At 43.7% G+C, this 64905-nt stretch overlaps 2 protein-coding genes across 4 annotated transcripts; both read left to right on the top strand.

Annotated features, from left to right (window-relative positions):
• Nucleotides 1–14743: 14743 nt before the first annotated feature.
• On the top strand, nucleotides 14744–43573 carry LOC310672051 (epididymal secretory protein 4-like). Of its 3 annotated transcripts, XM_083428593.1 has the most exons (7): nucleotides 14744–14762; nucleotides 17706–17831; nucleotides 18583–18719; nucleotides 19740–19810; nucleotides 39988–40077; nucleotides 41243–41344; nucleotides 43311–43573. In XM_083428593.1, exons 2-7 carry the CDS (start codon nucleotides 17733–17735, stop codon nucleotides 43334–43336), a joined length of 525 nt encoding a protein of 174 aa, XP_083284719.1. In that variant the 5' UTR covers nucleotides 14744–14762; nucleotides 17706–17732; the 3' UTR covers nucleotides 43337–43573. The 3 variants fall into 3 exon arrangements, with proteins under 3 accessions (XP_083284719.1, XP_083284717.1, XP_083284718.1); XM_083428591.1 differs by lacking the exons at nucleotides 14744–14762; nucleotides 39988–40077 and adding an exon at nucleotides 21091–21180; XM_083428592.1 differs by lacking the exons at nucleotides 14744–14762; nucleotides 39988–40077; nucleotides 41243–41344 and adding exons at nucleotides 21091–21180; nucleotides 22332–22433.
• A 2081-nt stretch (nucleotides 43574–45654) lies between these two features.
• LOC310672052 (epididymal secretory protein 4-like) lies at nucleotides 45655–51675 on the top strand. The gene is made up of 6 exons (XM_083428594.1): nucleotides 45655–45852; nucleotides 46669–46805; nucleotides 47450–47520; nucleotides 48127–48216; nucleotides 49503–49604; nucleotides 51414–51675. Exons 1-6 carry the CDS (start codon nucleotides 45754–45756, stop codon nucleotides 51428–51430), a joined length of 516 nt encoding a protein of 171 aa, XP_083284720.1. The 5' UTR covers nucleotides 45655–45753; the 3' UTR covers nucleotides 51431–51675.
• Nucleotides 51676–64905: the final 13230 nt, after the last annotated feature.

The following is a 64905-nucleotide window of genomic DNA, read 5'->3' as shown; positions in this document are numbered from 1 at the left end:
GATGTGAGATACTCTGAAGCCCAACTTTTTAAAAATGTGCCTGTGATTAGTAGTTCCTCCACAATCTAGATTTGCAATATTTCAAAAAGTAAAAACCAGGACATCCAAAAAGTTGTTGAACTCGGAAATTCCCCACAGATGTCCATTCCACCTTTGAAATCCCGGTATTGTCCAGGAAAATCCAGGAATATGGCACCCCTACAATAACACAAAGGAAAAGATACAATTTTTAGTGATCATTTAGATCTATAATGCTTATTTCCTCTACTTCTTTTAACTCTGTGTAGTTGAGGCATAAGTCAGCCAGCTGTCAACAAGGGACAAGGGGTCCTTTGTATTGTTAGACCTCTCCAAAATCAGGCATTAAGGGTATTCAGCCCTTTCCCTCCCTGTACAAAGCATTGTCTTTTTCTGTCTTCCTGTAGTATTGTTTTCTGTCCCAAGAAAGCTTTAAAAAAAGACAAAAAAGCAATTATTGATTCTGCTGATACCCCTTCCAGATTTGGAGATCTGGAGGGAGGTTGCTCATGAGCTTAGGTATTTTCCTGAAGCTGAAGGGAGGGAGGAAGAGGGGGGAAGAACAGAGTATCGACAAACTTTTGCTTATCAGGCCATCAAAAAGGGGAAAAGAACAACACAAACATACGGGAGAGAAAAGGCACAGAATAAAAATGGGAAAGAAGCGTGTGTGTGAAAATGAATTTCCATTGAACTGCCTTCAGTTCAATGGGCATGCGATATAGAAAAAAAAAAGTAAGATCAGGAATAGAAATTTGTAATGGTTGTGGCACGCAAGGAATTCAGTGAGTGGAGAGAAAAGACTACATTCAGTATTCATTTCAAGCAACCGGGAAACAGTAGCAGCAGTGAGAAATAAAATAAAATAGGTAGTAAAACCCAAAGAGCATAAAAGCATTAAAAAAGTTCTAGCAACAGAAGAATTGTAACCTATCTGGGCAAACTAGAAAGCACTATTAGTAGAAATAAAGTTCTCAGTAGGTATGCGGATTTAGAATGACCTGCTTTTTTTAAAAAACAAAACAACCAACAACCCAGTGATAGTAATAAGAATATATATCAGTCTAGATATGATGAAGCATCAAGAGTTGATTGGGTAACAAAGATGTTCAATGGAGGCCATAAAAGCAAGGGGAAATCTGGACAGCACTAAACACAATCTGGTTAAGCCTTAAATGAAAAGGAGCATTAAAGAGGGAAAGACAAACAACAGCCGTGCAAACCTTTCAGTGCACATTATTCTGTGTCGATGTGATCATAAATCCAAGGCCTGTGCTATTCTGTTCTCAGTAGTAAATATGTGAGATGCATTCCAAATGGAAGACAAACCTTGTTGATTTTCCCAGGGAGTTTACGCTTAAAGGAAAACAGGCATGCTGACAAATCATTGAGGCAAGCACTACAGCATATTAACAAAGACACTAAAGTTGGGATTCATCACATCGTGGCAATACAAAACAACTCTCCTCATGCAAATCTCGCTATCCAAATATCTTTGCTATTGCAATCCACTTAGAAAACGTGGGCAATTTTACAAATCGATATCCTGTCCCTCAGAATGGGGGAAATCAGAGGACCAAAACAGATGAAAGAAATGAGCATGTAAGTTTTCAAAAATGCAGTCGTCTCGGTAGGCTCAGGACCATAACAGATGACCTGGAGTTGTTTTTTAACCTTAGGTAACCTGAATTCCTCAAAACTAAAAGGGAGATGTTCTTATAGGTCACCCGATCAACAAAATTTTAGCATTCCCATACTAGAGCCCTGAGCACACCCAGCACAAACGGGTAGTTTCTTTTATTGAGAAAGCACCAACTTACAGTAGTTCCTGAGGTGCACTAAACATGCACACACACACATGCTTCTGGGGGCTAGGTGGCTGGTGCCCCTCCCTGGACTTGTGGTCAGAGCTAGACTGCTGGGTAGGCCATGCCTACACCCAAACTTAAGTACCCTTAAACTGTCATCTGGCAGCTTGAGTGCAAGCAACCTGCAACACAGTTGTTGCTATGACACCTCTTCAAGCCCGCCCCACTGGTCCTGGGGGACAGTACAGGAGGGGATGGAGGGGATTCTGCATGCTCCCTCCCTTCAGGTACTCCCTTTCCCCTCTGCTCCTGACGCGTCCTGTCCTTCCTCCAACTTCAGCTCCTGTCCTGTGTCCTGCAAAAAAAACCACCCATCGCCAACTGTTCAGACCCCTCCCCATCCTTCAGCTCCGGCTCCTTCCCTGTGGGAGGCAAAAAATCCCATAAATCATTACCTCCTTCCGCTAGATCAGCCTCTGACCCTGCTACCTCCTTCACCCTCCACTGCCAGTCCTTGACAACTAGCTAGAAAGTTGGGTTGTGGTATACATGTATCCCAAGAGACATTGACATGGATCTAGAATATTTGGCCCAGTTTAAGAGGTGGATGGGATGGAAATGGTATCCTAGGAGTGGAATAATCTTCAGTGGATGGGTGGTTTATAAACCCTTTAGAAACCCTTCTCCATGTCCCTGAATTGTTTTGATGATGGATCCAAGGTGGGCTGGACATCTACCAAGATGGCACAGGGCAAATCCGCCTGATCTGGGGACCACACATCAGGCTCACAGGATGAATTGGGCAGTCTGTGCACAAGCCTTAGTCTTCAACACCAAGAAGAGACTCTCCTACCCTGCTCCATCCATTTAGGCACCTGGAGGACATTGACTTGACAGTGGTACCTCGTGTTAAGAACTTAATTCGTTCTGGAGGTCTGTTCTTAACCTGAAACTGTTCTTAACCTGAAGCACCACTTTAGCTAATGGGGGCCTCCTGCTGCGCCGCCGGAACACAATTTCTGTTCTCATCGTGAAGCAAAGTTCTTAACTCGAGGTACTATTTCTGGGTTATTGGAGTCTGTAACCTGAAGCGTATGTAACCTGAAGCGTATGTAACCCAAGGTACCACTGTACAAAGAAGCAGATAGTTTGGAACAAATATAATGATGGTGAAACTTGGGTGAAGCAGAATGGAACACAGGGTCATACCCATAGACAACTGTTTATAGGCTTGAAGGTGATGTTCATGGCACTCTTTAAATAACCTGATTTGTTCTTAAACATGGACCCAAAGCACAGCCAGAAACATTTGGTTAATTATGGCAGACAGCCAGTACTAGGCTGGCCAAGTTAATTATGAAGATGATCAACAATGGGCAAAACAAATTACTTGGGCAGAATAAGACGCTGCTACTCAGTGACTAATAGCAAAACAGCTTGCCCAGACAGATAAGTAAGGGAGGACACAGATGCATACCACACACCAGATGTGTTTTCCAGTGGCAGAGGCAAATAATTTCAAAAACACGCTCCTCCAGCAATTTTAAATGCCTGTTCCTGCAATCCTATAATGAGCTTGTGCCTTTTGAATAAAGATGCTTCCCCTACGTGCCTCCAAAATAAAGGATGCAAAATAATCTCTCTCTCTCTCTCTCTCTCTCTCTCTGATAAAAATTTATTCACATCCCACCTTACTAATTATTGGCCCAACTGTGTGAAAGTTATGGGACTTTCATGACCCCAAATTTGCTCATCTTTAAAAAGAGAGTTAAAAACTCCCTAAGCAAATTTTCATTTCGGGGCACAATGGATTATGGCAGCCAACCAAATTCTGGAATCCCCACCCCACTCCCAGTGTCTGCATACTGGATAAGAGATTTATATATGAAAATATGCATGTAAGTCCCATTTAGCATGAATGAAGTGGAGAATACAGATAACTCAGCACACTAATTGATCTGTGTATTCTCAGGCCCCTGTACAAATGTCTCATTCACTACACAGTTGTTGGAAGATAATGTTGCAGTATGGGAAGAGGAGAGTCAGAAGGAGCAAGATCTCATTACCAGTTCATACACTGAACTAAATGTGTGCAAAGGTAAATGAAACAAATAATTTCCCCTAGAGGAGCATTTATGAGCAACCCATAACAATTATGAATGGGTGGCGATAGCCTGTGTGGCAAGTAGAGATGGACAGATCAGTCTGTTTCTGGTCCGCATCAATTCCGCAAGTCCATTTTGTTTGGTTGCTGCATTAATGTGCTGTTTCTTAAAAAAGAAAAACCCATGAAGCTGCAACTTTGCTCTTGAAGTGCCAATTCTTCCTTGTTCAAGTGAGTGTTCTTGTAAAATGGTCACCAGGGTATCTATGGGAGTGCCTGTTATTGTTGCTAAGTTAGCTCTGTTTCCTAATGCTAATAATCTAATAATTGAGAGGTCATTCTCAACCGATCTTAAAAGATTGTTCACTGAAACATAACTGAATAGATGGGTTCTAATGTATATAAGACCTTAGTAATTTCATGCTTTTGAAGTGCAGATATTATTTAATTTTTGATCATAACATTATTCTCATTGCATTCTTGTTCAATGCCACCTCACTTTAACATGGCTTTCTATAACATTTACCTTGTACTGTAGCGGAAGAATTTCCAAGACACTGGGGAACCTTTTCTGCCTTTCACGAGGCCATAGCTCTTTGGACTTTTATTTAGAAAATCCATTAAAGTTTACAACACAGCTGAACTAATATTTGCAATAAGGGAGTTGGAGATAAGTAATGTGTCTGATAAATGGAAAACTGCCCCAGGATGCCTGGAGATTACTGTAATTTTGAAGAAGGCAGCTTATTTACAGTGGGGAAATTCTTCTTGTATTATTTCTTAGTTTGCTGTATTACAGGGAAGGGAAAGCAACACAATGGGGATGGTGGTCAGGGAAGAAGCATTGTACAAATGCTGTAATTGCACAGGAATTCCTTCTGGTAAAGATACTGTTACAAGCTAAAGGATGACCTTGGACGTAATGAGGTCTTTGATAATTCCAGACCCTCCAAGTGTCCCTATTTTCCGGGGACGTCCCTGATTTAGAGAAGTCATCCCAGTTTCTGATTTGATCCCGGAATGTCCCGCGTTTCCCAGTGTGGTATAGTGGTTAAGAGCTGTAGTCTCGTAATCTGGGAAACCGGGTTCGCTTCCCCGCTCCTCCACATGCAGCTGCTGGGTGACCTTGGGCCAGTCACACTTCTTTGAAGTCTCTCAGCCTCACTCCTCTCACAGAGTGTTTGTTGTGGGGGAGGAAGGGAAAGGAGAATGTTAGCCGCTTTGAGACTCCTTAAAGGGAGTGAAAGGCGGGGTATCAAATCCAAACTCTTCTTCTTCTTCTTCTTCATTGGAGAAATCTTGATGGGTATCATAGGGTGCCCCTATTTTCATTGGAGAAATGTTGAACAGAATGGAGCTATCCAATCCCCAAGCTGTCTGAAGGCAATCCTGTATAGGGAACTTTTTAAAAATGTTTAATAATTTATTATGTTTTTATATATGTTGCAAGCTGCCCAGAATGCTGGGGCAACCCTATAAGATGTAAAATGATCATTATGGAGGGGGATGATCCTATTTTCATCAGAGAAATGTTGGAGGGTATGCAATTCCTCAGTCTCCAGCTTGTCTGGTAAGCAGGAAGTTTGTCTGGTAAGCAGGAAGTAACAGATGGGAAGAGTGCACTGGTCCATTTCCAGTATTATTGCTGACTCTATTAACTTGGAATTAGGTAGGAAGTAGCGAAATTTAGATCCAAAAGCAGTCCAAGAAAGATCCAGATAATTTTTAGTTTTTTAACAACCACTTTTTTTCTTTTCAATTATATATTTGGTTTCATAAATCTATATTCTAGCTGCTTCAGCAATGTTGTCATCCTGATTTCATCCTGGCTTCTTCACACTGCGATCCTTTAGCATTGCTGTGACATTGCTTTTCCATCAGTTGGGAATGGAATTAAGATGTCCAGCCACATGACACAGTATAGATCTTTATAAACAGCAGTGCTCATCCCCAAAGGCCGGAATCCTTCTATAATATTTCCTGAGAAGTAAGTTGCATTCCTCAAAAGACTCCTCCAACTCTAATGGTGGTACCACTCACTGGGCACAGCCTTTCATGTTGCTGGGGATATCTTAAACTTATTTGCATTCATGGCACATAGCATATTTACAAATGTTGACTTGTATAACAGGTGTGTCCACATTACATGCTGATCTCCTTTGAGTATACCAAAGTCTCATACACAGTTTTAAAGTTGGGTGAATATTAGCAATGCAGCAATCCAAAAAACCAAGTCCTGAAAAATCATTTGGCTGAAGAATGTGATTCGTTCTTTCACATTATCTGAGCCTGGAAAATGAAGGTGGGGGGGGGTGGAATTAAAGTCTAAAGCTAGCACATAAATGCTTTGAAGTGATTGTCAGAGGTTTATCTATCTATTCTGGGTCCAGTTAAGAATCAAAGCCACTAGTTTCAGAAGGAACTATGGACTATAATTGATTATCTAACCTGACAGATTCAAGAGGCATTCCAACAGTAAAATAAAGGAGCAAATACTGCTCTCTCACCTACTGCTGTAACAGCAAGTAGCTGCCAAACACAAGAGCATTGCCAGGCACAGCCTCAGTTGTTAGCTTTCTTCTAATGAAAAAAAGATTAGGTGTTCTCATCTCATCAGATGTGATGATACAGGGAACCCTGCAGCCCTAGGCTTACCATGATGCAGACTTGGCAGAAACTGGACCAGGTGTCTTTCTTTCTTTTTTTTAAAGCCTCCTTCTGTACTCCTGATTACTGCAGAAAACAATCTCCATTTTGTTTGATTGTGCCAAAATGAACATAAGCTTAAAGCAGATGCCACTAGGCATTCTGACAAGCTACACCTTCATATAAGAACATTAATGGTTGCGTGCAGCGTCTGATACAGTGAGTGCTACTGAGCTCAAATAAGACATGCCCAGTAGACCTTCTACAATCCCATCATCCTTTGTCATGCTGCATCTTGGAAAATTTCCTAGAATATAAATTAACAGAGAGCACCAGATTGGTGGCCGGTGGCTGATAAAATATTAGCTGTGAACAGGGCTTTGTTTCAGCCGGAACACACTGGAAATTAGTTCTGGCACCTCTCAGGTGGGCGCCATTGCCATTATAAGAGAGCAAGGGAGGTGTTCAAAGTGAGATTTGGCACCTCTTTTTCTAGAAACATAGCAGTGATTGTGAGGGTATGTGACTGTATTACATGTTTTTAGATATTCTTCATGTTTTTAATTTTGGTTTGGTTTTATCATTTTGGTATTTGCCACCCTGGACTCCTTTGGGAGGAAGGGCAAGATATAAATTTAATAAATGAATAGTAGTAGTAGTAGTAATGCTGAAGTTTGATTTTCCTTAGCTGTGACTTTAACATTTCTTCCCTCCACCCCAGGATGCTACACAACTGAGTTTCCCGACAATTCTCTTAATAATGTCCAGCAAGTTCTTTGTGGCTTCAAGGCTTCTCTGTGTTGGGACTATGTGTAAAAAATGTAACTCAGGGATAAAATGAAGCCGCCTTTAAACATACTCACACCATAGCTTCCCTACACTTCTTCCCTGTGTAGGGAACAGCTTCCCTGTTTCTGCTCTTTCAATCAGTGTTAGGCTGGCATCTTGTTCAGTTCAAATGCTACAATAAATAGTCAATCCATCAAGAAATTAAATGATATGCCCTTTGTTAAAGTTAATTATGTGAGGATGGACATGCTCTGACTAAGCAGGACCTACTATATTTAAAAAAAAATCTTTATGCCATTTCGCACCAAATGTTTTGGCAGCTTAATTACAGGCAGGTGGTGTAGCTGCTGTAATTACACAGAAAGCCTCCTATTTTGTCATCACACTTAATTAGAGCTGTCTGGCTATTGCTCCGGTCTGAAAAGGATGTTTCTTGGATCAGTTTCCATGTTTCTGAAAAAAGATGAAAATGTTAACAAGCTGAGCGAGTTGCCTGTTGAATCAAACACCAATGCAGGTTTCCTGGAATTTGCTTCTGCTTCAACAGAGGAAAAATCATGACATTCATAGGACTGGACTTTGGCCTCTCTTTAGGAAGGCAAAACAAAGGCTGGGATCTCAGTCATGTTTAACTGCCTTAATGAAAAGGAATTGCACAACTAGAACTGAGATAAGTATCTAGAACACAAAATTGAAAGGCGCTACTGTAATCTTAAGGGACGCAGGTGGCGCTGTGGGTTAAAACCATAGAGCCTAGGGCTTGCTGATCAGAAGGTCGGCAGTTCGAATCCCCACGACAGGGTGAGTTCACATTGCTCGGTCCCTGCTCCTGCCAACCTAGCAGTTCGAAAGCACGTCAAAGTGCAAGTAGATAAATAGGTACCGCGAGAGCGGGAAGGCAAACTGCTCTGGTGTGCCAAAAGCAGCTTAGTCATGCTGGCCACATGACCTGAAAGCTGTACACTGGCTCCCTCGGCCAATAAAGCGAGATGAGCACCACAACCCCAGAGTCGTCCGCAACTGGACCTAATGGTCAGGTGTCCCTTTACTTTACTGTAATCTTAGACTCTAGAGTAAGGTTACCAGACGTCCCCGTTTCCTGGGGACAGTCCCCCGATTTACAAATCAGTCCCCAGACAAATTCCATCTATTTAGTAGGAAGTTGAAAAGTGTCACCGGGGTAAAAAAAATATGGATGTACCGTGCTATATTAGAAGCAAAAAATTTGTTTTGATGAATTGGAAGAGCCGCAAAAAGATTCCATTGAGCACATGGATTGATAATATGGACAGATTAGCTACATACGAACGAATTGCATGTCAATGCAAAATAAGAATGGATAAATATCAAGAGATCTGGAATTAATATTTAAGCGATAAGGTGGATAGTGGTGGGAAGTAGGGGGAGGAGAGAGAGGTTGGAAAATATTGTTAAAAAGGGGGTAGTCATTGAATACATATCAGTGTATTCAAATCTGAATTGTCAAATTGTGTTATTATTGTTATTATGGTTTTTGTTGTATGTGTCTTTTGCGGTTGATGTTTGTATCGAAAAAATGATTAAATAAATTTATTTTGAAAAGTGTCCCCGTATTTATTGAAAAAAATCTGGTAACCTTTCTCTAGAGGGCACTGAGTTGAACTCCTGCTTTGTTGTTTTCCTGGGAGATCTGCTTCATCTTTATTTTATGCCTGTGTCTTAATTTACCCAAGAGAGAAGAAGTATTTTTGTCAGAGGGGTTGGTCTTTCAATTTAAAATGCATAAAGTGATGTCCTTCCTTAAACTGAGAATTCTCTGGCTTACCCATAGTGAATCTGAATAATGATGCTAATGGCTTTGAAGGCTTAACAGAGGGCAAAAAGCCCTTTCCAGATTGAAGATAAGTCAACCAACAGATGAAGGAAAATGCATTAGAGAACAATCCCATACATGCCTATTCAGAAGTGAGTCCCACCTGACTTCAACAAGTCTCTCTCCCAAGCAAATGCGTACAGGATTGCAGTCTTGGTGAAGTGGCAAATTGCAGGCCTTTAAGAGAGACTGAGAAATCTCACCTAGTGATTTGAAGCACAAAAGAAACACTGCTCCTGTTCCTGACAAATTTGAATGGGATTTCGTGCTTATATCAGAAATGTCTGGTTGTTGCTAGGGTGATCAGATGTACTATTTATCGAGGAAGGTCCTCTGTTTGAGGGGCTGTCAGACGGCAGAGCCCCCAAAGATGTTCATCAACAGCAAATTAGCACTTGGCAGACCGAGCAGGTGCATAGATTACCTAGTCATAGCCTTTCCTGCTGTGGTGAGAAGTATTGTACTTCTATTTAAATAAAGTGATTATTTCAAATGTGCAGCTATACGTTAGTAGCATGGGCACATATAGGGTTGCCATATTTCAAAGAGTGGAAATCCGGACACAGCTTTATGCCCAACATTGTTGAGCTTTTTTTTGGCAAAATCACAAAAACATGGCAGTTTTGATCTATTTTTAAGGGAAATCGGCAAAAACTACACCAGCTACATGGATTGCCATATGGCCAGATTTTCCCAGACATTTTGCCAATTTCCACCCAGACACTGCTTCTGACTACAGAATTCTGGGTAAGTCTGGGAAATTCCAGACATATGGCAACCCTCTACGCAAATCTGTATCCTCTTTTTTCCTGTTGTTGTTGTTGTTGTTGTTGTTGTTGTTGTTGTTCTCCTCCTTCTCCTTCTCCTTCTCCTGGTGATGTGTAAACAGCTATTCTCATTCCAGCATTAATAATATGTTGCTTGGGCATGAACCGGATGCTTCCAGGATCCATTCTGATGCTGCTATTAGGCTCAGCATGGCATATCACAGGGGCTGGGGAACCTATGGCTCTCCAGATGTTGTTGGACTCCAGCTTCCATCAACCCCAGCCAGAAATGATGGGAGCAGCATCCAGAGAGCCACAGCTTCCCTCCTCCATGTTGTGGTGGCCGGCAGCAGGGACTCCTCTTCCGTCTCCTATCCACAGCCAGCAAGGCAGCCACACCTGAGCCCCAGCCCCCACTAGGATGCCTCGCTAGCTGGCTGCGGAGGATGGAGCTGAACTGCTTCTCTCTCAGAGGCAGCACTGATGCTGCCTGCTGCCTTTTTTCATTGACTTTGTGGGTGTCAGGCCCCCACAATTACCGTATATTATTGTGGGTGCCCAAGCACCCACAACCCCCCTGAGTTGGCTCCTATGCCCACATTACCTTTCCCGCCCCTAGCCACAGTGATCCATGCGACGGTCACCTCCAGGCTTGACTACTGTAATTCGCTCTACGCGGGGGCTACCCTGGAAGCTGTCCCAGAAACTCTAGCGGGTGCAGAATGCTGCAGCGAGGCTCCTCACGGGGTCTCTGCCATGGGAGCATATTCACCCAGTGCTTTTCAAGCTGCACTGGCTCCCGGTAGAGTACAGGGTCAGATTTAAGGTGCTGCTTTTGACCTTTAAAGCCCTTCGCGGCCTAGGACCCTCGTACCTACGGGACCGCCTCTCCTGGTATGCCCCACGGAGAGCCTCAAGGTCCATAAATAACAACACCCTAGTGGTCCCAGGCCCTAAGGAAGTTAGATTGGCTTCAACCAGAGCCAGGGCCTTTTCAACTCGGGCTCTGGCCTGGTGGAACGCTCTGCCTCATGAGACCAGGGCCCTGCAGGATCTGATTTCTTTCCGCAGGGCCTGTAAAACAGAGTTATTCCGCCTGGCCTTTGGCTTGGAGCCAATTTGATTCCCTCCCTCCCTTTCTTTTTTCTTTTCCTTCTCCTCCTGTCATGAGGCTACATTTTAATATTTTAATGTTTCAATATTTTAATGTTGTATTTTAATTTTGTTTTTAAGTTGTAATCATTCAACTTGTTTTTATTATTGCTTGTAAGCCGCTCTAAGCCCGGCCTTGGCTGGGGAGGGCGGGATATAAATAAAATATTATTATTATTATTATTATTATTATTATTATTATTATTATTATTATTTAAGGGTAAATGCCAGGTGGTGTTATTTGACAACTTCTTAAAGCCCTGTCACCATCAAACTCTGCAAAAGAGTACAAATCATGTCCTAGCACAGCTGTTAACAACCCTTCCCCTCCCCCGCCTCCAATATGGAGTGTTCTGAGAAAGCAAATAGTTGCCAACTGGAAAAGCTCCACTCCTGGTATGATCACTCTATGCCTGGTATGAAATATCTGCCTTATCATTTGCATGTGCCCTTGGATCCTGGACAGTTTCCTTGTTGTGTTAAGTGAGTCAATACTCTGAATGGATAACATTGTCTCAGCTCTGAGGGGAGGAGATAAAAGTACACACACATTTCCAGTATGGACTGGTGCAAGTATATCCCTGCTTCTGGAGAAAAGTTATTTGTCCTGTGGAGGGAGGGTAATATAGGCAGTAATAAAACAGGCTCTCATGGCTGCATTTCTTTCAGAAATAAAATATTGGGAAATCCAGATACTGGGAAATCCAGTGGACCTTATCCAGACTGGCTGGATGAAGCCCATTGGAGTGCCTTCCCCTGCTGCCATAAGGACAGCACTAGAATATTATTTCATTACTACGTTTTATTGTTCTACAGCAGTGTGAATACAGTGGTACCTCAGGTTAGGTACTTAATTCGTTCCAAAGGTCCGTTCTTAACCTGAAACTGTTCTTAACCTGAAGCACCACTTTAGCTAATGGGGCCTCCCGCTGCCGCCGCAGCACAATTTCTGTTCTCATCCTGAAGCAAAGGTCTTAACCCGAGATAATATTTCTGGGTTAGCAGAGTCTGTAACCTGAAGCGTATGTAACCTGAAGCGTATGTAACCCGAGGTACCACTGTACATACATTTAGTTCTGCCCCACCCCAGGATAGACATGAGAACTGCCCATAGACATCCACAGGGGAAACCCTGGATTTTAAGATACCTGCCTATCTCCCACCTCACTCAGCAGATCTTGGCAGAAGTCTGCACTGTTTGTGTGTAGAGGGCTTTTGAAAATGGGCCATGGGCTGCATAAAGTTTGTGGAAGGCCATAGAGTTGGAACTTGGGCCAAAAGTTGCCCACTACTGACCTAAGCAATGTGTATCACCCTCCCTGTGCACACGTGAAACTTGAAAGGAAACTTGGAACCCTGTCTTACTGGGCACTTGCTTCTCCCTGTCTGTCCCCTGAACACAAGACAAAAATGGATAGTCTGAACATGTCTTCATCTTTGTTTTGCTGAAGGGAGTGCTGCTTATCTAGTTCGAAAACAAAAACCCCAGAGAAGGATGCTATGCTTTCTTGTGTAAGTTACTGAAAATAGTTTTGGGATCAATAGTGTATATAAGGGTACTAGTTAGAAAATTATCTGGACGGATCACATTATATCCCACACAGACAAGAAGGGCACTGCCAATGGGAGCTAGGCTGAAGCACACAGACTCGAAAAACAACCGTTCTTGCTTACTCAGCAACCCCTGCGTCTCAGAAATTCTCTTTTGAAATAACTACTCATTACTCATTATCATGCCACATCTCTCTTGTCCTCTGCAGGCAACATGCCACCCACGCAACATCCAGCTTCAAGCCATACAGACTACATGTGAGGTCTAAAGTGGGGTCTAAAGTCTTCCAACTACTAACCAGTTGGAAGCCAGCTGCTCCTTTGTGGGCGTTGCCATTTTGCTGCTCCGGGAGGGTTCCATTGCCTTTGCAGAGTGCATGATCGACAGGCCCAGAACAACTTGGGATGTGTAAATATGCCATGTTCTGTGGTTTGACAGTGGTTTCTGTCACCTTCTCATTTTTCTAGTCTTTAGTTTAGTTCTCCACATTTTCACATCAGGTTTGGAGGGTTTTTAAAAACAACAACAACACAAAAATTTGTGAAGCTGGCACTCATGAAGAACCTAGGTATGCAGGAATGCACCTAAGTCAAGGGAGCATCTTTCCTGCTGAGCAATTCAAGATTGGTCAATTGGCAAAGAAAACACACACAGAGAGAGAGAGAGTTATAGAGGAATCAGGCGTATCTATGCAAACCATTCCTAACGTTGCTGCCCTCCAGATGTTTTGGACTACAACTCCCATCAACCCCAAGCAGCATGGCCATGCTGCCTGGGAGTCTTGCATCCTAAAACATCTGGAGGGCACCAGGTTTGGGGAGGCTCTTCTATGGCTATTTCCAGCACTATGGAATATATTGGCTCATTATTTAGTATGCAACTATATCCATATTGTGATCTTCCCCCATTGAAATATTGTTTGGGATCTTCCAGTGTTGAAAATCAGAAACAAATTATGCTATGCTCTGAGTACCCCAGTTTTATTCACTAGCTGCCTGTTTGAAGGTTTAAAGGTGATAAAATTAATTACTCCTCTGGTTCATCTTGAGGCAGTAACCCAATTAGTATGTGGCTAAACTTGGAAGACCAAAGGGAATTGGATTAGTACTGAGAAAGACAAAGAAGCAATTAAAGCACCGCTATTACGAGAGACACATTTAATTAACATGCACTGTTTTTATTTTCTTTCATGTTTGAAAAGCTAGGGAACTGACCTCCATTTTGTGTCTGGAGACTGCAAGAACCCACTCATTGTGCTGACTATGAGCAAGACAGATGGAAAAGGCCTTCAACAGAACTAGGCACGAGGACTCTCTGAAAACAACAGCACTCCTTTCGGGTGATTTTGGCTAAAGGATCGTGAAAGGATTTGCATTAAGGGATGATAAAGAATATTGCAATGTCTCTTTGTGGCAAAATCTGGACCCATAAACTCCATTACGCCTCAAGAGTAATGCATGCTCCTTCCTAAGCACCCCAGAATTTCTCAATTAAAACCTGTCTGGAGGAAGATTGATAAATCCTAATGATTAACATCAATGTAGCCATAATGTGTCAGCCATCCCAGCCCCACTTTCCCTACAGGTATTTACAGACTGCCTGACAAATGTGACCTGGCATATAATTGGCTAGAAGGTGCCAGCTGCCACTAAAATGCTTTTAAAAAGGACTAGGAAAATGGTCCTTTGTCCCTCATGGATCATCAGAAAACCCTGCAACTGGCCAGCTATGCTGTGTTAGTCATGAGGAGACCAGAAGCCTGTTTGTCAGTAACTTGTTCAGACCATTCTTAGTTGGTGGAGCAATTTGTCTTGTTCAGGATAAGATAGAGTTAGAGAGTTCCTTTTGCTTTCAGTATTTTGCTTTGTCCCTTTGTTCTCTCCCTTGCCTTTTTCATTCCTAAGAAACATTATGTAATTTGACAAGTTGGGTCTTGAGTTCACAGCTGCCAACTCACAGGCTTGGTAGAAAAAAACCCTGTGTGCCTAAGCCACCTTGTTCATGCTACAGAGCTATAGGAATTGGGGCTGACAGAGAAAAGCAGGCTGCTCTGTTCACTGGGACAGACAGAGAGGTGGGCACCAGCTCTGCTTGCCTTGTAAATGGAGAGGAATCTTGGTGGTGGTGGTGAAACAATTTTATTTTACCTCAGGGAGTGTCAAGTAAACTGGATGCTATCTTTAAGAGTTTCTGGAAAGTCCCAGAATTCCCTCTCATTTGGGGCCTGGAGGAGAGTGGTTACCAGGCAGCTTGGCACATGCCTGGCCTACTTCACAAGGCAATTGTGTACGGAAGGGCATAATTAGGCTTTCCTAGTCCCCCTTCCCTTCCCTTTACAATCTTGGCATCATGAACCCAGCCAGATCTATGGTGATTTGACTGAGACCAAACAAACTCTTCCCAGTACACTCATGCTGAATAAAAGATGAAAAGGGAGGATATGTTGGCCTGTTATTGTATAAATTGGGCCCATGCTTGGTGCCTTGCCCACCATACATTCATTACCTGCTGGCAAAGTGTAGACCCAGTTCCCTACAGTAGCTTAATACACTCTTTGTAACCCCACCCCCCATCCCTGTGGGATTGCTAGCTGGGAATGGGTAATATAAATATGTCATGCCAGTGCTTCATCATCTTCATTGGTTTTCTGTCCACTGGCCTTGGGTCTAATTCTAAATGCTGGTCTTGACCTTCACTGCATAGGGCCAGGGAACCTGATGGACCACCTCTTCCAATATACCCTGCCTAGACCCATTTGGAGTGCCTTTGTTAGCTGCCCCATCAAATGAAAAACACAGGTGGCTATTAGTGAAAAGGACTGCTCAGTGATGGCATTTCAGTTCTGGGACACCCTCTCCAGCAGAGCTAGCCTAGTGTCTCCGATTTCCCCTTTTTGGCAGCAAAGCAAGCCTCCCCCCCCCCCCCGGGCATCTTAATGCTTTCTGTATAGATTGTAACACTGTTCTAGATTTCTTGAGTCATCCCTTGTGCCATGAGTTTTAGGCTGCATTATTTTTGAATTGTTCACTTTTATTTTGCCATCAATGAATTTTAATTTGCTTTATTCTGTGGTTGGAAAGCTGCCGGGAAAACATCCTGTTATGGGGCAACTTATAATTATACATAATGAAATATCAAAGTGCTTCATTTTGGGCTGGATGATGTTTGTGAAGTGTAAAGCCCCCCCCCCTCCTCCCCATTACTCGTTTGCAAAACTATCATGAAAGAAAATAATGAGTTTACAAAGTGTTCTGAATAGTCCAGGGAACAAAAGGAACAGTGCTGAGGCAAAAACATCCCCCTCACCTTCGATTTCCCCATACAATGGTGATAAGCTCCTGTTATGAGAATCTGGCTAAAGCAATGCCTAGGAAATGAAACTGACAGCGCAATCCTACATGTTTCTACTCAAAATAATAGCCTGCAGGTCTAGAGATCTGTGGGGTTTCCAGTCATTGAGGATGGAGCAGGCTAGGAATGGGGATTTAGGGACAGAGACAAGACCAGCACACACAGCCTACTCCTGTTGTGATTTCCAATTCAGATATAGCACCAAAACATGGCTCTTTTGAGCTTACTTGAAGGAAAGATGCTTCTGAATACAAGTTTTTGGAAACTGCAAGAGAGGAGAGTGCCATTGCACAGGTTATGCCTGTGTGCATCTCACAGGCATCTGGTTGGCCACTGTGAGAACAGGATGTGGGGGTAGTTGAACTCACCCATTGCTACAACGCCTTCTGTTCTGGATTCTTCCTTGATTTCATTCTTCAGCTCAAAATATACCTGAGTGTTTTGATCAGGGGGGACAATAGCACATCCCCGGTACTGAATTACTGAATAATTCTGTGGAGAAGTTTGCCCTTTTGGGGATTTCTAGCTTGCTGGACTCAGTGTTGTCTTTGATACACAGAGTGGCACCATCTCTGGTACATCCCACTCTTTCCTACAGAGTTTATATCCAGAAATAACTCTGTCCCACAGGTTCTCTGTGTTCTCTGTGGCTGGAGATTTGTCTTGCCCAAGTGGCCATTTGGCATTTGATCGAAGCCTGTGGAGACTCCTTTGTGCTTCAGAAGAAGGGAACAAACATGCTTGTTCTCTTGGGATGTTGAGGGGGATGTTTTTGAAGGCTGGCACATTCCATTCCTGGGTGGGTGCAAAGATAACATGATCTCTGAGGCATTGCCTTCCTCCCCTCATCCAAGTTTGCCCAGAGCTTAAAGACTTACATCTGCCACCGTCCCTTGCCCCACAAAAGAGGTAGAAGGCTTTTCACAGAATGAACTGCTTAGGGTGGATTTCTCCCACAATACTAGATGACCATCTCCCCATCGCTCATCAGATCTATTTTGGGAGCAGGGTGGGTGGCAAGGGATGATCTATATTTCCATTTTGGCACTGGGCTGGGTGTACTAGTTTCAACCCATGGTTGGGATAATTGTTCCGCACCTGCTGGTCTTCTGCACATTCCCCTACCTGTGGCAGTGCTGCCACCAGGGAATGTTTGGTGGGCCTGATCAGGTCCTTGAGGTGGCAGTTCCCACCACCAGCCCCTGGGATGTGTAGTCCAGTGATCTAATATCCTGGATAAGCTTAAGTATTTCATTCTGTGATAGGTCTTCTCCTCCTTTTGCTGAAAAGACCACAAGCCATTAAGGGCTGGGCCAGCTTGTGGAGATAGGGTGGGGCGGAAGGAGGAGATGCCATGGAGCACCTGCGATCTCTGTACTTGACCAGGAAGGGCATGTGCCAGCCTTGAACACCCCCCTCAAGAACATCCCCCTCAACAACCCAAGAGAACAAGCATGTTTGTTCCCTTCTTCTGAAGCACAAAGGAGACCACCTTGTTCCACACCACAAATAAAAGTAATTCCCTTCAAAAATAACCCTGTTGCTCCCACTCTGTTCTTCCCTTTTGCATAAGTTGGTGAGTGGGATGTGCTTTGAAGACATTTGGAGGCAGATATTTAAACTGGGCTGCTGAAACCCTGGACCATCATTCTCTCCCCCTGCACAGTAAGAGCAGGAGAGAACCAGCTCCAGGATGATTGCTGTGCTGCTGCTGGTGTTTGGACTGACCCCTGCCAACATATTTCCTGTCAGTGCTGACATCCCTGTGTACCCGATTTTTGACCCCCACATGGTAAGACATTTACAGATGGGACTTGCAACCTGTGGAAATGAGTGATGTTTCCCCTTTCCCCTCTGACCTTGCTTCTCTTAGGACTCTGGATAGGACACCTGAGCAGCTTTGCCCTTGAGATAACAACAACAACAACAACAACAACAACAACAACAACAAGATAAAACATTAATATAATATAATATCAGGCAGGGAATAAAAATATTCTAAAATCAATGAGCTAGAGTAAATCCAATCAGATGGCAAACGGCAGATTAGGGTTGTTGATCTTGAATGCTCACAGTAAAGGCCCTGTTGCTTTTGGGTCCCCCTTCTCCTCTCGCCCAGGCCCACAAAGTTGGCTATCAGCAGATTAATGGCTCCCTGATTTTGATTTGTGTTTCTAGCTCTGGTAGGAAAATTACAGAGATGAGGTGGGTTGCTTAAATCAGGCACTTCCAACTCCCCAGAGACTGCAATGTACTCCCAGGATAAAATAACTGGCACTAATCTATGCATTGTCATTGGAGGGAGGAGGAGTGTGTGGCGTTTTTTTGGGGGGGGGGGTTGGCCAGAGTTGTTGAGCATTTTTTGGGGGGGCGGGGGGAATGACAACAAATGCACAACAGAAAGTGCAGCACTGAAAATTGGACGCAGTGCTACAACCAACATTACTTTCGCTGTCAACCGACTGGACGTTGCTATTTTATATATTTAAACCTATCACCTTTCGCTGCCCCCTAAAATGTCAATCAAAATTCTTCTGTTTTAGGCTATCGGGAAGTGGCACCCCATCGCAATAGCTTCCAAGTTGCCTGAGTTGCTGGAGCATGATCAGAAAATATCGCCAATGGACCACACGGTGGAGGTTTCGGATGGAGATATGAAACTCACCGCTAATTATATGTCGTTAGTACCTTACAACTGATCCCTCTCCTCCCATCATGCATAGGTTGGGGATTGAACTGGGTTCCTTGTGCATGCAAAGCAGGTGCTCTGCCACTGAGCCACAGCACTGATTTCCCCTGAAATCCTTTTGAGATGCTTTGGAAAGGGCATAAAGATTCTGGCACTGCCAGTCAGTGTAGAAATTATTGAGCTGGATGGAGAAATGTCCAGATTTTGTACAGAGCTGCTACTTAGGGAAGACCACATGTTTCCCATCCCCTATTATGTCTCTCTCTCTCTCTTTTTTGGTCTTGTTTTATCTTAATATATCATAACGAGCCACTTAGGTTTGGCATAGTGATATAAATAAAACATAGCTGGAATGCTAATGGAAACATTGAGTAATCCTGTGGAAACCATCTGATAATGTAAAAAGGTAAAGGTAAAGGTACCCCTGTCCGTACGGGCCAGTCTTGACAGACTCTAGGGTTGTGCGCCCATCTTACTCAAAGAGGCCAAGGGCCAGCGCTGTCCGGAGACACTTCCGGGTCACGTGGCCAGCGTGACATCGCTGCTCTGGCGAGCCAGAGCCGCACACGGAAACGCCATTTACCTTCCCGCTAGTAAGCGGTCCCTATTTATCTACTTGCACCCGGGAGTGCTTTCGAACTGCTAGGTTGGCAGGCGCTGGGACCAAACAACGGGAGCGCACCCCGCCACGGGGATTCGAACCGCCGACCTTTTGATCGGCAAGCACTAGGCGCTGAGGCTTTTACCCACAGCGCCACCCGCGTCCCGTACATTTGATAATGTAGAGGCCCCCAAAAGTCCTGTTCATTTTGAAGGCATTGATAGCAAGAGGGTGCCGTTCCTCTTGACACTCTGGCTATCCTTCCCTCTGGTAAAGTCTAAGGCATCTTACTGGGAATGTATTCTTCCACCAGTGGCTCTGAAACCCTAAAAAATAGACGTGGGGGAAGCAAGGCAGAAGCAGGCTGGGTATCTGGTTTTGAAGTGCTTTCACTTAGCTCTCTTTTCCAGGGATGGTGTCTGCAAGGAAGCATCTTTCGTGTTAAAGCACACTGACAAAATTGGTGTATTCAAAATTCCTGGTAAATATGACTACCATAAGCTGCCCTCATATATATATCATGAAATATATCATCATATATATCATGCCCTCATATGTATCATCCCAGTCTGATTGGTTTTTTGGGTGGGTGGGTGAATTAATCATTATTTTGGTAATATTGTGCTCGATGAAGAGTGCTGGAGAACTTAAAAGTTGGCCAGTCTTTCCTGACACTAGGATTGGCTGAAATAAATGTAATGCTCACCTAGAGGGTTTTATTATTTTTGAAATCGACCAACACAGCTAGTTTTTGCTTTTCTAGTGAGGTTCTCCAAAGCCCTTGGGATGCCGCAGGAAAGGTTCTAGTTTAACAGAGCCAGGCAAACATCAACAACAATTTTATTACTTATATCCCGTCCATCTGACCGAGTTACCCCAGCCACTGTGGGCGGCTCTCAACAAAGTTAAGGAGGAGCAGAAGGGGTGGTGAGTTCTCACTGTCTGGAGCCTCTCTGCAACCTGCTTGCTCTGCTAGTCTCCAAACAGGGTCTAAGGTCCCCCCTCCTCCCTGCCACATACAGTGGTATCTCTAGTTGTGGACACAATATGTTCCGGGGTGCCGTTTGCACCCCGAAATTCCGCAACTAGAACGGTGCTTCTGCGCAAGCAGGGAGTGCACACGGCCATTCTGCGCATGTGCGAAGCGTGCAGAATGCATCTGCAACATGAAGCGAACGCAACATGAAGCGAACGCAACTAGAGGTATGACTGTATTGAGAAAGAGGCGGGGTGTGTGTGTGTCCTTCCTCAAAGCAAGGCCTTCTGGGGCAGGGGTTGAGAAAGTGTCCACATAATCATACATTTCCTATGGTAACTAGTCAACATTTACATTTAACTTTAGATTTTCAGCATAGTACTTGCAGCCTTGGCCACACAAACACCTTCCTTTTAGGAAGGACACCCTTTTCTCTGACTCAAGAGCTGGAGGAGTCTGCCATGCCTAACACCATGGCTAAAAGAGGGGGAAAGTAAGACAGGCAGCAAGATGAAATGTGTGGGGGTGAAGGAATGGTGATTCCCACTGCCTGCTTTAGGGAGGGCAATCTGTGGCAGTGGACCTGGGCAGGACACTTTTTAAGTCATGGAGATTCACCTCCCTTAAAATTCTGAAGACATATTAATGAGGGGGCGGGAGAAAGAATGAATAATTAAGGTGACTAAGAGTGGCTGATCCCAATTTGCCTGCCCCCCCTCCACTAACAGCCAAGAAATGAGGAACCCGCTTCTTTCAGTTGATATCTTGTGTTGTTTCCTGTATAGATGGTATTATCCACATGATGGAAATCGATTATGAAAAGTATGTCATTTTGCACAAGAAGAAATTAGAACATGAAGTTATGTATCTGTCTGGTATGTGTTATGGCAATGGATTTTATTTTTATTTATTAAATACAGCTCTTCACCCATAGATCTCAGAGCAGTTCACAACATAAAACAAACAAACCAATAACCCTCACTCCACCCTGTGGCATATTTGTGGTTCAGCAAAAAGGATGCTAGTTAGTTAGTGTTGCTGTTTTTCAACTCACTCTTCAGCCACAAAGAAGTTAGAAATCTCTCTCTCTTTCTGTGGACCAGCCAGAGCAGGAAAAGTTCAAAGGAAGGAGGCAGAGCCAGTGCTGCTCCTCACTCTGCTGTGCTGAAGGAGTTGGCCCTGCCTTGCCTTTTCCTCCTGTAGTACAGTTTGGTGGCTGGTGGAAGGTTTTGCCTAAAACATCTGGAAGGCATCCATTTATGGAAGGATACCCTAAGTTCTGTTCAATCCAATTACGGCTCTAGTTAACATACAAAAATAGAATACAAAATTATTGAATATCTTTAGCTATACTTATCTGGCTAATATACAACCCCCCCCCTCTTTTTTTGCTGTCAACAGTCATCTGTCCTGTACAGAGTTAAAAAGAAGGAGGAAAACCTATTTAAAATCTTGACTACAATAATCTTCCAGAATAAAAAGTGGCTAATGGAATAATCAGCCCTTCCCGAGATGAAGGAATATCTTTTTTGGAAAAGGGGGTTGAACCCTGAAGAATGGCCACTTTAGCACTTCACATGAAGATAAAAGGTGTCCCCAAAATAAAAGGAAACAGGGGGCTGCAATATTAACAATGATCCAGCAGAAAGAGCAGCTACCATAAAGCCTCCCACTAGCAAATAGGGACAGTCAGCACCTGTGTAGGCTTTCAGTTCCTTTAGATCAGGCATGGCCAAACATGGCCCTCCAGATGTTTTGGGACTACAACTCCCATCATACCTAGCTAGCAGGACCAGTGGTTATGGATGATGGGAATTGTAGCCCCAAAACATGTAGAGGGCCAAGTCTGGCCAGGCCTGCTTAGATCCTCTTCACTGGTTTCATGGGTGTTCTGTTCCTGACTGTCCAGTGGACAATCCAGAGAAGATGTCAGGAAGAAGAGACTTTGGGTGCTCTATAGACATAAAACAGATATTTCAGCCTTTCTGAGAACAACAATTTACTCAACCTTTGCTTGTGTTTAAAGCTAGGGGATTGAAAGTGGGAGATGACATCAAAGAAAAATTCAAGAAATTAGCCTTGGAGCAAAAGTATCCTGAGGCACACATCAAATACTTTGGAAACGTTGGTAAGGCAACCTGATCTCAATATTTTTTTATTGTAGATGTGTATGAATGTCTCTATGTGAAACAGAATCTGAGGGGCTATATTTAGTCTCAGAGAGATTCACAAATCTGGATCACCACTACAGTTTGAGTACAGTGGTACCTCGTTTGCTGAATGCTTCAGAAGTTGAACATTTTGGTTTTCGCCGGAAACCTGGAAATAAATGCTTCTGAATTGAATGCACCTCGGCAGTCGAATGGCTACTGAAGCTCATTTTTCAATTGTCTCAGTTGAATTTGCTGACTGCCCATTGCGCCTTGGTTGTCGAACGCTTCAGAAGTCGAATGGTCTTCTGGAACAGATTATGTTTGACAACCGAGGTACCACTGTAGTTAAATCACTGAAATTAACTGAGGTCTGATTTCCATGCTTAATCATAATTAAAGCACCTGAAGCTATCAGGAATTGAGTGGGGGGTTGATTTGCTAAGGTCAGCAGACAATTTGGACCTAGCTGTGGGAATGGATAGGAAGGAGTTTGTTCTACATCCCTCAGCTGGGGTGGTGTGTGTGGTGGGAGTCCAGCAATTCTGGCTCCTGGGCAGGGTCTGGCTAGAGACCAGCTGAGGGACGCGGGTGGTGCTGTGGTGTAAACCGCTGAGCCTCTTTAGACCACAGCGCCCAGCGGTTTAGACCACAGCGCCACCGCTGAACCTCTTGACTTCCGGGTTAGCGCCTCCGGCAATGGCGGATTTCCTCTAATCTAGAGGAATCCGCTCCACGAAAACTAGGGTCTGGACCGCCACGGCGAGAAGAAGAAGAAGAAGAGTTTGGATTTGATATCCCGCCCTTCACTCCCTTTAAGGAGTCTCAAAGCGGCTAACATTCTCCTTTCCCTTCCTCCCCCACAACAAACACTCTGTGAGGTGAGTGGGGCTGAGAGACTTCAAGGAAGTGTGACTAGCCCAAGGTCACCCAGCAGCTGCATGTGGAGGAGCGGAGACGCGAACCCGGTTCCCCAGATTACAAGACTACCGCTCTCAACCACTACACCACACTGGTGGAGACCCGTTAAAAAACACAGGCGGGAGAAGCCTGTGGACTTGGGATTCAGCTGGCACCTTTTGCACCTCCCCTACTCGCGGGGAAACCCGGTTTCGGGGATCCGGAGTGACATGGGGTGAGCGGCGCGGTGCTTCGGATCAATCGCTTTTTTCGTGGAGCGAAGCTGCATTGCTGTTGCTGGAGAGTGCTGACTTTTCCTGTGGACAATTGGACTTTAAACAACTACTTGTTAGTAGAACGGGAAATTGGATTTTCAAACATCGTAATTCGGCACTGAAACGGGAAGGTTCTAAACAGGAAGTCCACCTTCCGTTTTGTAAATAGATCAAAGCAAAGACGTCGCAAGCTAAAGTCTGGGGAAAGCCTCTTGTAAAGGATTAAATTTTCACCATTTAAAATATTAAACCCCCCTTGGAAGCAGGAGAAGAGGGGGAATTCTTTTTGGACTGTTTAAGCCTGCAGGAGAGAGAGTGAGGAGAGAGAAATGACCACCGTCTTGAACCTGGGACCGGGCTGTCAGTAAGATTGACGGTTTGGGAAAACTTATTGACTGTGAATAGAACATATGCTGATAGATAGCTAAATAAGAGATATACATTGTTTCCACTGCTTTCCTCTGCATTTAAAAAGGAGAAAAAAGTAACTGAAATTTGAAAATTAACTTTGTTACTGGATTTGGGTTTAAAAGGACAGACACATAGAAATTGTTTCCTCTAGAGGGAGCCTTTGAAACTGTTGCAGGAGTGAAGGAATTTTCCAGTTAGAATCAAGGACCGTGAGAAATAAAAGTGACCTTGGACAAGAATGTCAAAACAAGAAGACATAGTGAATGCATTTTGCAAGATAAGTTCCCTATTGGAACAACTTCATGAGAAGACGGATGTGATGGTTAATAAAATTGACAATTTGGGACAAAAAACAACTGATTTTGGACAAAAAGTGAACATTTATACAGAAAATATTCAGGTATTGACTCAGGAACCCATCTCGAAATGGCAAGCTGTGGAGAAGACGATGGAAAAAACTGCTTCTGAATCTCAAGCAATACAAGTGGAGGCCTCGTCTTCACAGAGACAATTTGATGGATATAAGCTGATGCCATGTGTGATTGATTTTGAAAGTCAGATTTGGAGAGACGATGTCCTGCTTGGATCAGAGAAGGAAAGTTGGACAGACTCCCTTATGAAGGGATGCTCTGGGCTTTGTGATTCGGATCTGGGCCAGGGGGAGATTGGAGTTGTGGAGACCTTCAGCCTCGAAGGGACTTTGGAGCATGTCCTGAAACATCTTTTGGACTTTAGTTTTGTCTATGGAGTATGGGCTGACCTGTCGACAAGGAATAAAGGAACTGTCAAGATGGAAATAAAGTGTAAGCATAAATTTGAAGAAGACCTGCAGAAGGGACATGGAGAAGAGTTAAGAGCCTCAGATAGAAGATCACCAGGTTGATGGACTATATAGAACTGATAGAAAGGACTGACAGAATCTGAGACCAGGGAGAAGAGACGGTGGAAGAAGATTGGAAAAAAAATTTAAAATCTATTTAGAGAAATATTGTAAAATTAATGAATGTTAGGAAATGTTGGAATGAAATTACATGACTTTAGTAGAAATATTATAAGGAGTAAAGTATAAATGAATTTTAAGGTTTTGATGATAAGATAAGGTTAAAATAAATTAAGATAACTAAATGATAGAAAGCAGTGAAAGATGGAAAGGATTTGCTGATATAATTAATAACTGGAATACAAAAATGGGAGGTGTGAGGAGGTCGAGGAAATAAGTTAATGAAAGATAAGGATAAATATTGGATGTGTTTTTAATTGGTTTTGTGGATTTTTTTGTGTTTTGATGTATTGTGTTGTTGTTTTTTGCTTTTTTAATGTAATCTTTTATTCTTTTTTTTCTCTTCTCTTTCCTTTTTTGTGTAACCTTTAAACTTCTAATAAATATTATTTAAAAACAAACAAACCGCTGAGCCTCTTGGGCTTGCCAATCAGAAGGCAGGCAGTTCGAATCCCTGCAACGGGCTGAGCTCCAGTTGTTCTGTCCGAGCTCCTGCCAATCTAGCATTTCAAAAGCACGCCAGCTCAATTAGATAAATAGGAACCGCTGCGGTGGGAATGTGAATGGCATTTCCATGATCTGTGCCTTCATTATTGTGTTCTGTTGCACCAGAAGCTGAAGGCAGCCCTGTTTAGGGAAGCTTTTAATGTTTAATAGACTATTGTATTTTAATATTCTGTTGGAAGCTGCCCAGAGTGGCTGGGAAAACCCAGCCAGATGGGTGGGGTATAAATAATAAATTATGATTAATATTATTATTATTATTTAGTCATGCTGGCCACATGACCCGGAAAGCTGTGGACAAATGCCGGCTCCCTCGGCCTGAAGCAAGATGAGCACCACAACCCCACAGTCACCATTGACTGGATTTGACTGTCCAGGGGTCCTTTGCCCTTACCTTTCTACCTAGTTCCCAGCTCTAGATGATGGCCTGGTTAGGACTAGCAACTCTGTCTTCGGCTGCCTTATGGGGCTCAGATTCCAGTTAATTAGAATTAAAGTAGTCCCAGCTGCAAGGAGGCAGCTTCCACTTGGCTGGAGACTGGGGGAAAAACCCAGCCAAAAGTTACACATGGGATGCTGGCCTAGGTGGCTATCGTATTTGAAGGTTCATATTCCCCCAAAGACCTTAGTGAGGACCCGTCCTTCCTGGCCACATATCAAAACCTTTTCTTGCTGCTTCTTCTCTTTGGTTTTTACACCTCTGTGTTGTTTATTTTATCTGCTCTTCTTTCATTGGCATAAATTTTTATAGGCTCTGTTTCCCACCCCCAAAATTTCTGCATTTGTTAACTGTGTTGAGTGGCTCAGTTTTGAACTAGAATGGTGAGATACACATGTTCCTCACAGTGGCCGACCCATTAAGGCAAATAGGACACGGTCCCACCAGCCTTAGTCTGCCCCTAGGGAGTCTTCACATGCCCACCTTCTTACTGACCACCAGCCAAGTAGTGGAACTCCTTGAGAGCTTCCTCCTTCATCTCAGTGTTGCCCCTGTGGAGCTCAGTAGGCGAGGGCCTCTCATTGGCTGTAGTTGCAGCTGTCATTTGCTCTGGCTCCATCTGCTGTTGGCCTCCCTGCCTCCCATGCCACCAATCCCAATGGGCATCATCTGCCACTGATTGCAAATAAAGAAATACATATGAGTTGCTCACATTTTCTTCCTCCTTACCACTTTCCCTGACACTCTTCTCTTCCTTTCTCCCACAGAACAATGCACTCCATAGCTGCTTAATAACCAGATACAGCAGTTCTCCATATATATTTGCAGCATTGGTTAATAATCAGAAACACCCAATAATCATTACTCTTTCTGGATGGTGGAGATGATGATGACTACGGATCAATGCCTCTGTCCACTCACCACATTTCTAGCTTGTAGAAATTGATGCAAGCAGAACAACAACGTCTTTGAGTTCCTCCCTCTCCTGAAACTATTTTAGAAATAAATACATTGCTTAGATCTTGCAAACTTTGTCAGAAGCATTATTGGAAGGCAAAATGGTAGAAGATAAACATATATGAACCTATCAAGCAGCCAAAGCACCTGCCCAGTGAGTGCTCAGCTGAAATGGTTGCCAATATGGTTCTCTAACTTTGGCCATCCATGCCCATTGGCCAGGCTGACTGGGACTGATAGTACTCATGGATGGAGTTCAACAACCTATCAAGCTCACCATGTTGGCCACCCCTTGTGGGAGTAGCTCTCCAGAATCTTGGAATGAGAAAGGCTTTGCCCATGACATGCTTTTCCTTTAATTGGAGGTGCCAGAGAGAGGCACCTCCTGCATGTAAGCCAATGTTCCACCCATTCCGAAAAGCCTTGGAATGAGAACTGTGGAAAGGGAAATGGGTACAGAAGGGCGAGAGAATATAAGTGAGAGGCTGGTTGTAATTCAAAAAAGAAAGACTGATGGAGAAAGGTGAGAAGAGAAACTGAGAGGGGCAAAATAGCAGGGCAGAGAAGAAAAAGGGGAAGAGGAAATAGAATAATAAAAGAATAATGTAATGCTCAACTGCCTAAGGCCTGGACAAATATAGATGTTTCAACCTCAATTCCTCGAGAGAGAAGGTTTTGGCAAATGACATAGCCAATTGCCTGTGTTGTAACCCTCCATACCTGACTGGCTGCAGAAGCATTACAATTAAATAATTTAAAGTGGATTGGTTACATCTTACTATGAATGCCAATTTCACCATTCCTTTCATTTGGTGCAGGGATTTTATTTTAAGTAGAAACAGGAGTCGGCTTTTGCACCTACACATAAAAACACACCACTTTTATTTGTTCTCCAAAACGTGGAGGGGAGGAAGAAGGAAAAGTGGGACATTCTGGGATAAAATCAGAAATGGCTTCTGTAATTCCAAGACTGTCCCTGGAAAATTGGGACATGTTGAGAGTATGCCATAATGGGCAGTTTTTACTTTGAGTAAAGTTTATGCCCCTTCATCGATCTCTGCCTTGTCATGGTGAAGGGGCTTGAATAACTCAGAGAAGCTATGAGCTTTGCCATGTAGGGCCACCCAAAACAGACAGGTCATAGGGGAAAGTTTTGACTAAGCGTGATCCACCTGGAGCAGGAACCGGCAAGCCACTCCAATATCCCTGCCAAGAAACCTCCATGGACAATAACAACAGGCATATAAAAGTTATGATGCCCTTCAGGTCGGAAGGCGTCCAACATGCTACTGAGGAAGAGCGGAGGACAAGTACAAGTAGATTCAGAGCTGATGAAGTGGCTGGGCCAAAGCCAAAATGTCGCTCAGTTGCTGATGTGCCTGGAAGTGAAAGGAAAGTCCAATGCTGTAAAGAAAAATATTTCATCAGAACCTGGAATGTAAGATCCATGAATCATGGTAAGCTGGATGTGGTCAAGCATGAGATGGCAAGAATAAATATTGTCATCTTGGGCATCAGTGAACTAAAATGGAAGGGAATGGGCAAATTCAGTTCGGATGATCATCATATCTACTACTGTGGGCAAAAACCCTGTAGAAGAAATGGAGTAGCCCTCATAGTCAACAAAAGAGTGGCAAAAGCTGTACTGGGACACAATCTAAAAAATGATAGAATGACCTCGATACGAAGCCAAGGCAGACCTTGTAACATCACAGTAGTCCAGGTTTATGCACCAACTACCAATGCTGAGTAGCTAAGGATGCGGGTGGCGCTGTGGGTTAAAGCCTCAGCACCTAGGACTTGCCGAGCGAAAGGTTGGCAGTTCGAATCCCCGCGGCGGGGTACGCTCCCGTCGTTCGGTCCCAGCGCCTGCCAACCTAGCAGTTCGAAAGCACCCCCGGGTGCAAGTAGATAAATAGGGACCGCTTACCAGCAGGAAGGTAAACGGCGTTCCGTGTGCTGCGCTGGCTCTCCAGATGCAGCTTGTCACGCTGGCCACGTGACCCGGAAGTGTCTGCGGACAGCGCTGGCTCCCGGCCTCTTGAGTGAGATGAGCGCACAACCCTAGAGTCTGGCAAGACTGGCCCGTACGGGCAGGGGTACCTTTACCTTTACCTTTACCAATGCTGAAGAAACTGAAATCGACCAGTTCTATGAAGACTTACAACACCTCCTAGAACTAACACTAAAGAAAGACGTTCTTCTCATTATAGGGGATTGGAATGCTAAAGTAGGGAATCAAGAGATGAAAGGAACAACTGGCCAGTTTGGCCTTGGAGTTCAAAACGAAGCAGGGCAAAGGCCAATAGAGTTCTGTCAAGAGAACAAGCTGGTCATCACAAACACTCTTTTCCAACAACACAAGAGACAACTCTACACATGGACATCACCAGATGGGCAGCATCGGAATCAGATTGATTATATTCTCTGCAGTCAAAGATGGAGAAGCTCTATACAGTCAGCAAAAACTAGATCTGGAGCTGCCTGTGGCTCAGATCATCAGTTTCTTATAGCAAAATTCAAGCTTAAACTGAAGAAAGTAAGGAAAACCACTGGGCTAGTAAGATACAATCTAAATCAAATCCCTTATGAATACACAGTGGAAGTGAGGAACAGATTTAAGGATTTATATTTGGTAGACAGAGTGCCTGAAGAACTATGGATGGAAGCTCGTAATATCATACCGGAGGCAGCAACGAAAACCATCCCAATGAAAAGGAAATGCAAGAAAGCAAAGTAGCTGTCCTGTGAGGCCTTACAAATCGCAGCGGAGGGAAGGCAAGCAAAATACAAGGGAGATCGTGAAGAATACAGGAAATTGAATGCAGACTTCCAAAGAATAGCAGGGAGAGACAAGAGGGCCTTCTTAAATGAGCAGTGCAAAGAAATAGCGAGAAACAATAGAATGGGAAAAACCAGAGATCTGTTCAAGAAATTGGAAATATGAAAGGAACATCTCATGCAAAGGTTACCATAATAAAGGACAAAAGTGGTAAGGACCTAACAGAAGCAGAAAACATCCAGAAGAGGTGGCAAGAATACACAGAGGAATTATACCAGAAAGATATGGATGTCTCGTACACCCCAGGTAGTGTGGTTGCTGACCTTGAGCCAGACATCCTGGAGAGTGAAGTCAAATGGGCCTTAGAAAGCACCGCTAATAACAAGGCCAGTGGAAGTGATGGTATTCCAGCTGAACTATTTAAAATCTTAAAAGATGCTGCTGTTAAGGTGCTACACTCAGTATGCCAGCAAGTTTGGAAAACTCAGCAGTGGCCAGAGGACTGGAGAAGACAAGTCTACATCTGAATCCCAAAGAAGGGCAGTGCCAAAGAATGCTCCAACCACCACACAATTGCACTCATTTCACACGCTAGAAAGGTTATGCTTAAAATTCTACAAGGCAGGCTTAAGCAGTATGTGGACCGAGAACTCCCAGAAGTGCAAGCTGGATTTTGAAGGGGCAGAGGAACCAGTGACCAAATTGCAAACATGCGCTGGTTTATGGAGAAAGCTAGAGAGTTCCAGAAAGACATCTACTTCTGCTTCATTGCCTACGCAAAAGTCTTTGACTGTGTCGACCACAGCAAACTATGGCAAGTTCTGAAAGAAATGGGAATGCCTTGGCATTCTTTATTTTGCACTTAACAAGATCAGTTTCTATTCTCATATACTGTGATACCTTCTGTCTGTTTTGTAAAACTAAATACTGCTTGAGCTCATTCATGAATATTGTTGCACGCCACCCCAGTCTCCGAGCGGTGTGAGATTCCAGGAGTTCCAGGTGCTCATCCAGGGTTCATATTTCCTCGGAATGAGGTCCAGAGGAGACTATGGTGTCTTTAGGATGTATGGTTTATTTATACATATATACAACCTGACCCTACGATGGAGGGGCTCACCGCATTATCACCCCAAGAGGGTCTTGCTTCACCCATAGCCACAAGTCTTGGATTCAAGCAAACTTCAAGCATGTTTCTCCCTCAGAGGCTTCAGCCCGCTTCTTCCTCCAGCTTCTAGCTTGCATACACCAAAAAAACCAACACCCTCACCTCTGGCCCTTTTCTAAGTATTAGCGAGTTGAGGGATGGCCCCCTACTCATTTGTCATCTGGCACACAACCACTTCCTTTGTCACCTTAACAACCCATATTTAGAGTGCCAATATCAAGAAACTGATGTGGCTATTCCAACAATTTGAATCCTTCCTTAGATTATTGATCTAGAAATTAGAAGGGTCTTGGCATACAGCCCCCTCCCTCCAATAATAATAATATATTTAAATGTAGCATTCTGCTACAGTATTTAGCTCAATCCAAATAAAACAGAGACACTGCTGTGTTCTTCATCCAAACATGTGGGCAACATGTCTGGATCAAGTCACAATGAGACATCAATTTGGCAGCTTACGGGTATTTCTGAATCAATCATTGCTGCTGGAGATACAAATAGTCTCCATGACATGGAGTGCTTTCCATCAGCTTTGGCTGGTGGCTCACCTGCTGACCCTACTTGGATAGGAACAGCTACGCTTTGTTAGCTGCCTCATCAAATGAAAAACACAGGTGGCTATTAGTGAAAAGGAGTTGTCAGTGGTGGCATTTCAGTTCTGGGACACCCTCTCCAGCAGAGCTAGCCTAGTGCGCTTGCAGTTTTCACTTTTGGCCTGAAGCAAAGCCAGGTCTCTTAGTACTTTCTGTGTAGATTGTAACACTGTTCTAGATTTCTTGAGTCATACCTTGTGCCATGATGATGTTGATGATGATAATAATAATAATAATAATAATAATAATAATAATAATTTATTATTTATACCCCGCCCATCTGGCAGGGCTTCCCCAGCCACTCTGGGCAGCTTCCAAAAAAATATTAAAATACTGTGACACATCAAACATTAAAAGCTTCCCTAAACAGGGCTGCCTTCAGATGTCTCCTAAAAGTGTGGTAGTTGTTGTTCTCTTTGACATCTGATAGGAGGGCGTTCCACAGGGAGGGCGCCACTACCGAGAAGGCCCTCTGCCTGGTTCCCTGTAACTTGGCTTCTCGCAGTGAGGGAACCACCAGAAGGCCCTCGGTGCTGGCCCTCAGTGTCCGGGTAGAACAATGGAGTGGAGACGCTCCTTCAGATATACTGGACCGAGGCCGTTTAGGGCTTTAAAGGCCAGCACCAACACTTTGAATTGTGCTCGGAAACGTACTGGGAGCCAATGTAGGTCTTTCAAGACCGGTGTTATATGGTCTCGGCGGCCACTGCCAGTCACCAGTCTAGCTGCTGCATTCTGGATTAGTTGAAGTTTCCGGGTCACCTTCAAAGGTAGCCCCATGTAGAGTGCATTGCAATAGTCCAAGCGGGAGATAACCAGAGCATGCACCACTCTTGCGAGGCAGTCCGCAGGCAGATAGGGTCTCAGCCTGCGTACCAGATGGAGCTGGTAAACAGCTGCCCTGGACACAGATTTGACCTGTGCCTCCATGGACAGCTGCGAGTCCAAAATGACTCCCAGGCTGCACACCTGGTCCTTCAGGGGCACAGTTACCCCATTCAGGTCCAGGGAATCCTCCACACCTGCCCGCCTCCTGTCCCCCAGAAACAGTACTTCTGTCTTGTCAGGATTCAACCTCAATCTGTTAGCCGCCATCCATCCTCCAACCGCCTCCAGACACTCACACAGGACCTTCACCGCCTTCACTGGTTCTGATTTAAAAGAGAGGTAGAGCTGGGTATCATCTGCATACTGATGGACACCCAGGCCAAACCCTCTGATGATCTCTCCCAGCGGCTGCATATAGATGTTAAAAAGCATGGGGGAGAGGACAGAACCCTGAGGCACCCCACAAATGAGAGCCCAGGGGTCTGAACACTCATCCCTCCCCACCACTTTCTGAACACGGCCCAGGAGGAAGGAGCGGAACCACTGTATAACCGTGCCCCCAGCTCCCAGCACCTCAAGACGGTCCAGAAGGATGCTATGGTCGATGGTATCAAATGCCGCTGAGAGATGCACCAGAACTAGGAAAAACCTCTCACCTTTGTCCCTAGCCCGCCAGAGATCATCAACCAGTGCGACCAAGGCAGTTTCAGTCCCATGATGATGAGGCCTGAATCCTGACTGGAAGGGACCCAAATGGTCCGCTTCTTCCAGGCGTGCCTGGAGTTGTCCAGCAACCACTCGCTCAATCACCTTGCCCAAGAATGGAAGATTTGAGACTGGGCGATAGTTGGCCATTGTGGCCGCATCTAAAGATGGTTTTTTAAGAAGAGGTTTAATAACCGCCTCTTTCAGTGGGTCTGGGAAGGCTCCCTTACGGAGGGAAGCATTCACCACCCCATGAGGCCCATCGCCCAGCCCTACCCGGCTAGCTTTTATAAGCCAGGATGGGCAAGGATCAAGGAGACAGGTGGTTGGTTTCACTCGTCCAAGCAGCCTGTCCACATCCTCGGAGGTAACAGACTGGAATTGATCCCACGCAACTTGACTAGACAGGACTCTAGCACTCTCCCACCTCGGCCCTGCTCCCACGGTGGAGTCTACCTTTTTTGCGACTTTATCTGCAAAAAACTTTGCAAAATCATTGCATGAGTTTTAGGCTGTATTATTTTTGTATTGTTCACTTTTATTTTGTCATCAATGAATTTTAATTTGCTTTATTCTGTGGTTGGAAAGCTGCCTGGAAAACATCCTGTTATGGGGAAACTTATAAATATTATAAATAATGAAATATCAATGTGCTTCATTTTGGGCTGGATAATGTTTGTGAAGTGTAAAGCCCCTGCCCCCGCCACCATTACTTGTTTGCAAAACTATCATGAAAGAAAATAGTGAGGGTAGTTGAACTCCTCCATTGCTACAATGCCTTCTATTTTGGATTCTTCCCTTTCACCCATTCCCACAACACTTCTGAGTAATACCCTTCCCCACCCTCTCACTATATATAAAGGTCTGGTGACTTCTTTTTCAGTGTATCTGAAGAAGCGTGCATGCACACAAAAGCTCATACCAAGAACAAATTTAGTTGGTCTCTAAGATGCTACTGGACTATATCTATCATCTATCTATCTATCATCTATCTATCATCTATCTATCTATCTATCTATCATCTATCTATCTATCATCTATCTATCTATCTATCTATCTATCTATCTATCTATCTATCATCTATCATCTATCTATTTCTACTGCATCAGACCAACACGGCTACCTACCTGAATCTGTGTCACACAGATTCTCTGTGTTCCACCAGATTTCTGTTATGCCAACTATATCAATGCTGTCTCCACACAGATGCGACTTAACAGGCCTATTTTTTTAAAGGGAATTGGTTTATTTGTGGGGTCGGTGGAACAAGGTACATTGCAGCAACTAAGAGGAGGGACCTTCAATGGCAGCCTATAGAGGAATATCATCACTACTTTTGATTTCCTTCCTTCCCACCTCTCACGTACAAAGATGTGGCTGGAGATTCGTCTTGCCCAAGTGGCCATTTGGCATTTGATCGAAGCCTGTGGAGAGACTCCTTTGTGCTTCAGAAGAAGGGAACAAACATGCTTGTTCTCTTGGGATGTTGAGGGGGATGCTTTTGAAGGCTGGCACATTCCATTCCTGGGTGGGTGCAAAGATAACATGATCTCTGAGGCATTGCCTTCATCCCCTCACCCAAGTTTGCCCAGAGCTTAAAGACTTACATCACCCACCGTCCCTTGCCCCACAAAAGAGGTAGAAGGCTTTTCACAGAATGAACTGCTTAGGGTGGGTTTCTCCCACAATACTAGATGACCATCTCCCCATCGCTCATCAGATCTATTTTGGGAGCAGGGTGGGTGGCAAGGGATGATCTATATTTCCATTTTGGCACTGGGCTGGGTGTACTAGTTTCAACCCATGGTTGGGATAATTGTTCCGCACCTGCTGGTCTTCTGCACATTCCCCTACCTGTGGCAGTGCTGCCACCAGGGAAAGTTTGGTGGGCCTGATCAGGTCCTTGAGGTGGCAGTTCCCACCACCAGCCCCTGGGATGTGTGGTCCAGTGATCTAATATCCTGGATAAGCTTAAGTATTTCATTCTGTGATAGGTCTTCTACTCCTTTTGCTGAAAAGACCACAAGCCATTAAGGGCTGGGCCAGCTTGTGGAGATGGGGTGGGGCGGGAGGAGGAGATGCCATGGAGCACCTGCGATCTCTGTACTTGACCAGGAAGGGAATGTGCCAGCCTTGAACACCCCCCTCAAGAACATCCCCCTCAACAACCCAAGAGAACAAGCATGTTTGTTCCCTTCTTCTGAAGCACAAAGGAGACCACCTTGTTCCACACCACAAATAAAAGTAATTCCCTTCAAAAATAACCCTGTTGCTCCCACTCTGTTCTTCCCTTTTGCATAAGTTGGTGAGTGGGATGTGCTTTGAAGACATTTGGAGGCAGATATTTAAACTGGGCTGCTGAAACCCTGGACCATCATTCTCTCCCCCTGCACACGGTGTTCACGGTAAGAGCAGGAGAGAACCAGCTCCAGGATGATTGCTGTGCTGCTGCTGGTGTTTGGACTGACCCCTGCCAACATATTTCCTGTCAGTGCTGACATCCCTGTGTACCCGAATTATGACCCCCAAAAGGTAAGACGTTTACAGATGGGACTTGCAACCTGTGGAAATGAGTGATGTTTCCCTTTCCCCTCTGACCTTGCTTCTCTTAGGACTCTGGATAGGACACCTGAGCAGCTTTGCTCTTGAGTTAATAATAATAATAATAATAATAATAATAATAATAAATTTATACCTTGCCCACTCTGGCCAAGGACTGGGCTCAGAGTGGCTAACAACAAGAATATAAAACATTAATATAATATCAGGTAGGGAATAAAAATATTCTAAAATCAGTAAGTTAGAGTAAATCCAATCAGATGGCAAACGGCAGATTAGGGTTGTTGATCTTGAATGCTCACAGTAAAGGCCCTGTTGCTTTTGGGTCCCCCTTCTCCTCTCGCCCAGGCCCACAAACTTGGCTATCAGCAGATTAATGGCTGCCTGATTTTGATTTGTGTTTCTAGCTCTGGTAGGAAAATTACAGAGATGAGGTGGGTTGCTTAAATCAGGCACTTCCAACTCCCCAGAGACTGCAATGTACTCCCAGGATAAAATAACTGGCACTAATCTATGCATTGTCATTGGAGGGAGGAGGAGTGTGTGGCGTTTTTTTTTGGGGGGGGGTTGGCCAGAGTTGTTGAGCATTTTTTGGGGGGGGGGGGAATGACAACAAATGCACAACAGAAAGTGCAGCACTGAAAATTGAACGCAGTGCTACGACCAACATTACTTTCGCATCAACCGACTGGACATTGCTATTTTATATATTTAAACCTATCACCTTTCGCTGCCCCCTAAAATGTCAATCAAAATTCTTCTGTTTTAGGGTATCGGGAAGTGGCACCCCATCGCGATAGCTTCCAAATTGCCTGAGTTGCCGGAGCATGATCAGAAAATATCGCCAATGGACCACACAGTGGAGGTTTCGGATGGAGATATTAAACTCACTGCTAATTATATGTCGTTAGTACCTTACAACTGATCCCTCTCCTCCCATCATGCATAGGCTGGGGATTGAACCGGGGTCCTTGTGCATGCAAAGCAGGTGCTCTGCCACTGAGCCACAGCCCTGATTTCCCCTGAAATCCTTTTGAGATGCTTTGGAAAGGGCATAAAGATTCTGGCACTGCCAGTCAGTGTAGAAATTATTGAGCTGGATGGAGAAATGTCCAGATTTTGTACAGAGCTGCTGCTTGGGGAAGACCACATCCCCTATTACGTCTCTCTCTCTCTCTCTCTCTCTCTCTCTCTCTCTCTCTCTTGGTCTTGTTTTATCTTAATATATCATAACGAGCCACTTAGGTTGGGCATAGTGATATAAATAAAACATAGCTGGAACGCCAATGGAAACATTGAGTAATCCTGTGGAAACCATTTGATAATGTAGAGGCCTCCAAAAAGGCCTGTTCATTTTGAAGGCATTGTTAACAAGAGGGTGCCGTTCCTCTTGACACTCTGGCTATCCTTCCCTCTGGTAAAGTCTAAGGCATCTTACTGGTAATGTATTCTTCCACCAGTGGCTCTGAAACCCAAAAAAATACACGTGGGGGAAGCAAGGCAGAAGCAGGCTGGGTATCTGGTTTTGAAGTGCTTTCACTTAGCTCTCTTTTCCAGGGATGATGTCTGCAAGGAAGCATCTTTTGTGTTTAAGCACACTGACAAAACTGGTGTATTCAAAATTCCTGGTAAATATGACTACCATGAGCCACCCTATTACCTGATGAAAAAGTATGTTTTGTGATCGGAAGGTCCAGATGCTGTGATTTGGGCAGATGTTCAAATATCTGTTCTTTTTCCCATTTACTTTTCCCATTTCTTTTGAGTGCAAAATCGAGTTATGAGGGGGAGAGCAGTGCAATCACTCACCCACCAATAAGGTTGTTTATTTTAGGAAATACATCACTTGCCTAGAAAAAGGTTTCTAGGTCTAGCCAGTGCTTTTTTCTGGGGGGACACAGGGGTACGCATACCCTTAAACATTTTGTCAATCTAAGTTTGGCCTCACTGAGGGGGCAGTATTTCAATATGAGTAGGAATATGAGAGGACCCCTAAACTTTTTTTTTGAAAGAAAGCACTGGGTCTCACTAAACCTAAGTAGCCTAGAGAAAACAAAGGCAGCTATGCTTGCTCCATAGTTCTTTCGGAAGATCGTTCCAAGCTGACCTCTCATCTTGAGATTCAAGAGAGAAGTGAGAGGAGGAGGAGGTTGTAAAGAGGATGCAGCATAAGACTATCAGTCTAAATAACAAAGAGATAGGAAGGGCAAATGAGGAGTTAAAGGTATGTAACAGTCTGGTTATGTGGAAGTCCTTTGCCCATCTTTACCTCATGCAAACCCTTCTTTTGCAAGCTGATTTTCCCTCAGTTCAAACAAAACATATAAATATTTTTAAATCTCCGTCTGCGTTTTGTGATCTGAGAGCAAAAGAGCAGGATATGAAGGTTGGTAAAAGAGACATCACAGGACAGTGGTACCTCGGGTTAAGAACTTAATTCGTTCGGGAGGTCTGTTCTTAACCTGAAACTGTTCTTAACCTGAGGTACCACCTTAGCTAATGGGGTCTCCTGCTCCTGTCGCACCGCTGCCACATGATTTCTGTTCTCATCCTGAAGCAAAGTTCTTGACCCGATGTACTATTTCTGTGTTAGCGGAGTCTGTAACCTGAAGCATCTGTAACCTGAGGTACCGCTGTAGCAGGAAACTGCCAAAAACTATTTGTCCGTTTGCCTGAGTTTGACCCACTCAGACTGACGGTGGCTCTTTCCATCCCAGTGTCAGAAGTCTCTTTCCATCCCAGTGACAGGATCCTTTTAAGTTGCACAACATCAGGAATTGAACCAGGGACATTCCACATGCAAAGGAAGTGATTTACCCCCTGAGTTATGGTTCATGGCAGATGGTTAAACCAATGCTTCCACTTCCCAACTTAGGAGGATATGATTTGCCTTGTTGCCACCCGAAATTAATCTTGGGCTTTTCAAAATGGAAGACTCCTGCTTTCTCTTTTGATCTCTCCTCTGCTTAACCAGGAGGAACTTGAGTGTTTCACTCAAGGCTGCACAAGGGAGTTCTGGGTTACAGCTGGGATCTATGTTCTCAGACCTGGGGAGCAGTCTTTGCTTCTTTATCGCAGAATCCCTGGCAGCCAGACAACTGATGTTCATAGTACTGGGAAGAGACTCTGTCACCCTACAATCTTTATCTTGCAACTGATCCTTTAAGCTGCCCTCATATATATATCATCATATATATCATCATATATATCATGCCCTCATATATATCATCCCAGTCTGATTGGTTTTTTGGGTGGATGGGTGAATTAATCATTATTTTGGTAATATTGTGCTCGATGAAGAGTGCTGGAGAACTTAAAAGTTGGCCAGTCTTTCCTGACACTAGGATTGGCTGAAATAAATGTAATGCTCACCAAGAGGGTTTTATTATTTTTGAAATCGACCAGCACAGCTAGTTTTTGCTTTTCTAGTGAGGTTCTCCAAAGCCCTTGGGATGCCGCAGGAAAAGTTCTAGTTTAACAGAGCCAGGCAAACAACAACAACAACAACAATTTTATTACTTATATCCCGTCCATCTGACCGAGTTACCCCAGCCACTGTGGGCGGCTCTCAACAAAGTTAAGGAGGAGCAGAAGGGGTGGTGAGTTCTCACTGTCTGGAGCCTCTCTGCAACCTGCTTGCTCTGCTAGTCTCCAAACAGGGTCTAAGGTCCCCCCTCCTCCCTGCCAGATACAGTGGTATATCTAGTTGTGGACACAATATGTTCCGGGGTGCCGTTTGCACCCTGAAAAGTCCGCAACTAGAGCGCTGCTTCTGCGCAAGCATGCAGTGCACACAGCCATTCTGCGCATGTGCGAAGCGTGCAGAAGCGACATGAAGCGAACCCAACTAGAGGTATGACTGTATTGAGAAAGAGGCAGGTGGCGGTGTCCTTCCTCAAAGCAAGGCCTTCTGGGGCAGGGGTTGAGAAAGTGTCCACATAATCATACATTTCCTATGGTAACTAGTCAACATTTACATTTAACTTTAGATTTTCAGCATAGTACTTGCAGCCTTGGCCACACAAACACCTTCCTTTTAAGAAGGATGCCCTTTTCTCTGACTCAAGAGCTAAGGGGAGTCTGCCATGCCTAACATCATGTCTAAAAGAGGGGGAAAGTAAGACAGGCAGCAAGATGAAATGTGTGGGGGTGAAGGAATGGTGATTCCCACTGCCTGCTTTAGGGAGGGCAATCTGTGGCAGTGGACCTGGACAGGACACTTTTTAAGTCATGGAGATTCACCTCCCTTAAAATTCTGAAGACATATTAATGAGGGGGCGGGAGAAAGAATGAATAATTAAGGTGACTAAGAGTGGCTGATCCCAATTTGCCTGCCCCCCCCCTCCACTAACAGCCAAGAAATGAGGAACCCGCTTCTTTCAGTTGATATCTTGTGTTGTTTCCTGTATAGATGGTATTGTCCACATGATGGATATCGATTATGAAAAGTATGTCATTTTTCACGCGAAGAAATTAAAACATGAAGTTATGTATCTGTCTGGTATGTGTTATGGCAATGGATTTTATTTTTATTTATTAAATACAGCTCTTCACCAATAGATCTCAGAGCAGTTCACAACATAAAACAAACAAACCAATAACCCTCACTCCACCCTGTGGCATATCTGTGGTTCAGCAAAAAGGATGCTAGTTAGTTAGTTAGTGTTGCTGTTTTTCAACTCACTCTTCAGCCACAAAGAAGTTAGAAATCTCTCTCTCTTTCTGTGGACCAGCCAGAGCAGGAAAAGTTCAAAGGAAGGAGGCAGAGCCAGTGCTGCTCCTCACTCTGCTGTGCTGAAGGAGTTGGCCCTGCTCTGCCTTTTCCTCCTGTAGTACAGTTTGGTGGCTGGTGGAAGGTTTTGCCTAAAACATCTGGACGGATACCCTATGTTTATGGAAGGATACCCTAAGTTCTGTTCAATCCAATTACTGCTCTAGTTAACATACAAAAATAGAATGCAAAGTTATTGAATATCTTTATCTATACTTATCTGGCTAATTTTTAACTCCCCCCCCCCCTTTTTTTTTTTTTGGCTGTCAACAGTCACCTATACTGTACAGAGTTAAAAAGGAGGAAAACCTATTTAAAATCTTGACTACAATAATCTTCTAGAATAAAAAGTGGCTAATGGAATAATCAGCCCCTCCCGGGATGAAGGAATATCTTTTTTGGAAAAGGGGGTTGAACCCTAAAGAATGGCCACTTTAGCACTTCACATGAAGATAGAAGGTGTCCCCAAAATAAAAGCAAACAGGGGGCTGCAATATTAACAATGATCCCGCAGAAAGAGCAGCTATCATAAAGCCTCCCACTAGCAAACAGGGACAGCCAGCACCTGTGTAGGCTTTCAGTTCATTTAGATCAGGCATGGCCAAACATGGCCCTCCAGATGTTTTGGGACTACAACTCCCATCATCCTTAGCTAGCAGGACCAGTGGTCATGGATGAAGGGAATTGTAGCCCCCAAACCTCTAAAGGGCCAAGTTTGGCCAAGCCTGCTTAGATCCTCTTCTCTGGTTTCATGGGTGTTCTGTTCCTGACTGTCTAATGGACAATCCAGAGAAGATGGCAAGAATAAGAGACTTTGGGTGCTCTATAGACATAAAACAGATATTTCAGCCTTTCTGAGAACAACAATTTACTCAACATTTGCTTGTGTTTAAAGCTAGGGGATCAGAAGTTGGAGATGACATCAAAGAAAAATTCAAGAAATTAGTTTTGGAGCAAAACTTTCCTGAGGCACACATCAAATACTTTGAGAACGTTGGTAAGGCAACCTGATCTCAAAATTTTTTTATTGTAGATGTGTATGAATGTCTCTGTGTGAAACAGAATCTGAGGAGCTATATTTAGTCTCAGAGAGATTCACAAATCTGGATCACCACTACAGTTTGAGTACAGTGGTACCTCGTTTGCTGAATGCTTGAGAAGTTGAACATTTTGGTTTTCGCCGGAAACCTGGAAATAAATGCTTCCGATTTGAATGCACCTTGGAAGTCAAACGGCTACTGAAGCTCATTTTTCAATTGTCTCAATTGAAACTGCTGACTGCCCATTGCGCCTTGGTTGTCGAATGCTTCAGATGTCGAATGGTCTTCTGGAACAGATTATGTTTGACAACCGAGGTACCACTGTAGTTAAATCACTGAAATTAACTGAGGTCTGATTTCCATGCTTAATCATAATTAAAGCACCTGAAGCTATCAGGAATTGAGTGGGGGGCTGATTTGCTAAGGGCAGCAGACAATTTGGACCTAGCTGTGGGAATGGATAGGAAGGAGTTTGTTCTACATCCTGCAGCTGGGGTGGTGTGTGTGGTGGGACCCCAGCAATTCTGGCTCCTGGGCAGGGTCTGGCTAGAGACCAGCTGAGGGATGCGGGTGGCGCTGTGGTCTAAACTGCTGAGCCTCTTGGGCTTGCCAGTCAGAACGCTGGCAGTTGGAATCCCTGCAACGGGCTGAGCTCCAGTTGTTCTGTCCGAGCTCCTGCCAATCTAGCATTTCAAAAGCACGCCAGTTCAATTAGATAAATAGGAACCGCTGCGGTGGGAATGTGAATGGCATTTCCATGATCTCTGCCTTCATCATTGTGTTCCGTTGCACCAGAAGCTGAAGGCAGCCCTGTTTAGGGAAGCTTTTAATGTTTAATAGACTATTGTATTTTAATATTCTGTTGGAAGCCGCCCAGAGTGGCTGGGAAAACCCAGCCAGATGGGTGGGGTATAAATAATAAATTATGATTAATATTATTATTATTATTTAGTCATGCTGGCCACATGACCTGGAAAGCTGTCTGTGGACAAATGCTGGCTTCCTCGGCCTGAAGCAAGATGAGCACCACAACCCCACAGTCACCATTGACTGGATTTAACTGTCCAGGGGTCCTTTACCCTTACCTTTCTACCTAGTTCCCAGCTCTAGATGATGGCCTGGTTAGGACTAGCAACTCTGTCTTCGGCTGCCTTATGGGTCTCAGATTCCAGTTAATTAGAATTAAAGTAGCTTCAGTCCCAGCTGCAAGGAGGCAGCTTCCACTTGGCTGGAGACTGGGGGGAAAACCCAGCCCAAAAGTTACGCATGGGATGCTGGCCTAGGTGGCTATCTTATTTGAAGGTTCATATTCCCCCCAAGACCTTAGTGAGGACCCGTCCTTCCTGGCCACATATCAAAACCTTTTCTTCCTGCTGTCAGTATACTTGGCTGCTTCTGCTCTTTGGTTTTTACACCTCTGTGTTGTTTATTTTATCTGCTCTTCTTTCATTGGCATAAATTTTTATAGGCTCTGTTTCCCACCCCCAAAATTTCTGCATTTGTTAACTGTGTTGAGTGGCTCAGTTTTGAACTAGAATGGTGAGATACACATGTTCCTCACAGTGGCCGACCCATTAAGGCAAATAGGACACGATCCCACCAGCCTCAGTCTGCCCCTAGGGAGTCTTCACATGCCCACCTTCTTACTGACCACCAGCCAAGTAGTGGAACTCCTTGAGAGCTTCCTCCTTCATCTCAGTGTTGCCCCTGTGGAGCTCAGTAGGCGAGGGCCTCTCATTGGCTGTAGTTGCAGCTGTCATTTGCTCTGGCTCCATCTGCTGTTGGCCTCCCTGCCTCCCATGCCACCAATCCCAATGGGCATCATCTGCCACTGATTCCAAATAAAGAAATACATATGAGTTGCTCACATTTTCTTCCTCCTTACCACTTTCCCTGACACTCTTTTCTTCCTTTCTCCCACAGAACAATGCACTCCAAAAGCTGCTTAATAACCAGATACAGCAGTTCTCCATATATATTTGCAGCATTGGTTAATAATCAGAAACACCCAATAATCATTACTCTTTCTGGATGGTGGAGATGATGATGACTACGGATCAATGCCTCTGTCCACTCACCACATTTCTAGCTTGTAGAAATTGATGCAAGCAGAACAACAACGTCTTTGGGTTCCTCCCTCTCCTGAAACTATTTTAGAAATAAATACATTGCTTAGATCTTGCAAACTTTGTCAGAAGCATTATTGGAAGGCAAAATGGTAGAAGATAAACATATATGAACCTATCAAGCAGCCAAAGCACCTGCCCAGTGAGTGCTCAGCTGTAATGGTTGCCAATATGGTTCTCTAACTTCGGCCATCCATGCCCATTGGCCAGGCTGACTGGGACTGAAAGTACTCATGGATGGAGTTCAACAACCTATGAAGCTCACCATGTTGGCCACCCCTTGTCTACTCTGCATTGGGAGTAGCTCTCCAGAATCTTGGAATGAGAAAGGCTTTGCCCATGACATGCTTTTCCTTTAATTGGAGGTGCCAGAGAGAGGCTCAGTTTTAGGCTGTATTATTTTTGTATCGTTCACTTTTATTTTGTCATCAATGAATTTTAATTTGCTTTATTCTGTGGTTGGAAAGCTGCCTGGAAAACATCCTGTTATGGGGAAACTTATAAATATTATAAATAATGAAATATCAATGTGCTTCATTTTGGGCTGGACAATGTTTGTGAAGTGTAAAGCCCCTGCCCCCGCCACCATTACTTGTTTGCAAAACTATCATGAAAGAAAATTGTGTGGGTAGTTGAACTCATCCATTGCTACAATGCCTTCTATTTTGGTTTCTTCCCTTTCACCCATTCCCACAACCCTTCTGAGTAATACCCTTCCCCACCCTCTCACTATATATAAAGGTCTGGTGACGTCTTTTTCAGTGTATCTGAAGAAGCGTGCATGCACACAAAAGCTCATACCAAGAACAAATTTAGTTGGTCTCTAAGGTGCTACTGGACTATATCTATCATCTATCTATCTATCTATCTATCTATCTATCTATCTATCTATCATCTATCTATTTCTACTGCATCAGACCAACGCGGCTACCTACCTGAATCTGTGTCACACAGATTCTCTGTGTTCCACCAGATTTCTGTTATGCCAACTATATCAATGCTGCCTCCACACTGATGCGACTTAACAGGCCTATTTTTTTAAAGGGAATTGGTTTATTTGTGGGGTGGGTGGAACAAGGTACATTGCAGCAACTAAGAGGGGTGACCTTCAATGGCAGCCTATAGAGGAATAACATCACTACTTTTGATTTCCTCCTTTCCTACCTCTCATGTACAAAGATGTGGCTGGAGATTCGTCTTGCCCAAGTGGCCATTTGGCATTTGATCGAAGCCTGTGGAGACTCCTTTGTGCTTCAGAAGAAGGGAACAAACATGCTTGTTCTCTTGGGATGTTGAGGGGGATGTTTTTGAAGGCTGGCACATTCCATTCCTGGGTGGGTGCAAAGATAACATGATCTCTGAGGCATTGCCTTCCTCCCCTCATCCAAGTTTGCCCAGAGCTTAAAGACTTACATCTGCCACCGTCCCTTGCCCCACAAAAGAGGTAGAAGGCTTTTCACAGAATGAACTGCTTAGGGTGGATTTCTCCCACAATACTAGATGACCATCTCCCCCATCGCTCATCAGATCTATTTTGGGAGCAGGGTGGGTGGCAAGGGATGATCTATATTTCCATTTTGGCACTGGGCTGGGTGTACTAGTTTCAACCCATGGTTGGGATAATTGTTCCGCACCTGCTAGTCTTCTGCACATTCCCCTACCTGTGGCAGTGCTGCCACCAGGGAAAGTTTGGTGGGCCTGATCAGGTCCTTGAGGTGGCAGTTCCCACCACCAGCCCCTGGGATGTGTGGTCCAGTGAACTAATATCCTGGATAAGCTTAAGTATTTCATTCTGTGATAGGTCTTCTATTCCTTTTGCTGAAAAGACCACAAGCCATTAAGGGCTGGGCCAGCTTGTGGAGATGGGGTGGGGCGGGAGGAGGAGATGCCATGGAGCACCTGCGATCTCTGTACTTGACCAGGAAGGGCATGTGCCAGCCTTGAACACCCCCCTCAAGAACATCCCCCTCAACAACCCAAGAGAACAAGCATGTTTGTTCCCTTCTTCTGAAGCACAAAGGAGACCACCTTGTTCTACACCACAAATAAAAGTAATTCCCTTCAAAAATAACCCTGTTGCTCCCACTCTGTTCTTCCCTTTTGCATAAGTTGGTGAGTGGGATGTGCTTTGAAGACATTTGGAGGCAGATATTTAAACTGGGCTGCTGAAACCCTGGACCATCATTCTCTCCCCCTGCACACGGTGTTCACGGTAAGAGCAGGAGAGAACCAGCTCCAGGATGATTGCTGTGCTGCTGCTGGTGTTTGGACTGACCCCTGCCAACATATTTCCTGTCAGTGCTGACATCCCTGTGTACCCGAATTATGACCCCCAAAAGGTAAGACGTTTACAGATGGGACTTGCAACCTGTGGAAATGAGTGATGTTTCCCTTTCCCCTCTGACCTTGCTTCTCTTAGGACTCTGGATAGGACACCTGAGCAGCTTTGCTCTTGAGATAATAATAATAATAATAATAATAATAATAATAATAATAATAATAATAATAATAAAAAATTTATACCTTGCCCACTCTGGCCAAGGACTGGGCTCAGAGTGGCTAACAACAAGAATATAAAACATTAATATAATATCAGGCAGGGAATAAAAATATTCTAAAATCAATAAGTTAGAGTAAATCCAATCAGATGGCAAACGGCAGATTAGGGTTGTTGATCTTGAATGCTCACAGTAAAGGCCCTGTTGCTTTTGGGTCCCCCTTCTCCTCTCGCCCAGGCCCACAAACTTGGCTATCAGCAGATTAATGGCTGCCTGATTTTGATTTGTGTTTCTAGCTCTGGTAGGAAAATTACAGAGATGAGGTGGGTTGCTTAAATCAGGCACTTCCAACTCCCCAGAGACTGCAATGTACTCCCAGGATAAAATAACTGGCACTAATCTATGCATTGTCATTGGAGGGAGGAGGAGTGTGTGGCGTTTTTTTTGGGGGGGGGGGTTGGCCAGAGTTGTTGAGCATTTTGGGGGGGGGGGAATGACAACAAATGCACAACAGAAAGTGCAGCACTGAAAATTGAACGCAGTGCTACAACCAACATTACTTTCGCTGTCAACCGACTGGACGTTGCTATTTTATATATTTAAACCTATCACCTTTCGCTGCCCCCTAAAATGTCAATCAAAATTCTTCTGTTTTAGGCTATCGGGAAGTGGCACCCCATCGCGATAGCTTCCAAATTGCCTGAGTTGTCGGAGCATGATCAGAAAATATCACCAATGGACCAAACGGTGGAGGTTTCGGATGGAGATATGAAACTCATCGCTAATTATATGTCGTTAGTACCTTACAACTGATCCCTCTCCTCCCATCATGCATAGGCTGGGGATTGAACTGGGTTCCTTGTGCATGCAAAGCAGGTGCTCTGCCACTGAGCCACAGCACTGATTTCCCCTGAAATCCTTTTGAGATGCTTTGGAAAGGGCATAAAGATTCTGGCACTGCCAGTCAGTGTAGAAATTATTGAGCTGGATGGAGAAATGTCCAGATTTTGTACAGAGCTGCTACTTAGGGAAGACCACATGTTTCCCATCCCCTATTACGTCTCTCTCTCTCTCTCTCTCTCTCTTGGTCTTGTTTTATCTTAATATATCATAACGAGCCACTTAGGTTGGGCATAGTGATATAAATAAAACATAGCTGGAACGCCAATGGAAACATTGAGTAATCCTGTGGAAACCATTTGATAATGTAGAGGCCTCCAAAAAGGCCTGTTCATTTTGAAGGCATTGATAGCAAGAGGGTGCCGTTCCTCTTGACACTCTGGCTATCCTTCCCTCTGGTAAAGTCTAAGGCATCTTACTGGTAATGTATTCTTCCACCAGTGGCTCTGAAACCCAAAAAAATACACGTGGGGGAAGCAAGGCAGAAGCAGGCTGGGTATCTGGTTTTGAAGTGCTTTCACTTAGCTCTCTTTTCCAGGGATGGTGTCTGCAAGGAAGGATCTGTGGTGTTTAAGCACACTGACAAAGCTGGTGTATTCACAGTTCCTGGTAAATATGACTACCATGAGCCACCCTATTACCTGATGAAAAAGTATGTTTTGTGATCGGAAGATCCAGATGCTGTGATTTGGGCAAATGTTCAAACATCTGTTCTTTTTCCCATTTACTTTTCCCATTTCTTTTGAGTGCAAAATCGAGTTATGAGGGGGGGAGCAGTGCAATCACTCACCCACCAATAAGGTTGTTTATTTTAGGAAATACATCACTTGCCTAGAAAAAGGTTTCTAGGTCTAGCCAGTGCTTTTTTCTGGGGGGACACAGGGGTACGCATACCCTTAAACATTTTGTCAATCTAAATTTGGCCTCACTGAGGGGGCAGTATTTCAATATGAGTAGGAATATGAGAGGACCCCTAAACTTTTTTTTTGAAAGAAAGCACTGGGTCTCACTAAACCTAAGTAGCCTAGAGAAAACAAAGGAAGCTATGCTTGCTCCATCGTTCTTTCAGAAGATCGTTCCAAGCGAAGGGTGCAGAAGGTGACTAAGGTGACTAAGAGTGGCTGATCCCAATTTGCCTGCCCCCCCCTCCACTAACAGCCAAGAAATGAGGAATGCGCTTCCTTCAGTTGATATCTTGTGTTGTTTCCTGTATAGATGGTATTGTCCACATGATGGATATCGATTATGAAAAGTATGTCATTTTGCACTCGAAGAAATTAGAACATGAAGTTATGTATCTGTCTGGTATGTGTTATGGCAATGGATTTTATTTTTATTTATTAAATACAGCTCTTCACCCATAGATCTCAGAGCAGTTCACAACATAAAACAAACAAACCAATAACCCTCACTCCACCCTGTGGCATATTTGTGGTTCAGCAAAAAGGATTCTAGTTAGTTAGTTAGTTAGTGTTGCTGTTTTTCAACTCACTCTTCAGCCACAAAGTTACAAATGTCTCTCTCTCTCTCTCTCTCTCTCTCTCTCTCTCTCTCTCACACACACACACACACAAACTAAAAGTCACAAAAGGAGAATGGGTTGGAAGAAGAGGAAAGAAGCAAGCTCAGTTTCAAGTTCTGAGTTGCAAGTTTTTCTGTGGACCAGCCAGAGCAGGAAAAGTTCAAAGGAAGGAGGCAGAGCCAGTGTGGCTCCTCACTCTGCTGTGCTGAAGGAGTTGGCTCTGCTCTGCCTTTTCCTCCTGTAGTACAGTTTGGTGGCTGGTGGAAGGTTTTGCCTAAAACATCTGGACGGATACCCTATGTTTATGGAAGGATACCCTAAGTTCTGTTCAATCCAATTACGGCTCTAGTTAACATACAAAAATAGAATACAAAATTATTGAATATCTTTAGCTATACTTATCTGGCTAATATACACCCCCCCTTTTTTTTTTGCTGTCAACAGTCACCTATACTGTACAGAGTTAAAAAGAAGGAGGAAAACCTATTTAAAATCTTGACTACAATAATCTTCCAGAATAAAAAGTGGCTAATGGAATAATCAGCCCTTCCCGGGATGAAGGAATATCTTTTTTGGAAAAGGGGGTTGAACCCTGAAGAATGGCCACTTTAGCACTTCACATGAAGATAAAAGGTGTCCCCAAAATAAAAGCAAACAGGGGGCTGCAATATTAACAATGATCCAGCAGAAAGAGCAGCTATCATAAAGCCTCCCACTAGCAAACAGGGACAGTCAGCACCTGTGTAGGCTTTCAGTTCATTTAGATCAGGCATGGCCAAACATGGCCCTCCAGATGTTTTGGGACTACAACTCCCATCATCCCTAGCTAGCAGGACCAGTGGTCATGGATGAAGGGAATTGCAGCCCCCAAACCTCTCGAGGGCCAAGTTTGGCCAAGCCTGCTTAGATCCTCTTCTCTGGTTTCATGGGGGTTCTGTTCCTGACTGTCTAGTGGACAGTCCAGAGAAGATGGCAAGAATAAGAGACTTTGGGTGCTCTATAGACATAAAACAGATATTTCAGCCTTTCTGAGAACAACAATTTACTCAACCTTTGCTTGTGTTTAAAGCTAGGGGATCGGAAGTGGGAGATGACATCAAAGAAAAATTCAAGAAATTAGTTTTGGAGCAAAACTTTCCTGAGGCACACATCAAATACTTTGAGAATGTTGGTAAGGCAACCTGAACTCGATATTTTTTTATTGTAGATGTGTATGAATGTCTCTGTGTGAAACAGAATCTGAGGAGCTATATTTAGTCTCAGAGAGATTCACAAATCTTGATCACCACTACAATTTGAGTACAGTGGTACCTCGTTTGCTGAATGCTTCAGAAGTTGAACATTTTGGTTTTCGCCGGAAACCTGGAAATAAATGCTTCCGATTTGAATGCACCTCGGAAGTCGAACGGCTACTGAAGCTCATTTCTCAATTGCGCCTTGGTTGTTGAACGCTTCAGAAGTCGAATGGTCTTCTGGAACAGATTATGTTTGACAACCGAGGTACCACTGTAGTTAAATCACTGAAATTAACTGAGGCCTGATTTCCATGCTTAATCATAATTAAAGCACCTGAAGCTATCAGGAATTGAGTGGGGGGCTGATTTGCTAAGGGCAGCAGACAATTTGGACCTAGCTGTGGGAATGGATAGGAAGGAGTTTGTTCTACATCCTGCAGCTGGGGTGGTGTGTGTGGTGGGACCCCAGCAATTCTGGCTCCTGGGCAGGGTCTGGCTAGAGACCAGCTGAGGGATGCGGGTGGCGCTGTGGTCTAAACTGCTGAGCCTCTTGGGCTTGCCAGTCAGAACGCTGGCAGTTGGAATCCCTGCAACGGGCTGAGCTCCAGTTGTTCTGTCCGAGCTCCTGCCAATCTAGCATTTCGAAAGCACGCCAGTTCAATTAGATAAATAGGAAACGCTGCGGTGGGAATGTGAATGGCATTTCCATGATCTCTGCCTTCATCATTGTGTTCTGTTGCACCAGAAGCTGAAGGCAGCCCTGTTTAGGGAAGCTTTTAATGTTTAATAGACTATTGTATTTTAATATTCTCTTGGAAGCCGCCCAGAGTGGCTGAGAAAACCCAGCCAGATGGGTGGGATATAAATAATAAATTATGATTAATATTATTATTATTATTTAGTCATGCTGGCCACATGACCCGGAAAGCTGTCTGTTGACAAATGCCGGCTCCCCCGGCCTGAAGCAAGATGAGCACCACAACCCCACAGTCACCATTGACTGGATTTAACTGTCCAGCGGTCCTTTACCCTTACCTTTCTACCTAGTTTCCAGCTCTAGATGATGGCCTGGTTAGGACTAAAGTTACACATGGGATGCTGGCCTAGGTGGCTATCGTATTTGAAGGTTCATATTCCCCCCAAGACCTTAGTGAGGACCCGTCCTTCCTGGCCACATATCAAAACCTTTTCTTGCTGCTGTCAGTATATTTGGCTGCTTCTGCTCTTTGGTTTTTACACCTCTGTGTTGTTTATTTTATCTGCTCTTCTTTCATTGGCATAAATTTTTATAGGCTCTGTTTCCCACCCCCAAAATTTCTGCATTTGTTAACTGTGTTGAGTGGCTCAGTTTTGAACTAGAATGGTGAGATACAAATGTTCCTCACAGTGGCTGGCCCATTGAGGCAAATAGGACACGGTCCCACCAGCCTTAGTCTGCCCCTAAGGAGTCTTCACATGCCCACCTTATTACTGACCACCAGCCAAGTAGTGGAACTCCTTGAGAGCTTCCTCCTTCATCTCAGTGTTGCCCCTGTGGAGCTCAGTAGGTGAGGGCCTCTCATTGGCTGTAGTTACAGCTGTCATTTGCTCTGGCTCCATCTGCTGTTGGCCTCCCTGCCTCCCATGCCACCAATCCCAATGGGCATCATCTGCCACTGGTTCCAAATAAAGAAATACATATGAGTTGCTCACATTTTCTTCCTCCTTACCACTTTCCCTGACTCTTCTCTTCCTTTCTCCCACAGAACAATGCACTCCATAGCTGCTTAATAACCAGATACAGCATTTCTCCATATATATTTGCAGCATTGGTTAATAATCAGAAACACCCAATAACCATTACTCTTTCTGGATGGTGGAGATGATGATGACTACGGATCAATGCCTCTGTCCACTCACCACATTTCTAGCTTGTAGAAATTGATGCAAGTAGAACAACAACGTCTTTGGGTTCCTCCCTCTCCTGAAACTATTTTAGAAATAAATACATTGCTTAGATCTTGCAAACTTTGTCAGAAGCATTATTGGAAGGCAAAATGGTAGAAGATAAACATATATGAACCTATCAAGCAGCCAAAGCACCTGCCCAGTGAGTGCTCAGCTGTAGAGGTTGCCAGTATGGTTCTCTAACTTCGGCCATCCATGCCCATTGGCCAGGCTGACTGGGACTGATAGTACTGACGGATGGAGTTCAACAACCTATGAAGCTCACCATGTTGGCCACCAGTTGTCTACTCTGCATTGGGAGTATCTCTCCAGAATCTTGGAATGAGAAAGGCTTTGCCCTTTAATTGTCAATGTTCCACCCATTCCGAAAAGCCTTCGAATGAGAGCTGTGGAAAGGGAAATGGGTACAGAAGGGCGAGAGAATATAAGTGAGAGGCTGGTTGTAATTCAAAAAAGACTGATGGAGAAAGGTGAGAAGAGAAACTGAGAGGGGCAAAATAGCAGGGCAGAGAAGAAAAAGCAGAAGAGGAAATAGAATAATAAAAGAATAATGTAATGCTCAACTGCCTAAGGCCTGGGCAAATATAGGTGTTTCAACCCCAATTCCTCGAGAGAGAAGGTTTTGGCAAATGACATAGCTAACTGCCTGTGTTGTAACCCTCCATACCTGACTGGCTGCAGAAGCATTGCAATTAAATAATTTAAAGTGGATTGATTACATCTTACTATGAATGCCAATTTCACCATTCCTTTCATTTGGTGCAGGGATTTTATTCTATGTAGAAACAGGAGTCAGCTTTTGCACCTACATATAAAAACACACCACTTTTATTTGTTCTCCAAAACATGGAGGGGAGGAAAAAGAAAAAAATGGGACATTATCCTTCAAAATTCACACTGCTCTGAATTTTGCAATGCAGTTCTCTAGCCAAGCAATTTATATAGAAATGCATATATACTGGACGAAAGAGTGCAGAAAATGCATATCTTCATGAAAATAGCATGCAAAAATACACTATATAGGGATAGTTGCTTGTAAAATTGTGTATATTGAGGGAAATTGTGTTCACAAGCTCAAATTACCATATTTTTCGCTCTATAAGACTCACCAGACCATATGACGCACCTAGTTTTTGGAGGAGGTAAACAAGAAAAAAAATATTCTGAATCTCAGAAGCCAGAATAGCAAAAGGGATCGCTGCACAGTGAAAGCAGCAATCCCTCTTGCTGTTCTTGCTTCTGTGATATCTGTGCAGCTTGCATTCGCTCCATAAGACGCACACACATTTCCCCTTACTTTTTAGGAGGGAAAAAGTGAGTCATATAGAGCAAAAAATACGGTACTCCCTTCAGTTGCTGCTGATAAAACTCAAGTTCCACCTTCATCAAGGATAACTGAAATCGCATGTGACCTAAACCATTTTATCTTGGTTTCAGGTGAGATGTTCTTGTCTCAAGTTTCCACAGTCTATCAAGTTTGGCAAGTGTTCCTACTGCAAAGCCACATCTCCTGTACATGCCTGCTTTGGCTTTTCCATCTTTTTGCTTTAAGGTAAATGAAAGACTAGACTTGTTTCAGTTCCGCCTTTGAAACATATTTCTTGTTGAGCCTAACTTTCCCAATGCTTTCCTCCTCCTTTTTTCCAATTGATTCTCATAAGGGTTGTGAAATGTCAATAAAATAGAAAGAAGAAAACACTACACAACATGAATGAAAGCAATCAACCATAACGACTATTACACATTAATGAAATAATGATAATACAGACTCTCAGCACAGGGTGCTTTTGCAGCTGACAGCTCTGCCCCTCCTCCCTGCATAATGATGTTTTTGCTGGTAAGAACCTTGAGGGTTTGGGCTTAGTTTCATAACGCATAATTATTTTTAAAGTTTCATCTAGCTGATATCAAACACCTTTTAAAAAGCCTTGCCTCTTCCAGAAAGAGAGTGACACACATGTCAGGAACAGGAAGAGGAAGGAGAGAGCAGAGCTGTAGAAAAGGGACTGACAACAACTTGCCATTTTTATTGTAAATCAGATGTTGTTGAACTACCTCTGGCTATGCTGCTTTGCAGCCACTGCGAAATGGAGTCCAACAACATAGAGAGGGCCACAAGTTAGCCACTCTTGTTGTAAATGTCCAGTTCTTTGTCACAGATGATAGCAGTAGGGAAATGGTGGTAGCCAGCTTAACTGATGGGTTAAAACAGGGGTAGGCAACCTAAGGCCCATGGCCCAGATACAGCCCAATCGCCTTCTTAATCCAGCCCACGGACAGTCCAGGAATCAGCGTGTTTTTACATGAGTAGAATGTGTCCTTTTATTTAAGATGCATCTCTGGGTTATTTGTGGGGCCTGGATGGTGTTTTTACATGAGTAGAATGTGTGATTTCATTTAAAATGCATCTCTGGGTTATTTGTGGGGCATAGGAATTCGTTCATATTTTTTTTCAAAATATAGTCCAGCCCCTCACAAGGTCTGAGGGACGGTGGACCAGCCCACGGCTGAAAAAGGTTGCTGACCCCTGGGTTAAAAGAAGGAGGAGAATGCTTATAGAAGAGGGGGGAAGCCATGGGAAGGGATTCAGCTTTGTGCTGAGGTTATTGTTTTGTCTTCTTGACTTGCTAGACAACACGACCCCTCCTCTCCTCCCTCCTGCACATTGTCCCCAGAGGTTCTCCTGACCCGTTTCAGCCTGACCAATTTCAGGGGGCATACTGGGGAGAGGACAGGGGAAAGCTCCTTTGCAAAAGCAGAAGTCCATGCACAGATTTTTCCACTGATGGAACTAATTAGTCAAATCCTGCCCAGGGAATCCCTGCATCGGGTAAAGACAGATGAAAGTTGAATGGCATAGACCCCTTTTCTCTAGTTGTCAGATTGATCTGGATGTGGGGAAACTGTTATGTCTCTTAAACAGGTGAAAAGAATCCGTGGAGTCTTAAAGGGCTGGTTCCCCCCCCCTCCCCGTTAGTGTCCCTTTCTTGCTTCTGTCTTATTTTCTAGTTGCCCTTGGAATCTCCATAGTTTACCCTTCTACAGTGGTACCTCAGGTTACAGACGCTTCAGGTTACAGACTCCGCTAACTCAGAAATAGTGCTTCAGGTTAAGAACTTTGCTCCAGGCTGAGAACAGAAATTGTGCTCCGGCGGTGCGGCAGCAGCAGGAGGCCCCATTAGCTAAGTGGTGCTTCAGGTTAAGAATGGTTTCAGGTTAAGGACGGACCTCCAGAACGAATTAAGTGCTTAACCCGAGGTACCACTGTATTACACATCATGTGCTTGGTGGTGCTAAAGAATCTCCCTCCAAACTGGCAAATGCGAAATGTGAAAAATTTGCAAAGTGGCTTAGGCATGTATGTCTACTCAGAAGTGTTAATGGGGCTTACTGCTAGGTAAGTGGGCACAGGATGGTAGCCTAGGCTTTGGTTTTGGAAAAGCACGGCTTTTGTGTCTTTACCAGCTGTGCGGCAGGCAGAAATTCAACAGGTTAGTACGGAAATGCAATCATTTGAAAACCTTCACCCATTCACATTCTGTTTGTCAGACATTTTATTACATGTGTGGCCACTGATTTATTTGGGGGCCCATCTAGTCCACCTACGAAAGAGACAAATCTGCATATGACGCATGGCATATGCAAATTGCATGCACATCTATGGTCTCTTTTTGAGTGGGTCAGAGGATCCAGTCAACATATATTGGACATATAATGGACCAGAAAATCCTGTTGGAACCCCTGAGGATGGAGGAAGAGATATAAAAGGTTCTATTTGCATATAGAATTCTACGCAAAATCACATTTTGCTTTGCTGGGTGAGGTTCAGATTAGCAAAGGGCTCCTCCACAGTAGCGCCTTCAGAGTAAAGGCAGGTCTGCAATAAGCCAGTGTTTGCTTTAATAACCCACTTCAGGGAAAAAGTCTCACCTATTGTGCATGTAATTGCACACAGTTCCTGTTTGAACAAAGAGGAAGGGTGCTTATGATGTGCACACAGCCCTTGACACATGCTATGGAAATTTGCCAAATCATGCTCCAAATTTTCTATGTATAATGCTTTCCTTTTGATATGTATGGTAACAACAGAGCAAGCAAACACACATGGATGTACCTAACAGAAGGTGGCACACTGTGGAAAATGAAACCATACATCTAAAGATAGGAGAAGAAAATCAACAGCTGTGGTTTCACGTTAAATTTTACACACACACTGGCTATGAAACAGTAAAATGACACAAAACATAATATATAAAAACAAGCAAATGATTTGCAGGCACAGAGGGATCTTACAGGAATGCCTACAATGGTAATAAAAGACTTAGAAAGATCTTACATGAATACAATACCTACAATAATTAATAGATTTTTATGTTTTGTCTGAGCCTTTCCAAGCACAAAAGGCTCTGAAGAAGTGAGCATTAATCAGGCTATTGGATTTGGCCTAACTTGGCAACTAAAGCTGTAACCAAGTAATTCTTAATCCTTTACACATTATTCCCCCAGTCAGAGCAAACACACAACACACACCATCCCTTCAACCTGAATTTATTAACTCTAGTTTAAATGAAATCTGGGGGCCAGTTTTGTGTGTTTGCATACAAGCACAGCTAACACAACCTATGAAGGCAGCAATGTAGTGGTACCCATCTTTCAGTCTTCTAGAGAGGAGGAGTGGGGAACCTGAGGCCCTCCAGATGTTTTTGGACTATAGCTCCCATCGTTCCTGATGTCTGGCCATGCTAGCTGGAGCTGGTAGGAGCTGGAGCCCACAGCTGGAGGGCCATAGGTTCCACATCACAGTTGTATTTTCTAAATTTGTCCCAGATATTTTGAAGCACTGTGCTGTTTTTCCTGGGCCTCTGTGTATGGACCGACATGTTGACTGATTCTATTTTACCACCACATTCCCTGCCCCTGCCCTAGAGATCTGGAGAGCAGCAGCTGGAGTAAAGACCCAGGAGAAGCTGGTGCACAAAAATGTCACAAAAACATCACAAAAAGAGGTGGAACAGGGCGGGAGTGGAACAGGGTGTTTGCAGGTTTTTCCAAGGGTGTTTCAAACATGCTTAAATGTGCGGTGCCTCAGAATGTAACCCCCACATAAATGGGGAGTTGCCTCATTTATAGCAAACACTTAATAATGGTAATCAAGAATTAGGCAAAATGTCAATTTAGCTCAGCAGCACCCCATTTCTGACTGATTGTAGCCTTTATCAGGTACAAGTTATCTGCTGGAAATACACACCCTTCTGCCAAGGGGGAAAAGAAAAAACCTGCCACGGGCATGGAGCTTTCCCTGACACGATACTTAAAGCAGCAGGGGGCGGGGGGGGGGGAGGAATGAATAGTTGAAAGAACACTCTGAGGCTCAGTCTCAAGGTGAGAGAGGCTCTGAATTTCAAAGGCTGCGGAAGCCAAGGGAGTGTAAAGCGAGAAGCTGTCCAACCAAAGGTGCACTTCAAATGTGACATTTAGAGACACAATCTTCCCCATTCCCAGCAGGTGAGCAGGAGCACACACACACACACACAGAGAGAGAGAGAGAGAGAGAGAGAGAGAGAGAGAGAGAGAGAGACATGGATAGCTCACAGCCTTAAGATTCTTATCCTGATTCTATTACAGTCAATATACTGAAACCATAAATAAGCTGGGAAATGTTGCTTCCCCATCTTTTATCATGAAGAAAGGCTGTCAAGCCCAGCTTTTTCCTCTTATGTTTTATGGCAGGATATGAAGAATACGTTTCCCACATCCTCCAAAGTGTGTAGTCTTAACATTTCTGCCTTAACTGCATTTATAGATTAGGAGGGGATAATTCTGTACTGGGGGTAGAAAATCTCCCCCCCCCACAACCAACTCTGGGACTAGTGAGGTGGGGCTGTGTACTAACACTGTGAAGGAGGAAGTTCCCAATTCCAGTATGGCTTCTTAGTACTAGGTAGCCATTATCTTTCAGCCTCAACTTCCCTGCCTCCCCCCCTCGTGGCAATCTCTAAGGTTTGGATTATAACATTGATCTAATTTAGAAAGCTGTTGTAAGGATTACTGAGGAATATATATGAAGTGTTTTGAACAATTAGCCTGAGTCAGGGATAAGTGAATCTGTCACTTTTGGTTCCTCTCAGTTTCTCATTTTTCCAGTATTCAGTTCTCAACATTTCCACATCAGGAAGCGAACTTTTCATCCATGCTCTTTGAGCTTCTCTTCGTTCTGGGAAAGCGGGGATGTGGGGAGAGCTTGTCACAGCGTGAGGGGAGACTCTCATGCTTCTTCACCAACCGGACTCATCTCTGCCTCTTGGCCCCTCCTCTCTCCCAATTTGGCTTCTGCCTCTGATTCTGGACTTCCGTCTGCCACAGACTCCCCTCGCTCACTAAACCCTGTTCCCTCTTTAGCTTCTGAAGCCTCCTCCCAGTCTTCTCCCTCTTCTTCCTCTGACCACCAATCCCCAGGCTCTGAGCCTTCATCCCCTTGGTTCCTTCCACCATTCCTCTGCATTCAACCTGTCTGTGGCACTCCTCCAATCAGAGCCGACAGTACTGGGTTAGATGAACAAATAATCTGACCTGATTTGAGGCAGCTTCCAATGTTCCTCCTGCAGCTGATGTGCACGGGAAGTACCAATCACACTTTGGAGAGGAACTGATTTGATGTACTCTCTCATCCCTTCTTCTGCAAAGCTGACAGTGCTTGGCAGCTTTTTATGTGGAGTAGCATATATGCTGCATTTTGTTGTTGTGCATTAGTCTGGGCTAAGCCACTGGGATTTTTAATTGCTTAGTCCCACACACTGATATGTTTTCAAATGAATGTTTGGCCTTGTGACATGCACCACATTCAGATCCATACACTCTTTAAAGGTTATTGAGCAGAACCATAAATCTCATCAAATTCCTGGAGGTCCATTAACCCCAATTTCTAAGTAGTATTTCTGCCTGTTGTGGTGGGCATAATGAATGGAAATGAGGTTGCTAGTGCTGGTGGTGATGCTGTACTAGAAAGCTCATATAAAACCCTGACAAAGTCAACGTGCTCTTCAAGAATAACTTCCCAGCCAATCTATTGTGATAGGCCCTTTGTCATACGCAACATGATCTTTTAGCTGAATCAAAGGCTCTGGGAGAGAAAGTTAGTTTACATTGCTGCAGTATTTCCCTCCCCTCAAAATGAAATGCCTATTAAACTATGTTACTAAATCAAGTTGAGGTTAGAAATGAATAAAATGTAGGCTGTTTCCAAGGGATGTATAAAATACATGTCAGAGTCTGAAAGCTTGCATAACTCAGGCAGGAATTTTTGAATGAAGTTATTTAATTATGTTGGGAACCTGACCAGGCAAACACAGAGTGATTCATTTCCTTTTAACTAAGCAAAAGGTGCTTGGAGGGGATTAAAGATGCATGTAAATTGTAGAAATGGCACCAAGCATTAATAATAAAAATGAACTAACTCTATTGAAGTATATTCATTCTACAATTATCTGAGAAAACAGCACCCAAACTGAGGCTGCTCCAATACAAATTTACTTTCTTGAAAGCACAATGTTATGATCTGTGGGATGCTGTCTATGGACTGCTTCATGTTTTATATATTATTCATAAACAAATGAAAAGTGCATACACTGATATATGAAGAGTGGGGAAGCCTCTCTTTGTTTTGCAGCATATGTCCATATTGGGGAGTTGCTACACATTTTCTTTATACCAGTAGCCAGGTTGGCAAATAATTCCAAGCCATGGTTTATTAAACTGTGACTTAGCATTATGTATGAGCCCTGTCTAGTGACTTGACTACGGTTTGTTTTCTGCTAACAAACCATGATCTGAAGCCATGGTTTGCTCTTGGCTTATGAACCTTGGTTTGTTTTAACTATGGCTTGGTGTTATGTGCAAACCAATATCGTTTCTTAACCATGGTTTGGCCACTGCACCCAAGATGCTCACATAGTTGCAAAGGCACGAGGCAAGAGCAGTTAAGGGAAAACCCAAACTTTGGAAAAACAAGCCAGAGTTTTATTGTCCATTGTGATTAGTTGAGGTTAGCTCGTGATTTGTTAGATTTGTTAAATGGTGGGATACCTGTGGCCCTCCAGAGTTGCTGGTCTACAACTCTAGCATCCCTGATCACTGGCCATCCTGGCTAAGATTGATGAAAGTTGTATTCCAACAGCATCTGGAGGCCACCAGGTTCCTCACCACTGGTTTAAGCAAACCATGTTTAGCATTGTTTGCGAATGAGGTCATATTTTCAAAAAATAAAGCTGAGTAGAAAATGTGTTTGGTTTTTTCAGGCAGTTGATGAGACAACTACAAAACAGGGGATACCCCAAAGAAGTCTGAAGCAAGCCATGGGTAAAGCCAAAAGATGGAAAAGTTAAAAAGAAAAGAAAAGTGAGATTAGGACAGTGGTTTCACTCACATTGGATGGATATAATAGGCATATCTAGCTGGTATTGAAACATTGGCATTGCTATCAGGAGTTCGTAGGCATAAGGAAGAGCTCCTTTTTATGTTTAAGTGTGCCTCTTATTTGAAATATTTCTTTAAACTACTGTGTAACAGTTCAGTACCAGATATGGGTTTATTTAAAAAGAGGAAGCTCAGAACATATTTCACCTTATACCAACTCAGACCATTTTTCCATGTAGCTCAGTATTGTGTGCTGATTTTCCCTGAAACCATTGCAGTGGATTTATTAACTGAGTAAAATTAAAGGAATGTGTAGACACTGCAGACAGACGGAAATATGTCTTGGATCAGTTTTTCAGCTGTAACTAAAGGGTTAATCTGTGCTGTACAATGTCCTTGCAATCTTATTTATTGTGATAACTATGGGCGTGGACTGCCCTGTATTGCTGGGGGGGGGGGATTGAGAACGTGGCAATGTGGTGCTTTGCAGATATAGCAGTGGGAGTGCCATATTGGTGTGTCTGTGCTGCCTCACCCCTCCTGGTAATTGGCAGTGGTTCTGCTACCAGGAAGCTATTGGTGCAGCTCCACCCCCTGGGTGGACTGTGAGAAAGGTCAGAATAAGAATCTGCAAGCATAAAAACTGCTTTAAGAGCAGAAGACTGACAGCCTCAGTGGTCAAGCACATTGTGGATTTAGGACATAGTGAGAAAGGTCGGGACTCTTAAAGGTAAAGGTACCCCTGCCCGTACGGGCCAGTCGTGTCCGACTCTAGGGTTGCGCGCTCATCTCGCTCAAGAGGCCGGGAGCCAGCGCTGTCCGGAGACACTTCCGGGTCACGTGGCCAGCGTGATGAAGTGGCATCTGGCGAGCCAGCACCAGCACAGCACACACAAACACCGTTTACCTTCCCGCTATAAAGCGGTACCTATTTATCTACTTGCACTTAGGGGTGCTTTCGAACTGCTAGGTGGGCAGGAGCTGGGACCGAACGACGGGAGCTCACCCCGCCACGGGGATTCGAACCGCCGACCTTGCAATCAGCAAGTCCTAGGCACTGAGGTTTTAGCCACAGCGCCACCCGCGTCCCCTATGGAACACAACTGGGAAGACAGTCAAGAAGTGAGATGTTTAGATTTATTCCTTGAAAATGTTTGTACCTGATGGCCTCAACTAAGAGCTCAATTTCTCCATGGAATTTTGGATTATCTTCTCATCTATTTCAAGTTTTGTTGCTGGCTTGCTAGCTTAGGGACTGCGGTTGTATTGTATTGTTTTCTTTCTGTGTTAGTATTTTTTGAAAGTGCAGTGGTGCAATGGGTAAGTGTGTTTGGCTGCTAACCAGAAGGTTGGTGGTTTGAGCCCACACAGGGATGGCTGTGGGCCAGATTCCTGCATTGCAGGGGGTTGGACTAGATGGCCCTTGGGATCCCTTCCAACTCGACAATTCTAATCAAATTTTGAAGCACCTTTGCCGATTTTGGAACAGAAGTCAGTTGGTGTACTGCAGCTGTAGTTTATAACTATCTAACCTAGCACTGTGTCCTCTGGCTGGTAGCAATTCTCCAGGGTCTCAGGCAGAATTCTTTGACATCATTTGTCACACAATATCCTTTTGCCTGGAGATAAACACTACAAAGCATGTGTCCATTGGCCCTCTTACATATCCTTTTAAAATTTGTGGTACTGCTGCAGTAGTTGGCTCTCCTCCTCTCTTTTTATAGAAGCATAAAGACAAGCTTTGCTGGATAGGCTCAAAAGCCCATCCTTCTGACTCTTAACAGCAGACAGTCAGATGCTTCCGGGAAACCTCTTTAGGTTTAGCATTTTCATTCTTCAGTACAATATATGAGTCGGGGGGATCCATCAGAAAGGCACATTTCTGAGTTTCAGTGACCACAGATGTTGCCATGACATTATTCGTCAGTGCCTGCCTCTCACATTACACTGCTGGCAAGAGTGCATCACTCTTGCAAGTAAAGATAATAGGCAAGAATAACATCTGAAGTTACCAGACCTTTGGTAGAGTACATTGTGGCTGCTGTCCAACACAGACACACTTAAGCCCACTGATTTCAAGCACATAAGTGTGTCTAACTGTGCTGGGTTTCAGCCAGGGTCTTCACTAGCACAAATCTATAGCTGCTCCGTACATATAAAGATCAAATGTGCTTTCCATATTAATCACCATGCTTAGGGGATGTTGCAAACATTTACAAGACAAACTTTGCTCTCTTTTTTAGGGGTTTCAGGCTTAGGGATCAGTGGATCTGCCAATTTTGTTTTTTCTCAGTTTCACATTCCCCTCCCCTGGTTCAGTTTGCCACATTTGTGAATCTGTTTGTGCATATCACATAAAAACCCACATTACTTGGTTGAGGAACTACATCACAAAATTCAGAGAAGTGTCATTTTGAGTTTTGCTTCATTTATTGTTTCAAGGGAGGGAGGAAGTGCAAACAATGTAAGTTCCAATTACAGTGAGTCAGGGAACCAGCAGCAGAGCTATAGTAGAAACTCATCCTATGGCAATACTATTTTAAATGTGCTTGTGGGAAGGGGTGGGGATTATTGGTTTGGTTTGTTCTTGTTTTTATTATGTATTTTGTGTTTTTATCCTGCATTTTTATGCTGTGAACTGCCCTGAGATCTACAGATGATGGGTGTTATACAAATGTAAATGAATGAATGAATGGCCGGGCTTGAAAGCAAGAGGTCATCTGTTAAAATTACATGTGCTGGCATTGTTTTCACTACATAAATAGCAATATGAAACCTGAATCCATTATGTACAGATAATAGCAGGTTTCCCACTGAATGTATACAGTACAGCCAATAACAACAACTGAATGTTGAATGCAGCTGGATGATACATGTTGTACACATGTTTCTGCTCCGTTGATGCTATATATCAGGCCTGGCCCACTGATGAAGCAAGGTGAGTTACCTGCCTCAAGTGGTAGAAGCCCAAGAAGCAGCACTCATCTCACCTCTGCCACCCCCGCTATGGCAGATAGTAATATTGTGCAGCCTGAAGTAACTGGTTGCATAAAAACTGACTCCTTTTGGAATGAAGCATTGTCTGGACCAGTTAGATATTATTCAAACGCTTTACTTGCAGAAATTTCTTCAAGAGTATTGATCTATTTCAAAATAATTACATAGCAATATGGAACAAAATTAAGAGGGATCTAGAGGTGTGGTGGAGAATGAAGTTATCATTTTGGGGAAGAATTGCAACGATAAAGATGAGTGTGTTACCGAAAATGTTATTTCTGTTTCAGACAATTCCGACAATTCAGACAATATTTAAAGAGTGGCAAAGAATGATTTCAAGGTATATCTGGCAGGGTAAGAAGCCGAGAATAAAATTTAAGTTATTGACAGACGTAAAAGATAGAGGAGGCTTCGCCCTGCCAGACTTGAAATTGTATTATGAAGCATCGTGCCTCTGTTGGTTGAAAGAATGGATGAAATTAGAGAATACAGAATTGTTAGACTTGGAAGGATTTGATAATAGATTCGGTTGGCATGCATATTTATGGTATGACAAGAAACGAGTGCATAAAGGTTTCGAAAACCACATCATTCGAAGATCTCTCATAGAAGTCTGGGATAGGTATAAAAACCTATTGGAGCCAAAAACTCCACATTGGTTGTCTCCGTTGGAGGTGATGAGTGTGAAGAAGATCAATATGAGGGGGAGGTGGATAACATATGGGAGTTTAATAATGAAAGAAGGAAGTGAATGGAAATTGAAACCATATGATGAAGTAAAAGAATATGTTAATGATTGGCTGCATTATTTTCAGATTAATGAAATGTTTAAAAAAGATGTATTAGAAAGAGGTTTTACGGATAAGGAATCAAAGTATCAACAGGAAATATTGAATAATGATGTAAAATTTTTATCCAAAATGTATAAATTATTATTAGAATGGTATACAAAGGACGAGGAGGTTAAGTCGGTTATGATTCATTGGGCCAAAGACTTTGGATATAATATACAATTAAAAGATTGGGTTAGATTGTGGAATGAAGGAATGAAATTTACTGCGCGCACTACAATAAAAGAAAATGTGATGAAAATGATATATAGATGGTATGTAACACCAGTAAAATTAGCAAAAATGTATAAAGAAGTAATAAATGCTGGAAGTGTAAAGAAAAAGAAGGAACATTTTATCATATGTGGTGGGAGTGTAAAAAAGTGAAATACTTTTGGGAAATGATATATAATGAGTTTTAAAAATTGTTGAAATATACATTTGTTAAGAAACCAGAAGCATTTCTACTAGGAATAATAGGAAATGAAATTAATAAGAAAGAATGGAAGTTGTTTTTATACGCAGTAACGGCAGCAAGAATATTATTGGCCCAAAAATGGAAACAAGAAGAATTACCTATGATTGAAGAATGGAGAATGAAATTAATGGAATATGCAGAACTTGATAAATTAACAGGAAGGATCCGGAACCGACGAGACCAGAGATTCACTGAAGACTGGATTAAATTCACAGATTATATGAAAAGTATATGTGATTACCAAATAACGTTTGTAAGCTTTCAGGAAGTTCTGTGAAAATGTATGGTAGAAATATTGTATAAAAAATAAGGTAAAGTAAGATATTATTGTAGTGCAATATTAAATTAAGAAATGTGAAACAAGTGATTAAAACGGAGAATTATCAGGCATGCTGATGGAAGTCCAAAAAAAAAGAGGATGTTGGTGATAAACTGGATGTTTTGTTTTGTATAATTTTATATTGGAAAATTAATAAAAATATATATTTTTTAAAGAAATTTCTTCAAAACAGTACAAAAACATCAAAGATACAACCAAATAATTCCATATAATATCATGTGCAAGTCCATCAC

This window comes from Podarcis tiliguerta (genome assembly GCF_965153285.1).
Source record: "Podarcis tiliguerta genome assembly, chromosome: 2".
NCBI lineage: Eukaryota > Metazoa > Chordata > Lepidosauria > Squamata > Lacertidae > Podarcis > Podarcis tiliguerta.
This window is presented reverse-complemented; position numbering and strand designations above follow the sequence as displayed.

Excerpts from the sequence above, each read along its gene's own strand:
- LOC310672051 (XM_083428593.1), top strand. The coding sequence starts at position 17,733 with ATGATTGCTGTGCTGCTGCTGGTGTTTGGACTGACCCCTGCCAACATA. Across the intron at positions 18,720-19,739 it reads CTCACCGCTAATTATATGTC|GGATGGTGTCTGCAAGGAAG; the intron begins GTTAGTACCTTA and ends TCTCTTTTCCAG. Across the intron at positions 19,811-39,987 it reads TGGTGTATTCAAAATTCCTG|ATGGTATTGTCCACATGATG; the intron begins GTAAATATGACT and ends TTTCCTGTATAG.
- LOC310672052 (XM_083428594.1), top strand. The coding sequence starts at position 45,754 with ATGATTGCTGTGCTGCTGCTGGTGTTTGGACTGACCCCTGCCAACATA. Across the intron at positions 46,806-47,449 it reads CTCATCGCTAATTATATGTC|GGATGGTGTCTGCAAGGAAG; the intron begins GTTAGTACCTTA and ends TCTCTTTTCCAG. Across the intron at positions 47,521-48,126 it reads TGGTGTATTCACAGTTCCTG|ATGGTATTGTCCACATGATG; the intron begins GTAAATATGACT and ends TTTCCTGTATAG.